The sequence below is a fragment of the Aedes albopictus genome, chromosome 1 (assembly GCF_035046485.1).
Source record: "Aedes albopictus strain Foshan chromosome 1, AalbF5, whole genome shotgun sequence".
NCBI lineage: Eukaryota > Metazoa > Arthropoda > Insecta > Diptera > Culicidae > Aedes > Aedes albopictus.
The window spans coordinates 71,627,322-71,699,410 of record NC_085136.1 but is presented as its reverse complement, the minus strand read 5'-3'; the positions used below and the strand labels follow the sequence as shown (position 1 = coordinate 71,699,410).

General features: G+C 39.9%; 4 protein-coding genes across 4 annotated transcripts; 1 reads left to right on the top strand and 3 right to left on the bottom strand.

The window, feature by feature from the left end:
- Window positions 1-26,835: 26,835 nt before the first annotated feature.
- LOC115269113 (uncharacterized) lies at window positions 26,836-29,199 on the top strand. The gene is made up of 2 exons (XM_029877524.2): window positions 26,836-27,083; window positions 28,721-29,199. The coding sequence occupies exons 1-2, from the start codon at window positions 26,868-26,870 to the stop codon at window positions 29,057-29,059; spliced, it is 555 nt and encodes a 184-aa protein (XP_029733384.1). The 5' UTR covers window positions 26,836-26,867; the 3' UTR covers window positions 29,060-29,199.
- A 22,778-nt stretch (window positions 29,200-51,977) lies between these two features.
- Window positions 51,978-53,035, bottom strand: LOC109397170 (uncharacterized). Its single transcript, XM_019669505.3, has 2 exons — window positions 52,479-53,035; window positions 51,978-52,416 (listed from the first exon to the last, which is right to left on the bottom strand). The coding sequence occupies exons 1-2, from the start codon at window positions 52,692-52,694 to the stop codon at window positions 52,078-52,080; spliced, it is 555 nt and encodes a 184-aa protein (XP_019525050.2). The 5' UTR covers window positions 52,695-53,035; the 3' UTR covers window positions 51,978-52,077.
- Window positions 53,036-56,545: 3,510 nt separating this feature from the next.
- On the bottom strand, window positions 56,546-59,358 carry LOC134288602 (uncharacterized). The gene is made up of 2 exons (XM_062853907.1): window positions 58,328-59,358; window positions 56,546-58,205 (listed from the first exon to the last, which is right to left on the bottom strand). The coding sequence occupies exons 1-2, from the start codon at window positions 59,356-59,358 to the stop codon at window positions 56,546-56,548; spliced, it is 2,691 nt and encodes an 896-aa protein (XP_062709891.1).
- A 1,090-nt stretch (window positions 59,359-60,448) lies between these two features.
- LOC134288600 (uncharacterized) lies at window positions 60,449-63,031 on the bottom strand. Its single transcript, XM_062853904.1, has one exon. It carries the CDS (start codon window positions 63,029-63,031, stop codon window positions 60,449-60,451), a length of 2,583 nt encoding a protein of 860 aa, XP_062709888.1.
- Between the last annotated feature and the right edge of the window lie 9,058 nt (window positions 63,032-72,089).

The following is a 72,089-nucleotide window of genomic DNA, read 5'->3' as shown; positions in this document are numbered from 1 at the left end:
CAGATATTTCATTAACTAGAAGAAAACTGTTCTTCTGTCTCAATCATTGCAGTAGAGGGCAAAACGACTAATGTCGTATGTAATAGAATACAGTATTCTTCATCACATTCTGAAAAATTACTGATAAATACATAATGCATTTTAGAAGATATTGTAACTAGTGAGCGATCCCTGCCCAGCACTGGTGAGACCCCCTTCCTTCAACTGCCTCAGGGTCGGCGTACGCGCTTGACTATCGCGGCCAAGGAAACACTTAAACACTTTACGATACACAAACCCACTTTATTTCAATTTTCGCACTACAGGTACCTTTATTTGACTACTTTTCCACCCACTTTCTTACTGTCTACCTCCTACCTTACTCTCTCTTCTTCTTCACTTTGGCGGGGCCCCTTCTTCTGGTTCCGCTACTACACCTTCTCTTCCGTCTCTCCTGTGGTGTCCTTCGCTGCTTCTCGTCTTCCGTTACGTTGAGTTGGGCGGCCGTTCGGTGCGGTCCGAGTCGCGACGGTTGGTTGAGCGCGTGAACTCCAGGACACGCTTTCAAAATGGCCGCGCCTCTATTGTGTGGCGTCTGAATGGCCAACGATGGTCTATTCGGTCGACGGAGTGGCGTTCTTGACGGTGGGGCCAATCTCCGGACCACTATTGGTTCTCACAGGGTTCAGGCGTACTTCCGGCAATCCTCCGGGTAAACTTGGAAGAATACGCGGGTAAGTAGGTGCAGCACTATTCACAGGTAAGCACTGGCTTTTAAACTTTAGCACAGGGGTCCTATAGGGGGGATTTTGGCGGTTAATGATGGGCTTGGTCGGAATTAATGTCGGTTTTGGGTTACCTGGATGCTTTTTCCTAATCGCTTCTTCCACTTGACTTATGTGACAAAATCACTTTCACGAACTTATTTTAAGAATCGTTTTAATTTTTGGCTTTTGCTTGGTTAGCTCACGTCATGCTTTCTCGAGATAAGCAACGTTATTGCTGGATTAGCGATGGCGGTTCATGTTCCAAGCCTCCGACCGTGCTGTAATCCGCCCATCATTTTCGCCCCATCATGGCCCCCTTTACACCACCCATCATAGCCGTCCAACATGTCCTTCTGCGACGCCTGGTGGTGAGTAGCGGAGCTATTTGCTACGTTACATCACAGTGGGTGTTGGGTAGTGTCCAGATGTAATATTTAAGCACTTCCTTGGATATATTTTACACAACAACGATACACAAAATCACGGCAATCTCACAAATCTTGGACACTTCACACACCACTGGTTACAATATTTAATCAATATAAGTGGGTGGGCTTCGTGGCCGTGCGGCTAGAAGCGTCAGTCATCTAGACGTTTCGTTAGCCTCGGAGTGTGGGTTCGATTCCCGCTCCAGTCGGGGAAAACTTTTCGTCAAACGGAAAATTCTCCACTGGGTGTTATGTGTGTTGTCCGTTGTCATATGTTAGTGCTTGTTCAGTCTGTACAACCCCTGGTTGAAGACGGTGTAGGGTCTTTTTTAAAAATTAAAACCTCGTTTAAAACACCCTTCGCACACTGCTCATATGCTAATTGTGATTTCCATCATTATTGGTATGTGATAGCAGCCTACTAAATAGGTCATCCCTAAAAAGGTTTAGCTGTCGTTGATCGGTGGCTCAAACGGGGATTAAGTTGGTCGGGAGTCAAATCAGAAATGTTAACGCTAGAGTTGACCGTAAAGTTGTTCAATCTTCTTGATTTCATTTGTTTACCATTCGAGTCAAGCTTTTATAATTGTATTGTTAGAGCAAACTTTGCTAGTTTGTACATTGCATTTATTCAGTTTTTGAAGTGTTGAGTTATTGAATTATCTTATATCACCTTTTAATGAACCCTAATGTAAAGAAAAATTCAATGCATCATTACATTGATAATGCCAATCTAAAGGATTATTGCATGACAAGTGTGGAATTACTGCATTTAGCATTGCAAAGGTTGATATTCAGTCTAATTCGTGCAATGATATAATGCTTGTGGTTACTTGGGTAGTGATCATCCAATCCAGTATGCTTCTCAAACCTTGAACTCCACTCAGCAAAACTATACGCAGGTGGACAAGGAGGCGTACGCCATAGTACATGGTGTAAAAAAGTTTCATCAATACTTGTATGGGAGGAAATTCGTACTTGTAACAGATAACAAGCCAGTTACTCAAATTTTCTCACCAGACAAGGGTCTTCCTACGCTATCGGCTTTGCGAATGCAACACTATGCGGTTTTCCTGGAGTCATTCGATTTTGAAATTCGGTATCGTGCTTCTAAGCAACATGCTAATGCGGATGGCATGTCACGTCTACCGGTTCCGGATATCAACAATAGGAAATGTGTGGAAGAAGTTGACGTGTTAGAACTCGAGCAGATCGAAACTTTACCAGTGTCTATTGAAGAGTTAAGGGAACATACCAGCAATGACAGGAGCGTAACAAATCTGATTCATGGGTTGAAAACGGGCAGATGTGTAGACGGACGCGACCGGTTTGGTGTTGACCAAACGGAATTTACTCTTCAAAGTGGCTGCCTGATGAAGGGAATCCGAGTATATGTTCCAGAATCACTTCGAACTCGCGTTTTGGAGGAACTACACTTCGGCCATTTTGGAGTATCTCGCATGAAGTCGCTTGCAAGGTCTTATTGCTGGTGGGAAACAATCGATCGTGACATCACTAATCTAGCCCGTGGCTGTCCAAACTGTGCAAGAATAAGGCCTGATCCCGCTAAGGTTCCTGTGCTCTGCTGGGAGAAGCCTTCAGGACCTTTCCAGCGGATTCAGGCGGATTTTGCTGGACCATTTATGGGTTGCTATTTCCTGATCATCGTGGACGCTTTCAGCAAGTGGCCGGAAGTGAAGGTCCTTCCGGATATAACTACAGGAACTACCATTACACAGATGCGAGAGTTTTTTGCCACATTTGGCATTCCATCGGTCCTTGTTACGGATAGGGGAACTCAGTTTACATCCGAACAGTTCCAAACGATTCTTAAACGGAATGGAATAGTGCACAAAATGGGCGCCCCCTACCATCCATCCACCAATGGGCAAGCCGAGAGATATGTCCAAACCTTCAAAGATAAGGGGGTATCCATAAACCACGTGGTCATTTTTTTGGGACTTTTCAACCCCCCCGCCCGCGTGGTCATTAGTCCATACAAAAAATTTTATTCGTCCATACAAAATGGTCATTGGCCGAACCCCCCCCCCCTCATGACCACGTGGTTTATGGACAGCCCCTAAGATCAAGGCTCTTCGTTGCTCCCGCTCGGAAATTCAAGCTGAGTTGCAGAACATCCTAATGGCGTACAGACGAACAGTACATCCGTCAACGGGACGTAGCCCATCGATGCTGGTGTTTGGCAGGCAAATCAGGTCGCGCATTGATCTGATGGTTCCAAGGAAAAGGGAAGACAGTGCTTTTCGTGGGGAAGAGATAGATGTGCGTTCTTTCGAGGTGAATGATAGGGTTGCGGCAAGAGATTTCCTTTCAGCGTCCGAGAAATGGAGATTCGGCTTGGTTGTTGAACGAATTGGGAAGTTACACTATCTGGTTGAACTTGACGATGGGCGTTTGTGGAAACGTCATGTTGACCAACTTCGAGCAGGTCCTTTGATCAAAACTTCGCAGTTGAACGAGTTGCCTAGAGTTGAAAACACCATTCGTAATCACACGCGTGATTCTCCTCCGTTGAGGTCAGATCTTGGGTCAGATCAAACAACAACTGTCTCATCAACATGTCCTGTACCTAGTCCTCCGGATGAAGAGAATGATCAGGTTCAAACTCGTGAAATTGCTAACAGCCCTGTCACCAGGGCAAATCATGACCCGGTATTGGAAGAGCCTACTATTACCACAGAAACTGGCAGTCAAGAAACACGAAAGTCAAACAGGGTTAGAAGACCACCAATTAGGCTCGATCTTTGATTTTATGTTACTAACATACTAACAATTTGTATGTGTTCAAGATAGACAAGAACTGTTGTTAGGGGGGAAGAAATGTTGTGATTCAGTTGTAGTTGCCGCCGGTCTATGATCTGGATATTTATAATACATACCTATATGAACATACATGTACTTTGATTCAACTAATAAAACGTCATTCTGTTACTGTCGGTCAAAGAGTAAACACGCTGCCTTCTTACCACTCCGAAATTACGACAAGATGAATGCTCGATATACTGTATCCCATTAAAGACATGTTCAAAAATTGAGTTTCTGCTAGCTTTTTTCAAAATTGGGCCTCTGTGCGATAGTAACGTAACTCCAGTGGAACTGTGGACGAAATCCAAACCGGAACTGAGCAAGCTTCGAATATTCGGGTGCAAGGCCATGATGTGGATTCCAAACCAGCTGAAGAAGTAGTTTCATCCGAAAAGCCGTGAGACAGTCATGATTGGGTATGCGCCCAATGGATATCGCTTGTGGGACAACTCGTCGAGGAAGGTAATAATTGCAAGAGACGTGAAGTTCGATGAGGAAAGTTTTCCGTTCGCCGGTGATGATGATGCAACCACAGTGCCTCTGGTGATTCGCACGTTCTACGAGCCAGAGGGGGAGCAACTGAATTCTCCAAGACCAGTTGCAGCAGAAGTTGAGGATCTGAACGTTGATGGTCAAAACTCAGAATCCGAAGATGAATTCGAAGAATCAACATCAGAATTTCGAAACCCTGGGGCGCTCCCCTCGCAAGAAAGACGTGAAGACTGTACAGAGTCAATCACGAGGCGCAGCGAACGGGAGCGCAGGCTCCCAGGTAAGCTATACGATTTTTTTACGGGATTCAGGGCATCTGCTGCTGATGATAATTTTGCATCTATAGATCTACCAACCAACTACAATGAAATCGAGCATCGTGACGACAAGGACGCCTGGCTGGAAGCGATCAACAACGAGTTGCAATCCATGGCGGACAACAAGGTGTGGAATTTCGTCCCGTGCCCAGCCGGAGTGAAGCTACTGCGATCCAAATGGGTGTTCTGCGTGAAAGGGGACGCGTATGGGAATGTCGTCCGGCATAAAGTGAGGCTGATCGTTAAGGGATTCCTATAAAAGCCAGGAGTCGATTACCACGAGACGTACGCACCAGTGGCCAAACTGACGACAATCCGGGTTGTACTGGCGGAGGCATTGCAGAAAGGATATCTGGTTCACCAAATGGACGTCAAAACTGCTTTCTTGCACGGAGAACTGAAGGAAGACATTTTCATGGCGGTTCCAGATGGCGTTAAAGCAGCTCCAGGATTGGTGTGCCACCTTCGGAAGTCTTTGTACGGATTGAAACAGAGCCCGCGATATTGGAACGAGAAGCTGAATGACGTCTTGTTGAAGCTTGGATTCAAACGATCACAACACGATTCCTGCTTTTACACACGGATCAACGAGAGGGGGAGCGACGTGGTCTACGTGATCCTGTATGTCGATGACCTGCTGATAATCGGAGAACGTTTGAAGACAATCGAAGAATTGAAGAAGAAGCTATTCTATTACTTTCGGATGACCGATTGTGGAGAAGCGAAGCACTTCCTCGGAACGAAGATTACTTACGACAGCAAACAAGGACGAATGGAACTTTCTCAAGAGACCAGTATTAGAAAAGTATTGAAGAAATTTTCCATGGATGATTGCAACCCTAGCAGAACTCCAATGGAAAAGGGACTTCAATTAACTCAATGTACGTCGGAACCAACTGAAGCACCGTATCGCGAATTACTGGGCAGTTTGATGTACGTGATGATGGCCACTCGTCTGGACATATGCTTTTCGGTGGGATATCTTGAACGTTACCAACAGCACCCGGATTCTTCGCACTGGACAGCATTGAAACGGGTGGTACGATACCGAAAGGGCACCATGCAGACATCTTTGAAGTTCATTCGTAACGAGAAACGGATCCAGCAGGACCAGCAGGACAGGAAATCGGTGAGTGGTTATGTACTTCAAGTTTTTGGGAACGTCATCTCCTGGTCAAGCAAAAAGCAACAAACGGTAGCCACGTCATCTAGTGAAGCGGAGTACGTGGAGCTCGGTGCTGGTGTAACAGAGGCGGTATGGTTGGCTGGACTACTGGACGATCTTGGAATTCCAAACGCATTACCGGTGAACATCTATGAGGACAATCGTGGGTGCATAGGAATGACCAGGAACTTGGAGAGCAAGCGTGCAAAACATATTGATATAAAACACCATTTCATCCGGGACCACGTAGCAGCTGGAAACATCAACCTGGAACCAATCGGGGCCGAGAATCAACTCGCAGACATTTTCACGAAGTCGCTGGATTTTGGGCGTTTTCAAAGACTGCGTCAAATCTTGGGACTCCACGATCGAGAGGGGTGAAGAAATAGGAGGCCTTGGACCGATCCAGTTTTTAGTAGTAGGCTATGAAACACCTAGCTACTCCGCCATGACAGTTGTTAAGGTCATTCCACTACAAGCAAAAAAAAAGTATTAAATCTATGCTACAAGCCTTCAAACAATTAACACATACTTAATACAGCTAGTTTAAATTGTTCAAGCTCCGTTTCATTCTTTCGCCCATCTGAAGAGAACCTCATTGGCGTAGCTAGCGGGCCTGGCACCCCCTAGAACATATTTGGCACCCCCTAGAAATTTTCCAAGAAATTTTCCTAAATTTTAAAATTTTGGTAAAAAGCAGCATGTTTTTTAAAAACCTAAAATTTAAAACTTCTCACAATAATTCTAATATTTAGTAATGACACATGTGAACAAAACTTAAGCACACTCGGAATTACTTATACAACTGTTGTACGTTTTGGATATTGGTAGGAACAATCAATAGATTCTACATAGATTCCTCCAGAAATACCTCTATCTATTCATACAGTGATTTCTCTAGGCTTCCTTTCGATATTGCTTCAATAAACTTCCCTTAGGATACTCGAGGCAGGCATGATGGGGTTGTACTTACTAGAAATTTCTGCAGAGATTGATCCAGCAAATTCTGCTAGGATTTCTTTGGAAATTCTTACTATGATTCTTCTCGGAATTCTTCTAGGGATACCTCTAAAAATTTCTATTGGAATTTTCTACAGGAATTTCTGGTGGAATTATTCAAGCAATCTTCCTGGGATCCTTTTAGAAGTTCCTCCGGTGATTCTTCCACGAATTCTTTCAGAGATTTCATTCAGAGTGGAACCTTCTGGAATTCTACTAGGAAAGTTCTTCCGGCAATTCTTCAGGAAGATCTCCCTGAGATTTTTCTATAAAATCCCTTCATTGATTCTTTCATACATTTCTTCAAGGATATATCCAGGACTTTCTACAGAGGTTCTTCCAGAAATTCCACAGGGGATTTCCCCAAGAATTTCTATTGACCTTCCTTCATGAATTTCAGCTGGAATTCTTCAAGCAATTTCCATAAGGACTCCTTCAGAAATACTTCTAGGGATTTCTCCTGACATACTTAAGGTACACCGGGGCAAGTTGAAACGGGTGGGGCAAGATGAAACAGCGGGTTTAAATGATGTTTTCTAATGATGATAAATAGTTTGATCGCCATAACACATAGTTTTAGATTCAAACAATCTTTTAGCGAAGGAAAAATTTCTAAATTGTATGGAAATCTATTTCAAAACTTCGTGTTTTATCTTGCCCCACCCGTTTCAAGTTGCCCCAGTGTACCTTACTTGCTGCAATACTTTCGAGAAATCTTCCTGAGATTCCTCCAGAAATTCCTCCTGCGATTTTCTCAGGAATTCCTCCAGTATACTTCTACCGATTCCTTCAAGGAGAACTGTAGGTATTCCTCCAAGCATTTGTTAGTGGAACTTCTCTTAAGATACCCCTGGCATTGCTGATTCTAGGATTTCTCAAGAAATTACTTGATGATAGCTCCAGGAATTCTAAGAATTCCTCCAGATATTCCTGCTGTGACTGCTCTAGCAATTAATGCGGTTCTACCTGCTGTTCTTCCTCCAGAAATTCTAACTGTGGTACTTCCGAAATTATGCTACGAATTCTTTTAGAGCTTTCTCCTGGCTTTTTTTCTGAGACCTTTTCAGGCAATCTTCCTGGAACTCTTGCAGAAATTCCTTTGGTTTCTCCACCAGGGATTTCTCCAAGGAATTCCTCCAGAGATTTTATCCAAAGATTTCTCCAGAAAATCCTCAGAGAATTCCTGCAGAAACTCTTTTTGGCCTTCCTCCAAGAATACCTAAAACAACTCCTCATGTGATTCTTCCATCAATTCCTCCAGAAATTCTTCCTAGTGATTCCTATACGAATTTATCCCAGCATTATGGCTGGAATTCTTCCTGAGATTCTTTCACAAAATCCTCCTGCGATTCCTTCATGGCCTTCTCTATAGATTCATCCAGAATACCTCACCGGTTCTTGCAGGGACTTCCTTGGGTATTTCAAGGATTTTTTCTTTGGACTCATCCCGGCATTCCTGATGGGGTTTCTCTAGAAATTTCTTCTAGGATTTCAGCTGAGGTTTCTACAGTGATACATCCCAGAATACTTCTAAGAATACCTCCTGAATATTTTCCTGTGGTTTCTTCAGAAACTCTCCGGTGATTCCTCCAAGATTGTTTATCCAAGATATTTTGTCCACGGATGCTCTCATAAATTTCCCATGGGAATCTTACAGGAACTCCTCTTGGCTTTCATCCAGAAATTTCAGCTGGATTTCTCAAGCTATTCCTGCTGTGGTTCTTCCAGCAATTCCTCCTAGAACTCCTCCAGTCATGCTTACTGTAAGACCTCCCAGAATTCTACGAATTCTACTAAGATTTTTCCAGGGATTCCTTCAAAAACTTGCTGGGAATATTCAAGACAATCTTCCTAGGAGTCTTGCAGAAGTGTGTGTCCTCCTAGAAATCTTTTAAAAAATCTGGGATTTCTCCAAAAACTTCTTGTTGGACTTCTCCAGGAACTCCTCTTAGAAGTCCATAAGGGATTCTAAAGACTCATCCAGGAATTCATGGATTACTCTAGAAATTAATCATGGTATTACACCTGGAACTCATCTTGGCCTTCTTCAAGGAATTCTAGCTGAAGGAATCCCAATAGAAATCTCTAGAGGATTTTGGATTTTGGAATTTTGGGAATAGTTAGAATTTCCAGAGAAATTCTAGGAGGTATACTAGAGAAATCTCTAGTGAAATTTTATAGGGATGTACGGGAAAAGACTTGTAGTTAATTAGAAGGCACAGAATGTTGCTAATTGACAAAATGAGAGATGAATTTGTGAAAAAAGAATCGCGTTCTGGTGGGATTCGATAACACACGGCTCCGTATTTGCTAAACCGCAGTACGGCCATTTCTTTGAGGGTTCCTTCGGCATGCTGTTTTTTTTTTGAAAATTTCTACGTTAATTTCATTGCGGAACCCAACAAACATTTAAGCTTCATAGGAGAGTAAGAAACCACTCATAAGCAAACTTAAATTTAAGAAATTGATATTCAGCTTGTTACGTTTCTTAGGAATGCAATCAACAATCCCTTTGGATTTCTTTTTCTATATTTCAATGGCATTCCTCCGTAATTATTTTAGCAATTTCTTTTTAGTTGTTTTGCAAATTTCTCAGGCAATTTTATCGTGATTACTTCTGGAATTCTTTATAAATCAATTGTATTTAAATATATTGCTTCCAAAAATTGCTGAACTGGAAATTCAGAAATTCTAAACTGGACTTACTTAAAGAAAATCCTATGAAATTCACGAAAAAATTCCTAACAAATTCCCAAAGAAGTTGCCGGAAAAAATTCCATCAAAATTATCTTAGAGCTTTTAAAGTAGTTGCCAAAAGAATGAATAAAAAAAACTACCAGAGGAATTCCGGATGAAAATAGTAAGACTTTTTTAAGAAATTGGCCGAATCCAATCTCAAAATAAATTTCCAAAATACATTGTATAAAAATTTCCACAAACAAATTTTGAAGAAATTCCCTAAGACTTTTCCGAAGAAAATTTAGAAAGAATTCCAAAAGTGATTGCAGTGACAGAATTTTTAAAGAACCGCCAGAGATTTTTTTTTCAAAGAAATTCCCGAAGGAAATCTCTAAGAAAATTGCCGAATCAATTTCCAAAGGAATTACCGAAGAAGTTCCTAAAGTAATAATAAAAGATTTCCAAAGGATTTGTTGATAAAATTCACAAATAAATGTTCAATGCAAGTAACATCGGAAATGGCCAAGGTGTTCTGTAATTATATGCTGCAGGAAATCCGTACATAATTACTGAAGAAATCTAGAAGAAATTGTCTAAAGAATTTCTATTTTAATTATAGAAGCGATTTATAAAAGAACTTCCGAAAGAGTTTTCAAAAGAATTGGTGAAGAAAAACCTCATAGCATAGATAATGGAAGTCCAAAAAATCGACGAAAATCGAAAAAAAGTAGAATGACTTGCCGAATACATTTCCAAAACAAAATTGTGAGGATGTTCTCAGAGTCAATGTCGAATGAATCACCAAAGGCATCACTAAAAGAATTCCCAAAGGAATTGCCTGAAGAGAAATTAGAGAATTTTATAAAGCAATTATCAATAGAATTGTTCACATTAACAAAACATCGCTTGAAAGACTACTAAAAAATTGGCGAAGAAACTCCCGAGAAAACATTTCAAAGGATTTGCTAATGAAGTAAAAAAAACAAATAAACTGCTAGTGGAATTGCCAAAGAAATTTCCAAAGTAATTTCCGATGAAATTTTCAAAGGATGCGTAAAAGGTGTTCAGTATCAAATTCCAGACATATTAACAAATAAATTCTTAAAGAAATTGCCGAAGAAATTTGCCAAATTCAAAGGAATTACTGAGAGATTTCTAAAAGAAATATTTATTCAAATAAATTGCAAAACAATTTCCAAATAAATTGCCGGGAGTATTCCCTGAGGCATTACCGAAACAATGTTTTGCCGAAAACACAAATTTCTTTATTATATTATAGCATAGAATCAGAATCCTGAAGAGACAAATCGAAATTCGCTATTAATGTTGCGGTCAAACCAACCCGACCAGAAGCTCCTAACAAGATTATAACAAAATTATTACAACCGTTGTTAGTAATAACAGAATTTGATATAATTTTGTTTGAAGGATTCGTATATGTGAATAACCATTACAAAATTTGTTATTATTTTAAAAACAAAACTATAACGAAACTTGTATTATTTATTCGAACAGATATATAACAGCATTTGTTACATTATGCATATCCAAATAATTGCCTATAACAAAATATCGTAACACATTTATTGTAGTATTTGCTACATTTTTTGTAACAAAATAATTTCAAAATGTGTTAGGTTTTTTATATTGACGCGAAATAGTTTGATCATTTTTGTAATACTGATCAGAACCTGTTGACGCAACAGCACAGTATTTTCTAGAATCTAGATGATGTTGGGTTAGTTTTGTAGCACAATTGTTAAGTCTTGTCTGGTGTGAAACAAAACAAGTAAACATTGATAATCTTCCCCTTCATCAGATCATTAGCTTTTCTTTCTTCTCTGTTAACCTTATAGTTTTGTATTCTTACGCGATAGGTAGTCGACGTGAAAAAAGGTTTGGCACTTTTTATCAGACCGTTCTCAAATTTTAGTAGGATATCAAAGATACAGTAGACGTTCGATAACTGCAACATGTTTACGTTTCACTAAGCGAACAAAAATCCGATAACTGGAACGCCTGACAGTATCAACAAACCATCACCTGACGTTAAATAAACGTGAACTTCATCCGTCTGTTCATTTTGGCTAACATGGTGCACCATTTTGACATTTGGAGGTGCTTGCAGTTAAAAAGCATTGCAGTTAAACCGCTTGCACTGACCGAACGTCCACTGTAATAAGCTATTTTCATAAGTTATTCGATGCTCCATCAACAACATTATGTTATTTCCAACACATTTGTATATCTCAAAAACAATCACTCACTTGATTGGACGAACAGTTCGAAAATTATAGGAAGATTGTGAACTTCATTTTGTAGGAACGATTGAAGTTTTTAACGTGAAATGATGATTATGGGTAAGAACAAAGAAATACAACTTTGGAATAAGTGAATTCTCAGTTTGTAAATCAATTATGCGTTTTATTGTTTTAAACAAGCGTCATTTCTGCGTGAGCATCCCTATCAACCAGATTCGGATTTAATTTATAGTGCTTTATCTGACGATAGTGTTTGCCATCGATTCAATACAAATCGATATCCATCGATGATCGATATCGAAAATCTCTCACTGGTTGGCCGGGATGTTTCAGGCAATTTGGCCGATAAAACCCTCAAGACGAATAGAACAATCCTGTCGATCAGTGGCGATTCCCTAACCTCAACTCTACCTGTTCAACGAATGCAAATTCTTGATTTTTCGCAATAAATTGGCGTATAATTTGTAGAAAATGACGTGATTCCCCGTTTCCGCCCATTTTCAATTTGATTCGTATTCTGAATTCTCCGCAAATGCAACTTTTAGGGTCGTTGAACAGGTAAAAAGTGAGGTTACGAGATGCCACTGCTGTCGATAATACCCAAAGTCATCCTATCTGAAACGACGGATATTCCATGTGCTGCAATTTGCGACCGGACGAACAATGTTTCCGATACATGGAACTACGTTTTGTATGCCTTCCAATACGTTTGAGTTGAATTTTACGCAAATGACGTATCTTTACACGCGAAAACATTAGATCGATTACAATAAATACCAAAACAGTACTGCTGTTCTAATTTCGCCAAAAAGTATATCAATGTAGAGAAAGCAAAAGTGGAACTAAATAATTATAACATGGAATTTGTTTATTCTACCTATTTTGCTTCGACCTTTTTTTTTCCTCCCCTGTTGGGGAAATTAAGCCACTGCGTCCAATAGGCTGAACTTTTGTGGCATGTCCCGTTTTGATATTCGCATCTAGCCAGCTAATTACCATGTGTCAAGTAATCAGCTACTGCCACGACGCGTCGTCTCCCAGTCAGGTGCAATGGAATTGATAAACTCCAAGACCTTCCCAGGTTTTGCAGACCAGATCTCACTGGGTTGCAAGCAACCACTATTTAGAAATCTTTGCCTGCGCGTGTATAAAGCACCACAACTGCAAAGCAGATGTTCCGAGGTTTCACGTTCCATATTACAGAAACGGCAGATATCACTCTGAATATGGCCAATATTTTTCAAGTGATACCTGCTCGGGCAGTGTCCAGTTACTAGGCCAGTGTATGTACATAGAGCTCTCTTGTTGAGCTCTAAGAGCTTTTTGGTTTTATAAGCATTTGGTGTTATAAATCGTTTTGACTGATTGCAATTTTTGACGTCCATCCAATTGGATATCACCCTCTGCTCAGCCTAGCGTTTCAGGTCCATTTTAATTGTACAGTTTGATATACCACAGAATGGTTCTATGCCAGCAAACTGTAAATTGGAACCACTTTTAGCAAGCTCGTCTGCCATTTCATTTCCTTCAATGCCACAGTGACCTGGAACCCAGTATAAGTTTACTGAATTCCCTTGGCACAGCCTGCGCAGTGAAAGAATGCATTCCCAGACAAGCTTTGAAGTACATTTGTAAGCGCACAATGCTTTTAGTGCAGCTTGACTATCTGAGAAAATACAAATATTTGCATATCTGTATTTTCTCTCAAGGCAGATATTTGCGCATTTAAAAATAGCAAGAATCTCTGCTTGAAACACCGTAGGATAGTGTCCCATCGCCACTGAAATTTGTATTCCAGAACCGTAGATTCCTGCTCCCGTTTTTATTCCAACTTTTGAGCCATCTGTATAGAATTTGATTGACCCTTGACGAACAGTGGGACCTCCGACTTCCCAATCTGCACGAGTTGTTTCGTGCAACTTGTAAGGAACATCATGGTTCTCCACAGGTTTCATCCAGTCTTTAATCATTTTCATTACTGGCCTATTTTGAAAGTATTGTGAAATGCTCAGGTGACCTACAAGATCACCTGGCATAAACTTTTCAACTCGTTCAAGTCTCAGCAATTCCTTTTCTGTTTCTAATTGCACGTACTCGTGCAAAGGTAGCAGATTGAGAATCGCATCTAAAGCTTTTGATGGTGTGCTTCGCATCGCTCCTGTAACAGCAATGGACGCAAGACGTTGAATTTTCGCAAGCTTTGATTGCGTGGTAACCATCTATTAAGTACGTCACGATAAAATAGGAAATTTTCAACCCTCCCTGCTCTGCCCTGCCTTATGTGATAGATTCCATTTCATTGCTTAAAATTAAAAAAAAAAAGTGAAATATAACTAAATTATATCTACAGCTGTTGTCATATCTGCATCTGATATAATTGTGATAGATTGAAACAAAATCACTAACGACAAATCAAGTCTATTATACGTCAACGAGCTCAATGTGACGTCATACTACCCCGCTCGTGTGCGTCTGACAAACATGGATTTGAATGAGGAAACTGGAAATACGTAGAACCAGTAAAGCTTCTATCACCGCCCTCTTCAAGTGTTGTGATGGCCTCATTGGCAAAGGCGTCAGATTCCTACCGTTGGTAGGTGTCTTGGTTCAAATCCCGTTCGGATCCGAAAATTTTATAACGTACTGAAAACTTTTTTTTATGTTGCCTACTTTTTCTAAAAATAGAATAACACACTTAAAAATATTTACCCAAAAAATGAGTATAAAAATTTAGTTTTTACCCTAAAAGGTTTCCAAGGAATTATAACACAATTTGTTATAATTTTGATAAATTCTATCATATTTCATGGAACAAGTTTTGTAATATTTTTGTTATGATCATAACAAAAATTATTATATTTTTGTTCTTTTCTTGTGGGAACTTTGTTAGAATTTTTGTTATTTTAACTACTAACGGTACATGTTTTATAACAACCCTTGTTATAAAAATTTATTGTAACAAAATAACACAGCTTGTTATAATTTTGTAATGTCCATCTTGTCGGGAAAAATGCAAATATGTATTCTGATTTAACAAGTTCAATGCCACAAAAGTTCAGCTTATTGGACGCAGTGGCTTAATATCCACAACATGGGAGAAAAAAACTCTTACAATTGTTCTTGAAAACTATTTTATAAGGGTTGTTATCATGCAATAAAACAAAGAAGATGCCACGATGAACACAAGTTAAACGCAAATTTGTGGATATTTGATAGTTTCCGAGATTTATACTTCTAATAATTACTCTGAAAATGTATTCTCAATCAATATATTCAATTCACAAAGGGGTTGTGGTGTTTGTAAAGTTTAAACTGAAAATACAAATTCCATGTATTATAGGTAATCAAGTTATCAAGTTCTCAAACCTCACATGGCGGCGAGAGTGTTAAGTCAGTGTTTAGTCGGGCTTATTTGTCCCGTGACGTAGTATATCAATGTACTAAGAAATTGAAGATGGATCGATATTTCTTTTTGCAAAAAAGCAAAACAACCTGGAAGCCACTGAAACTGGCACCCCCTAGGCACCCCCTAGGAAAAAATCCTAGATACGCCAATGGAGAACCTCCTTTAGTTATTAAGTCTTAACTCCCATACATTATGACATTCTCATTGTGAGCGTCCCAGAAAACTTTCAATATGCGGGCTGTGGCGTTTCAGTCAGCCAAAACCTTGACCTCCAAACTTTTGTGGGGGTTTGTGCTTGAAAATCTGATAAATCTATGAACAAAATTGCCAAATCCGTATTTTATTGAAATTTTTTTATCAAACCAACACAGATTTTCTATTACTTATGGCCAATCTCTTCCTTGTTTTTCGTTTACATATCGTTGTTTTTAAGTAAAAATCAAAGTTCTAATATGTTTTCCGATTAGAATTTAGCTGATCTCTCGATTGGCGTTCTTGGTTTTGCCTACAATGCACAGTGGCCGGAAGCCGGACAAAACCTCAAAAATCGACTTCAATATTTTATTTTTCTAATATTTTTCTTCCATTTTAGATATTTCATCTAAGAAAACCCCAAATTTTTAGGTCATTTGGAAGAAAATTGAGTCTTGTGGATTTTTTTAAAGTTGAAGTTTTATGTGCTACAATATTAGTATTTATTGTCTTTATTTTATGAGCTTCCTTCATGAGTTTGTTGTAAAAGTAAGGAAGACTTGAATAATGTGACAATATTTTTTGTGTTTTTGGGTATGAATAACCATTACATTTCAGGGATTGTTTGGAGTTCAATCACAAAATTATTATGTTTTTACAATATGCAAACATATTGACTTTTATGAAATTTTGGAAAAAAACTTCGTATTAAAGAGATCCAGTACTTGTTTAGGAAACATCAGAAAACGACGCCGTATCCCGGATCTGACGTGCAATTTTGTCTAGTTTTTGGCTATATAGGTCACTGCTTGCGCATTTTTGCGCTAAGAACGAAAAAAAAAATTTTTTTTGTCTATCAAGTCACAATGGAGCCGCATGGTTGTAGAGGAAGTGATATTGTTTAAAGTTTAAATTTTATCATAACATAGTTCAAATTGACTTCAGAATACTAACAATTTAGTGTAATTTTCATTCTTGTAAGAGACTTTCACCAAGTCAGATGGTCATAAGGGGGGGGGGGGTGGTGTCTGATAAAGTAATGGCCACAGCTTTAACATTTTTATTATTTTTTTTTAATATTATTTTATTTTTCAACAGAAAAACACAAGAAGGTGAGTGCTCCAGTTAAAAACAGTAGCTGGAGTGGTGACTAAGTATGAATAAGCCTTTATTTTCTTAGACACTACCCACATGTTGCTTCACCAGATACAACTAACTCTTTTAACCTTCAAAATAAAAGAAAGACAAAAACAACCGCGAAAAAACATGTAAACATAACTACAAACCATTGCTCATTGATTTTCTTAAACTGGTCGTTTCTTTGATTCAACTTAATCGTTAGAATTGCTCAACAACCTTGGAAGCAATCTCTTCACGAACTTCTATCGAAGTTTCAATATATAGCGACATCTACGTGTTTCTTTTCTACACGCACATCACTACAGTTCAAAGCAACAATCATCTATAAAATATAAAAGAAATTCACTAAACGGCGTTAAACGCTACGTTAAATATTTTTCTGCGTATACGTCGCGATCACCAAGGCAATATTTAAAATTTTAATCGCAATGTTATGAAACGAACATTTTACGCTCTTTAGTAAAACCCCTTATAGTGGTTTTCTAAACTTGAAGTTTTATTGTATGTAATTCATGCAGGTTCGTTAAACACATTTCTACTGAAAGACACACAGAGTGATAAAGATTTTGAAAATATTTGCTGGAACTCTACTGTTCATATATATGATAACCGATCTCTGATGATAGTTTATCGAAAACTCCCTTCAATATTGCGAATATGAATTGCCAATTCTTTATGGATAGGGTTGTTTCAGTTGCTTCGACAAGTGATAGTAGGGATAGATGTACCTCGATCGAAGTTGTTGAAACGAGATTGATAAAAAGCAGTTCAAATTTTACGCAGTTCACTATATTAGAATATCTGACCCCATAACGATTGAATTAACACACCTCCGTGGACCCATCGTGAAATGTTACGTGGTCTATGGGCAGTCCTTGAGAATAGACCACGTCTTGTCAGCCAACATTGGTATGTGTCTTAATTGATCCATCGAAAGAAAACGTAGGTAAATGATTTTTCCTAATGATTTATGTAGTTTTGAAGATTTTGGACCACCCTAACAGCAACAAATACACAATTATAATTTATTTCAATACCAATACATGATTTAAGAACCCCCAAATTAAAAGGTTAATCGAAACCAACGTTCGGAAAGCATATCGTGATAGCTTATTATCGGTTATTTTTACTTTCCATAATCAGCAGATTTCAAAATTTTGAACACCCTAATATAGTAAAATCAAAATATATGATAAGTTCCATATCACAAATAGATTTAGGGAACTAAAATCATCATAACCTATGAATGTTAGCACTTTAGGTTAACATTGGAGATTTTGTCCGACTTTTGTATGGAGGCCCGCCACTGTGCAATGCTCCAAAAACTCAGCCTCCAGCGATTTATACTTAGCCTCCAAAAGCCCTACAACAGCAAATTATTTTTTGGAGACTAAATGGAGGCTAACTACAGACCGCTGAAACGGACATGTGTAGCTCCTAAGAAATTTCAGGACTACGTTCCTTAAGAAGAATAGAAATAAAGTGGGATGTATGGTCCTACACTGAGAAGGAGTAGCATTGTTTGTGTCTAGGAATAAGGTTGCCCACTCTGACTACATCTATGATTAACACTCCAAATACCGTGATAGGAAAAAAGTGGGAACTAAAAGTTTGAACAACTCGTTCTCAGCCGTCTGTGATCCGATTTAAATTTTTTGTTCAGGGATCTTCTACCCAACTCTTCTTCTTTTATGTTTTGCAAGAAATATATTTTTAGGGATGCTCATTTTTCCTCCAGACCAGTGTGAGTAAGGAACGTTTTTTGAAAAAAATCGTATTTTTTTTATTTGCATGCCAAGTTTTAGTGGTGGCCACGAAAAATTACTAGAAATCGGTGTATTTGATAAAAAGGCATACTGTAGAGGTAGTATACAATTTGCGTAACTATCTTGAACATCCCTAGCTACAAATGAACTCGATTCTCGACCGGCATGTACTCTAGTGCTCTTGATAAGCATCCTAGAAGGTTCACGTCTTCAGCAAAGTGTTTTATATTGATTGATATTACACTTTCACGTATTCTATATTGATCTAGATCTGCTGTAACTGATCTAAATAAGTTTGATTACACAAGTTTACAAAATAAAACGAAAGTCGTGAACTTCTGTCAACGACCAAAATTTTTGAAGCACAATTTAGTGCTGATTTCGGAACCGACCTTCAAAAAATTTTAAGTAGAACAGTTTTTGAGTTTTAGCTCAATATCGAGTTTTGCAACTTTTCAAAATATGTAATTTACTAAAATCCAAATATATTGCGTTTTGTTCAACCAATTTTAAATCTTTTTCCATAAATTCAAAGCTGAATACAATACCATTCGATGATCTGATTACAGGTTTTGCGTCAGATTGATGAAATTCAAGATATTGGCGAGTTTTAGGGACAATCTTCTTAAATTTTAGCAAAATTTCCAAAATTTTTTGAGGAAATGTATTTTTTTCAATAAGAATAAACCAACTTAAAAATTCGTTCTCGACGTTTATTTGACATATCATATGTAGGCGAGTTACAGTAAAAAATTCAGCTCAATCGGAGCATTCATTACGGAGAATGAGATGTTTGAAGTGAGCGACTTTGCTTAAAAATAGAACAAAAATCGATTTCAAATCATCAACCTTGTATGGAAAGTCGAAAAAATTTCCGCTCTACTGTAATTTTTTTCTTTTGCGTTTTCGAACTCAGGGCATGATTCTACACCAAAAATGATCATCAGCTTACCGAGTTCAAAAATGCTGTAAACTAGTGTTATTTGTGTGACTCTCTAGAATACTCGAAATGCATCCTAGAAGGTTGCAGTCTTCGTCAAAGTTATTTGGATTGCTAAGTACTTCACTTTGACGTCTTCAGGGTTGATCTAGATCTGCTGTTATTGATCTAGATAAGTTTTGTTTTTCTATATGATTTTATAGAATCCACGATAAGCATCCTATAGAGTTGCAGTCCTCGGCAAAGTTCTCTGGATTGGTTATTACTTCATTTTTTCATCTGTAGCTTTGACCTAGATCTGCTGTAATTTATCTAGATAAGTTTTATTTTACTACATGACTTTCTAGAGCTCTAGCAATGCATCCTAGAGGATTGCAGTCTTCGGCAAAGTTCTCTGCGTTGGTTAGTACTTCACTTTTACCTAATCGGTTTTGATCTAGACCTGCTGTATTTTATCCAGATAAGTATTATTTTTTTTAACTCACTCTCTACAATTCTCTACATGCATCCTAGAGAGTTTCTGCCTTCGGCAAAGTTTTCGGGACCGATTGGTACTACACTTTCACGTCTCCGGTTTTGGTCTAGATCTGCTGTAAATGATCTAGATAAGTTTTATTTTTGATATGACGAAAAGTTAACTGGATTCGTTGGTACAAAAATTTCACGCTTTCGATTTTGATCTAGATCTGCTATAGTTGAAAAAAAAAATAGATTATTTTTTTATACGATTTCCTATAATTCTTTATATGCAAAGGGTTGCAATCTTGCACAAATTCAGCACTGAATTGTTTGGTACCATACTTCTATGTCTCCAGTTTTAATATAGATCTGAAGTATTTGATCTAGATCAATTTTATTTTTCAATACGATACTGTGAGGCTCTAAACATGCATCCTGGAAGTACGGAGTCTTCAGAGATGTGCAGAGAAGTGTCAGGGAATCATAGCATGATGCGCACACGTGGTTGATAGCAAGAACTTTTCGAGTTACGTGTTTTCGATGATGTCCTGTATAATTTAATTTGATCGGCGGAACTACGGCACCCGGCTAGAACATGCTTGGTAAAATAAATGGTTGTGTGATTATACTGGAAATTCTGCGGTTGGGTTGCGTTTTTCGTACGTTGGTCCTTCAATGGCGGACATGCTTGTAATGCATCACCGATGCACTTCAAGGGTTGATAATGACAATAAAGATGATAAAAGTAGTCAATTCAAGATTCTTTCAATGAATGGCTGTGTATGTGTAGACTAGACTAGCTTAAACTAGAATCTTCACTGTTTTGAATATGCATCCCTTTTAGATGAACATGGCACTACACTCTTACCTACCTTACCTTACCTTGTTGGCTACAAAGTAACTTTACTCCAATGCCGAGCGTATAGTAGAGCACCATCTTCGTCGGTCTTGGGCGATGTTCCTCCAGTTTCCCCGAACGTGTAGGGATCGTAGATCTTCTTCAACCGCGTGCAGCCAGCGAGTTCGCGGCCGCCCACGAAGTTGCCTACCTCTACCGGGTTCTCTGCTGAATATTGTTTTCGCTATTCTTTCATCCGACATTCGCACTACGTGTCCAGCCCACTGAAGTCTGCCGTATTTTATACGTTTCACAATATTCGCATCTTCGTACACTTGGTACAACTCGTGATTCATGCGTTTGCGCCACACTCCATTTTCTTGTTTCCCACCGAGAATTGTCCGCAGCACTTTGCGCTCAAAAACTCTAAAAGCTTTTCGGTCTACCTCCTTTAACGTCCACGCTTCGTGACCGTAGAGGGCAACCGGAAGAATCAGCGTCTTATACAGAGCGAATTTTGTTTGCGTTTGCAAGTTACAGGACCTAAGCTGGCTACGCAATCCGTCAAGTGTTCCAAGATAAACAAATTCTTCAACAACTTCAAACACTTCCCCATCAATCACTACCTCAACACTAACACCACTAGGCCTGCTTCTGTCTCTACCCGCTATCATGTACTTCGTCTTGGTAGAGTTAATCGTCAAGCCTATCCTCGCTGTCTCTCTCTTCAGAGGAGCATAAGCTTCCTCCACTGCCCTACGATCGATGCCGATGAGATCAATATCGTCCGCAAAACCGAGGAGCATGTGCGACCGTGTGATGATAGAGCCATTCCTCTGCACGCCTGACCTCCTAATCGCTCCTTCGAGTGCAATGTTGAACAATAAATTTGAAAGAGCATCCCCCTGCTTCAATCCTTCAAAGGTCACAAACGACGTAGACACTTCGTCCGCGATCCGAATACTTGATTTTGATCCATCCAGCGTTGCGCGTATCAGCCTAATTAGTTTCGCCGGAAAACCATGTTCTGACATTATCTGCCAAAGCTAATTTCTTTTCACTGAATCGTACGCTGCTTTAAAATCAATGAACAGATGGTGAGTCTGCAAGTTATATTCCCGAAATTTATCTAGGATCATCCGCAGGGTAAACATTTGATCCATCGTTGATCGGCCCTCACGAAAACCAGCCTGGTATTCGCCGACGAAGGACTCCTCAAGAGGTCGCAGTTTGTTGAACAGGACACGCGGCAGTATCTTATACGCCGAATTTAAAAGGGTAATCCCTCTGTAATTGGCACACTCCAGTCTGTGCCCTTTCTTGTAGATTGGGCATATGAGGCCATCCAACCAACTGGTGGGCAATTCTTCATCCTCCCAAATCTTTATAATAATCTGGTGGATTGATTGATGTAGCTGCTCGCTTCCGTGCTTAAGAAGTTCGACCGGGATCTCGTCCTTCCCAGCAGCCTTGCTGGTTTTTCAGCTCCTTAAGGGCCTTTTTAACCTCATCCAGTGGTGGTGGTTCCACTGCTTGACTGTCATCGATTATGTTAATCCTGTTCCTGGGTGCTCCTTCGCTGCTACCATTCAACAAATTTTCGAAGTGCTCCTTCCACCTGGCTGCCACCATTGTTTTGTCTGTCAGCAAATTTCCTTCCCGGTCATTGCACATGGAAGGCACTGGCGCAGTCTTGTGCCGCGCGCCATTGACAGTTGCATAAAACCTCCGCATATCGTTCCTGTCCATACTTTCCTGCGCTTCAGCAATAACACTTCGTGTTGCCGTTTTTTCCTGCGGTGGATTCGTTTCTCTTCTGCTCTTGCAACCCTGTACCGCTCTCTGTTCTGCCGGGTACCGGCCACTAGCATTCGACTTCTGGCGGCATTCTTTTCGTTCGTCACTCGTTGGCAGTCCTCGTCAAACCAATCATTACGTTGGCGTCGCTGAGCGGTACCAATCACCTCTTGCGCTGTTGTTGTCACTGCTTCGTGGATAATTCCCCATAAGCTGTTGACATCTCCAGATCCGTTGGTCTCTCCTATCCTCTCGTCTAGCTTCTGATGGTACTGTGCAGCAACCCCTTCGGCTGACAAGCGCTGGATATTGAAACGCATCGTCCTGTTGTTTCTTGAACTCGTGACGCTGGATAATCGCGCCCGAATTTTAGCGGCTACACGATAATGATCCGAGTCGATGTTCGGGCCTCTGTAGGACCTCACATCTATGACGCCCGAGAAATGTCGCCCGTCGGCCAGCACGTGGTCTATCTGGGAGCAAGTGTCACCACTCGGGTGTCGCCAGGTGTGTTTTCGGATATTCTTACGTACGAAGTAGGTACTGCTGATTGCCATCCCTCTAGCAGCAGCGAATGTCACAAGGCGCAGACCATTATCGTTGGTAACAGAATGAAGGCTTTTCGTTCCAATGACAGGCCGAAAGAAACTTTCTCTGCCGATCTGCGCATTTGCATCTCCGATGACTATTTTGACATCTTGTTTTGGGCACTCTCCGTAGGCCTTATCAAGGCTCTCATAGAACTCATCCTTCATGTCATCGGGTTTGTCGTTCGTTGGCGCATAGATACTACACTCTTTCTTCTTGGATTGCGGTATTGTTCTGATGGCACTGATCTAAAAGGGTTTCATAATTTGGAACGTATCTTAAATGCTCTTGTAGGTTTATAGTTTTGGGCGAAGTTGCTAGGATTGACTGGTAACATGTGTAAATCTGAAATGAGTTCTTTCCACCGAAATATAGGGTTGCTTGGGTCAAGCCAATTTGGTGTTGATGGGATCGATGTTTATGTTGGGTTGTTCTCGTTTGCTCCCATGTGAAAAAAACAACTTTATTTAATAATATATACAGGACAAATTGATCGAAACAGGCACAATTTTCACTCCTCAAAAAAATGGTAACCTAAAATTTTGAGCTACTCCAATTAAAGTTAGAAAGATTCTCATAAATGGCATAACTATCCGATGGCCAACAGTTCAATTGTTTCCGGATTTAAAGAACCAGATGCAATGAAATTTTTAGTGTTTACGACTTATATAATAAGCTTTGGAAAACTTTTGACTCAACCTTAAATTGTTAATACGGAAAAACATTGTATGTAGTAACTAAAGTTTGGGTTGACGCAAACAAAAAAAAAACCCTTGAAAAAGGCTTAATAAAAAGCCGAATCGTCGGGAAAATCAAAACTTGCCGTTTTGATTTACCCAAGACTGAGAAAGCCAGCATACCGGACACTAGAGTTACTCATTTTCAAAAAAAAACCACATGCCGCTTGTTGCGATAGCATTTCGTATAGAGAATCCGTTAAGACCAAATTGCTAAGTGAGAACAAACTTGCACGTTAATTCAAAGAATAAGAGTAAGATGAGGAGAATGAGAAGAAAGATAGTTCTTGAAGGACGCTGATAGAGAGCATACCATTAGGGCGCTCGAACTAATTTAGAATATTAAATTGTTTGTGTAGAACCTTTTATAACAAGTAAGTGATATTAATACCTGTGAATTTATTAAACATATCTCTAATGAAGTGCCTTAAATAATAACAGCTAGCACGTAGAAGATCCGGCAGTAATAAATGCCGATGCCAGTTGATGCTTGCTGAACTGGATGATAGGGAGTGAATAACGGTTGCACTGAAAATTTGTAAGTTTAAGTACATGAAGTACGTTATGATTAAACTAATAAATCATTGTTTATAGCTTTAGCTTATCCACCAATCTGAGCCTTTAGATCTGCTGAAAGAAGTTCAGACAACAACTAAAACCCTACCCTTCGGCAACACCGCTCAAAGCATGAATACGCACACATTTTGTAAACTTGCTCGTACGCTAACATTTTTGTAAAATTTCAATATGTATTGTAAACAAAAGAGGCCATACCGAAATTATTACTCGAGGACGTAAACATGAGATTTCAATAAATTTTTTGAAGACTACAATCATTTAAACTATATCAAAATCAAACCCTTGAAAGACATTCAGGGAAAAAAAATACAGATCAGTTACTCTAGATCAAAATCAAAACTGCAAATGTAAAAATGTGATACTAACCAATTCAATACACTTTTCCAAAGGCACTGAAGTTATATCGTAAGATAAAACTGATCTAGATCAGTCACAGCATACCAAAACCAAACCAGAAGCCGTTGAAGTTTAGTAGAAACAAATCTATAGTTCTTTGCCGATGACTGAAACCCTCTAGGATGCATATCGAGAATTCTAAAAAAGTCATATAGAAAAATAAAGCTTATCTGGATCAGCTACAGCATATATAGACTACAACCGATGAGGTAAAAGTGAAATACTAACCAATGCAGAGAACTTTGCCAAAGACTGCAACCCTCTGGGATGCATAACTAGAAATCCAGAGAGTCTTGTAGGAAATAAATGCTATCTAGATCATTTACAGCAGATCTAGATGAAAACCGGAGACGTAAAAGCGTTGTACCAATCAATTCAATGAACTTTGCCGAAGACTGCAACCCTGTAGGATGCCTATCGAGGATTCTAGAAAATCATATAGAAAAATAAAACTTATCTAGATCAATTACAGCAGATCTAGATCAAAACTGAAGTCGTCAAAGTGACGTGCTAACCAATTCAAAGAACTTTGCCGAAGACTGCAACCTTCCAGAATGCATATCGAGTATTCTAGAGAGCCATATAAATAATTAAGCTTATCTAGATCAGTTACAGCAGATCTAGATCAATATAGAATACATGAAAGTGTAGTACCAATCAATATAAAACACTTTGCTGAAGTCTCGAACCTTCTAGGATGCTTATCAAGAGCACTAGAATACATGCCGGTCGAGAGCCGTGTTCATTTGTAGCTAGGGATGTTCAAGATAGCTACGCAAATAGTTTACTGCCTCTATATCATGCCTTTTTTGCCAAGTATACCGATTTCTGGTCATTTTTCGTAATCATTCTTAAAATTTGGAACGCCAGTCAAAAATAGTGAGATTTTTTAAAAATGTTCCTTACTCACGCAAGTCTGGGGGAAAAATGATCATCCCTAGAAACATATTTTTTACAGAACACAAAAATAGAAGAGTTGGGTAGAAGATCCCTGAAAACATTTTTTTAATCGGACCACAGACGGCTGAGAACGAGCTGCTCTAAGTAAAAGTTCCAACTTTTTTCTGATCACGGTATTCCGCGTGAGTTTTTTTTTTATCACGGTATTTGGAGTGTTAAACATCCATATTCTTTAAGATTGACAATAGAATAAGAACACCTTTAAAATTTTAGTTCTTGAAACACCATCACGAGTGGCGGTCACCAGGACCGCGCTCTGCGCGCTTGTAAATAGTTTAGTTAACAATAAATTAATGTTACTTAGTTGAAATATATGGTTTATGTGTAAATGGTGCATTATTATGTGTCCGGAACGAAAGTTCCACTGAAAATGGATAGATTGATCCAGCATAATTAGTGATATGCCCACCCCCGTAACTATTCGTGTTGGGCCTTGAGGAATAATCTACACCACTATCGAAGGCTGGTCAAGGCCCGCAATAGTTTGTACCTTTTGGGATGGCACCTTGGGAAATGACAGGTAGACAGGGAGACAGGAAAGAGAGGGAATGAGAAAAGGGAGGTTCGTTGAAGGAACGGTGATGTGTAAAACGCGTAAAGATCGAAGTCAGAATAAGAGTAAAGTTTTTTTTTTAAATTTTCGTTCTGATGAGACGGGAATCAGCGCATATGATGAAGTAACTTTGCACCCCATCTAATTGCTCTGGTAGCGGCAGCACGACACAACTCATTGACAGAATTACATGTTGCAGTTGGTTGTACTTACCTGGAACATGGTGTACTAATCGGGTTAGATTACATGCTCCTGATCAGAACCGTTGCTATTGAAACTAGGGTTCGGATGCAGAGTGGCGTAACGGCCTCTTGTATAGACATGATTTACGAATTTTCAACATAATCTGCTTTAAACTTCAAAAGTTACGTCTGAACATATTTTCTTGTTGCCTTTATTGGCTAGGTTCATTGTCGCAATCTAGCAATTTTCAGTTACGCATGACCCACTCAAATCGCTCAAGTTCATGATATAATTTAGCAGATTCATAGCAAGCACACTTTTTGCCCTCATGTAAAATCACATTCCAAACCTTCTTTAAAAGTCCAGCCAAAGCGGATAGTATGGTTCAGATTCTGATGACATTCAGTCCCCTGTCGCACAATGGGATACCCACTTGGAATAGCGTTCGCTTTACTTTCATCCGTGGCGTTGGTGCAGTCAATCGACATTGAACCGGAAGTTACCTTTCAACGGATCGAGCAAACTATGGGATTTGAAATTTGGCACACCCATCTTCGGATAACTAAGTTCAACAGGACCACTGCCATCATCAACGGAACCGGGGACATATTTGTCGATCTGGACAACAGCTTTACGGTAACTGGGGTACCGTAATCTGGGGGGTAGTTGATCAGCGGGGTGAAGTTGATCACTATGAGGTCCACGTCCTTCAACACCTAAGGGCGCCACAATTCTGCTTCAATGGCAGAACTTTTGACGGAAATCTATTGTGTGAATATATTTGAAGAATTTTTGAAGATTTTTATGCCAATTGTGACAGATTTTACATAAAAATATCGACTTTTTTGGATGTGTATTCAAACTTGGTGAAAAGACTACCTTTCAAAAAACCGCCTCCCATGAACGGCTTGTATATCAGATCACTCACAAAACACTTTTATTTGTTCATGGCAGGCTCATTGAACATAGCGTTGAGTTGAAATTGATGTTAACATATAAATTTTATTAGAAAATTGCATATTTTTGCGGAAGTGAGACGATTTTTTAAAGAAATTGCCTACCTTTAGGCGTTTAATGTAGGTTATTCTGTTACTTACTAAACTTTATTTTATTTATAACATACAAAATACACCAGTTGTAAGAATTTCAAGAACTTATTCAGATTCAGCATCATCAAATTTAGTTTTTTCAATAATTTTCCATTTTTAGAATGTTATGTCATTGGTTGATCAACTTCACCCCGGATTGAAAGTTTTAAAATTTGGCCATTTGAGCTTTTTTACAAAATGTAGTCTTTTCTTGTAAGAATTTCGTTTACGCAACTTGAAACAGGTCCACTCAGTACATGTTTTAAAAATATTTGTTTGGAGTCATATGCATTGTACTTGATTTTATCCCAAAGAATAGAGGAAAAATGATCAACTTCCCCCCAGATTACGGTACTTCTAGAGTGCTGCTGCGTGAATATGGGTGCATTGCATTGTCGCATATGACACAATAAGTTTCATTGCATTTTGAGATTACTAGATAACCTTCACTGGTTTAGTTTGTTTTTAAAAAAAGACACTGAAAAAATAATAATTTGGACATGAAAAAGTTTTTGTTAGAAAAACTTTTTTTCCTTAAAAGTGCCTATCTTGTGATGTATGGACGGTTGGTAGGGAACATAATTACCTGTCTTGAGACAAAATTTCATCAAAATCAAAAATGGTGTTTTTTTTTAAATCAACTTTGAATTTTTAGAAATGATTTTTTTCAGTGTAGGGCTCATTTTGGATTTTTTTCAGTATTTTTTTCTTAAAATTTGACTTATTTTGTGATAATCACCCATACAACACTTTTTTGTAGGAGTAGTCATTTTTTGATTAAAAACATTTTTAAAAAATCCATAAAAAAAGTTTAGCCCTTTTCAAAAGTCAGTCCAGATAAATTTTGAAGAAACTAAGTATGCAAAGTGGCTTATCTAGTCTTGGTGTACATACCCAGAAAGTTTCATTGTAATCTGAGAGGGTGCTGCCAACTCCGAATACGATTTGGGGCGAAATTCGTCAATGGTGGAAAGTGTCCAAAATTAAAGCCCCTGCTCAAATGGTCTAGTGAAAAATGCGTGAGGGATTCATTGATGGAATTTTCAGAACAATTGGTTAGTCCATGTTAAGTTGTAGCACATCTAGTTCCAGGAAACCTCTAGGAATTTCAGCAGAGAATATTCATAGTATTCCACCAGATAATAAAAAAAAAACTGATAATCTTCTCTCATCCCACACTTCTAGCTTAGAGTTGAATTCGCGCACAGTCGACTGGGAAACAATCAGTTCAATATATCGCCGCTAAGAGTACCGGAGCAACCGTTCTGCCAGTTTCTCAGCGGAACCTATCGTGAATATCAGTCGATGTTCATCAATCACTCCAACTATCCCGTCATTGGCCCGGAAGGGCTTTGCCCATTTCCGGCTGGGCACTACTGGAATAAGGACGTGGTATTCGATGTACGAAACGTGCCGCCTACGGTTCCCGAGGGATTTTGGCGCGCTACAATATTGCTCACGAGGGAAAATAGCACCACCGACTTTATAATTTACGCTAAAATATCGAGGGAATCGTTTTGGTAACTACAGTATCGGGCGAATGGTGGCGTTTTACAGTCATGAACAAACATTTTGCTTTTTTTTGACCAAATACATATATTGATGCTTATTTAGGAAACCGCTAAGATGTTGATGATGTTGTTGTTACTCTGATGTTAATGATCATTCAGTCTCCTGTATGTAGGGCAAAAAACCCATAAATGCTCCGCTTAAAGTCGACATGCAAGCTCCCCCTTTCCTGCTACGACAAATCCGCACGGGCTAGGGCACAAAAAATCTCCTCATCCAAGGTCCAGATGGCGGACAACAAGTCCATACGCTTCGCAGATACTGTCATGAATGTCCGCAGCGTTGTCTAACGAATGCCCGATGCGAACATAACCTGATCATAATCGATCCCGAACTGCTGCGTTTGTTCTTGCGCCACAACTGTCGCCTTGGACTTCACCACCTCATCAGCTTCATTGCGCCGAAGCGTAAAGACCAACTTGGATCCCACCAACTTCCGTCCTTTCGGCAGCGGCACTAGGTCCACTCCGGATGTTCGAAATTTCAGGGAAGTTTTTTTTTGGAATTTTCTGGGAAACTTCTCTGGAGTTTTTCTGGACAATTCTCTGGAATTTTGAAGGAAAATTCTCTAGAAATTTCAGAAAAAAACCTGGATTTTTTTCAGGAAAAAAAGCTCTTAAATTTTCAGAGAAAAACTCTGAAATTTTTTAGAGAAAAATTTCCAGGAATTTTCAGGGAAAATTCCCCAAAATTTTTAAGGAAAAATTTACAAGAATTTCCAGAGAAAATTGCCCGGAATTTCATGTTCCTCCAAATTTTAATAGAAAATTTCCAGGAATTTTCAGGGTAATTTACCTGGAATTTTCTGGAAAATTTTCTTGGAATTTTCTGGGAAAGTTCCCTGGAACTTACTAGGAAAATCCTCTTGGATTTTCAGAGAAAAATCCCTGGAATGCAGAGAAAATTCTCTGGAATTTTCTGGGAAAACTCCCTGAAATTTTCCTGGAAAACTCTCTACAGTTTTCTGGGAAAATTCCCTGGAATTTTCTGGGAAAATGCACGGCAATTTTCTGGGAAAATTCCCGGCAATTTTCTGGGAAAATTCCCGGCAATTTTCTGGGAAAATTCCCTGCAATTTTTTGGGAAAATTCCCAGGAATTTTCAGGGCAAAACCTATGGAATTTTCAGAGACATTTCTCTGGAATTTTTATAAAAAAAACTCTGAAATTTTCAGGAAAAACTCTCAAGAAAAATTCCCCAGAAATTGCAGGGAAAATTCCCCAAAATTGTGAGGAAAAATTTCTAAGAATTTCCAGAGAATATTTAATGTGGAAATTCTCCCAAATTTCAAAGGTAAATTTCCCCAAATTTTAAGGAAAAATTTCCAGAAATTTTCAGGGTAATTTCCCTGGAATTCTCTGGGAAATTTTCTTGGAATTTTTTGGGAAAATTCCTTGGAATTTTCTGGGAAAACTCGCTGGAATTACTGGAATTTTCTGGAAAAAAATCCAAGGAATTTTCAGGGAAAATTTCTGGGAAAATAACCTGCAATTTTTTGGAAAAATTCCCAGGAATTTTCAGGGCAAAACCTATGTAATTTTCAGAAACATTTCCCTGGAATTTTTATAAAAAAATCTCTGAAATTTTCAGGAAAACCTCTCTAAAAATATTCAGAGAAAAATTCCCAGAAATTTTCAAGGAAAATTCCCCAGAAATTGTGGGGAAAATTCCCCAAAATTTTGAGGAAAAAATTCTAAGAATTTCCAGAGAAAATTGCCCGGAATTTTATGTGGAAATTCCTCCAAAGTTTAAAGTTAAATTTCCCTAAATTTTAAGGAAAAATTTCCATGAATTTTCAGGGTAATTTCCCTGGAATTCTCTGGGAGATTTTCTTGGAATTTTTTGGGAAAATTTCCTGGAATTTTCTGGGTAATACCTATGGAATTTTCAGAGACTTTTCTTTGGAATATTTATAAAAAAAATCTCTGGAATTTTAAGGGAAAATTCTCTAAATACTTCAGAAAAAAAATCTCTGAAATTTTCAGGAAAAGCTCTCTGAAATTTTCAGAGAAAAATTTCCAGGAAGTTTCAGGGAAAATTCCTCAGAAATTGCTGGGAAATTCCCCTCAAATTTTGAGGGAAATTTTTTAAGAATTTCCATAGAAAATTGCCAGAAATTTTATGTGGAAATTCCCCCAAATTTTAAGGGTAAATTCCTCCAAATTGTAAGGGAAAATTTCCAGGACTTTTCAGGGTAATTTCCCAGAAATTTTCTGGAAAATTTTCTTAGATTTTTTTTGGGAAATTTCTTTGGAATTTTCTGGGAAAGTTCCCTGGGATTCTCTGGGAAAATTCCCTGGAATTTTCTAGGAAAATCCCCTTGAACTTTTAGAGAAATATCCCTGGAATTCAGAGAAAATTCTCTAGAATTTTCTGGGAAAATTTCCTGGAATTTTCTGGGAAAACTCCCTGGAATTTCTGGATTTTTTGGAAAAATCCATGGAATTTTCAGAGAAAATTTTCTGGGAAAATGCCCTGCATTTTTTTGGGAAAATTCCCAGGAATTTCCAGTGTAAAACCTATGGAATTTTCAGAGACATTTCCCTGGATTTTTTATGAAAAATCTCTAGAATTTTAAGGGAAAATTCTCTGGAAACTTCAGAAAAAAATCTCATAAAATTTCAGGAAAAACTTTCAGAATTTTTTAGAGAGAATTTTCCAGGAATTTTTGGGGAAAATCTCCCTAAATTTTAAGGAAAAACTTCTTAGAATTTCCAGGGAAAATTGCCTGGAATTTTTTGCGGAAATTCACCCAAATTTTAAGGGTAAACTCCCCCAAATTTTAAGGAAAAATTTCCAGGAATTTTCAGGGTAATTTCCCTGGAATTTTGGTTTTTTTTTTTTTTTGGTTTTTATTTCTGTGTATTTTAACAGACCCTGGAATTCTCTGGGAAATTTTCTTGGATTTTTTTGGGAAAATTCCCTGGAATTTTCTGGGAAAACTCCCTGGAATTTCTGGAATTTTCTGGAAAAAATCCATGGAATTTTCAAAGAAAATTTTATGGGAAAATTCCCAGGAATTTTCAGGATAAAACCTTTGGAATTTCCAGAGACATTTCACTGGAATTTTTATTAAAAAAGTCTGGATTTTTAATGGAAAATTCTCTGGAAACTTCAGAAAAAAAACTCAGGAATAATTCTCGGAATGTTGTAGAGAAAATTTTCCAGGAATTTTCAGGGAAAATCTCCTAAAATTTTAAGGAAAATCTTCTTAGAATTTCCAGAGAAAATTGCCTGAAATGTATGGTTCAAATCCCCCAAATTTTAAGGGAAAATTCCTTGGAATTTTCAGGGTATTTTTCCTGGAATTTTCTGGGAAAGTTCCCTGGATTTTCTGGGAAAATTCCCTGGAATTTTCAAGGAAAATCCTCTTGGATTTTTAGAGAAAAATCCCTGGAATGCAAAGAAAATTCTTTGGAATTTTCTGGGAAAATTCCCTGCAATATTTTGGGAAAATTCCCAGGAAACCTATGGAGTTTTCAGATACATTTCTCTGGAATTTTTATAAAAAAAATCTCTGGAATTTTAAGGGAAAATTCTCTGGAAACTTCAGAAAAAAATCTCTGAAATTTATAGGAAAAACTCTCTGAAATTTTCAGAGAAAAATTCCCAGGAATTTTCAGGGAAATTCCCCAGAAATTGCAGGGAAATTCCACCACAATTTTAAGGGAAAATTTCTAAGAATTTCCAGAAAAAAATAATCGGAATTTTATGTGGAAATTCATCCAAATTTAAAGGGAAAATTTCCAGGAATTTTCAGGGTTTTTTTCCCTGAAATTTTCTGGAAATTTTTTTTTTATTTTTTTTTTGGAAAAATGATATTTTCTGGGAAAGTTTCCTGGAATTTTCTAGGAAAATCCATGGAATGAGAAAATTCTCTGGAATTTTCTAGGAAAACTCCCTGGAATTTCTGGATTAAAAAAAAAAAAACTATCGAATTTTCAGGGAAAATTACCTACAATTTTTTGGGATAATTCCCAGCAATTTTCAGAGTAAAACCTATGGAATTTTCAGAGACATTTCTCTGGAATTTTCATTAAAAAATCTTTTAAATTTTAAGGGAAAATTCTCTGGAAATTTCAGAAAAAAATCTTTGAAATTTTCAGGAAAAACTCTCTGAAATTTTCAGAGAAAAATTCCCAGGAATTTTCAGGAAAAATTCCCCATTTATTTCAGGGAAAATCCCCCAAAATTTTCAGGGAAAATTTCTAAGAATTTCCAGAGAAAATTGCCCGGAAAAATCCCTGGAATTTAGAGAAAATTCTCTGGAATTTTCTGGGAAAACTCCCTTAAATTTTTCTGGAAAATTCTCTGCAATTTTCTGGGAAAATTCCCCGGAATTTTCTGGGAAAACTTCCTGGATTTTTTTGGGAAAATTCCCTGGAATTTCTGGAGTTTTGTGGAAAAATCCATGGAATTTTCAGGGAAAATTTTCTGGGAATATTCCCAGGAGTTTTCATGGTAAAACCTATGGAATTTTCAGAGACATTTCTCTGGAATTTCTATAAAAAAAAATTCTGGAATTTAAGGGAAAATTCTCTAGAAACTTCAGGAAAAAATCTCTGAAGTTTTCATGAAAAACTCTCAGAATTTTGTCGACAAAATTTCCCAGGAACTTTCAGGAAAAAACTCTCAAAATTTTGAGGAAAAACTTTTAAGAATTTCCAGGAAAAATTGCCCGGAATTTTATGCGGACATTCCCCCAAAATTTTAAGGGTAAATTCCCCCACATTAAAAGGGAAATTCTCTGGAATTTTCTGGGAAAACTCCCTGGAATATCTGGAATTTTCTGGAAAAAATCCATGAAATTTTCAGGGAAAATTTTCTGGGAAAATTCCCTGCATTTTTTGGGAAAGTTCCCAGTAATTTTCAGGGTAAAACCTATGGAATTTTCAGAGACATTTCTCTGGAATTTTTATAAAAAAAACTCTGGAATTTTAAGGGAAAATTCTCTAGCAACTTCAGAAAAAAATCTCTGAAATGTTCAGGAAAAACTCTCTGAAATATTCAGAGAAAAATTTCCAGAAATTTTCAGGGAAAATTCCCCAGAAATTGCAGGGAAAATCCTCCAAAATTGTGAGTGAAAATTTCCAAGAATTTCCAGAGAAAATTGCCCGTTATTTTATGTGGAAATTCCGCCAAATTTTAGGGGTAAATTCTCACAACTTGTAAGGGAAAATTCTCTGGAATTTTCAGTGTAATTTCCCTGGAATTTTGTGGGAAATTTTCTTGGATTTTTTTGGGAAAATTCCTTGGAATTTTCTTAGAAAGTTCTCCGGGATTTTCTGGGAAAATTCCCTGGAATTTTCTAGGAAAATCCTCTTGGATTTTCAGAGAAAAATCCCTGGAACTCAGAGAAATTTTTCTGGAATTTTCTGGAAAAGCTCCCTGGAATTTTCCTGGAAAACTCTCTGGAATTTTTGGAATTTTCTGGAAAAAATCCATGGAACTTTCGATAAAATTTTCTGGGAAAATTTTCTGGTAAAATTCCCTGCAATTTTCTGGGAAAATTCCCAGGAATTTTCAGGGTAAAACCTATGGAATTTTCAGAGACATTTCTCTGGAATTTTTATAAAAAAAATCTCTGGAATTTTGAGGGAAAATTCTCTGGAAACTTCTGAAACAAATCTCTGAAATTTTCAGGAAAAATTCTCGGATTTTTTTAGAGAAATTTCCCAGGAATTTTCAGGGAAAATCTCCCAAAATTTTGTGGGAAAAACTTCTTAGAATTTCCAGAGAAAATTGCCCGGAATTTAAGGTGAAAATCCCCCAAATTTTAAGGGAAAATTCCCTGGAATTTTAAGGGTGAAATTTTTAAGAAACTTTATTGAAATTTTCAGAGAAAATCATCTTGGATTTTCAGAGGGAAATCTTAGGAATATTAAAAGAGAATTGTTTGGAATATTCAGAGATATTTTCTTGGAATTTTTAGAGAAATTTCTTTTAAATTTTCAGAGAAAATTCCATGGAATTGTCAAAAGTTTTTGGAATTTTCAGCGAAAATTTCCATTAGATTTCATGGAAAATTCGCTGGAAATTTTCGGGGAATATTTCCTAAAATATTTAGAGAAAAAATCTTAAAATTTCCTGATATTTTCAGGAAAAATACAACATCTTGAATTTGTAGGAAAAATTCTTCAAAATTCTAAGGAAAACTTCATCAAAATTTTCTAAAAAAAACTTCAATAACATTTTTAGGGAAATTGTTCTGGAATTTTCAGGGAATATGATTGAATTTTCATGAAACATTCTCTCCAAATTTATGGGATTTTTTCGGCGCTATATCGGTCTTCGGGTATCTTTAAAAACAACCGGTTAGTTTAAAAGCCGACGTTTCGAATGTTTATTCATTCATCCTCAAACATAAACGAATTAACAATAAACATTCGAAACGTCGGCTTTTTACCTAACCGGTTGTTTTTAAAGAAACTCGAAGACCGATACAGCGCCAAAAGAAACCCATAAACTATCAAGACGGTCGGAAATCAACCAATTCTCTTTAAATTTCAGAGAAAATTCTCGGGAATTTTCAGGGAAAATTCCCAGGAATATTCAGGGAAAATTTCTTGGAGTTTCAGAGAAAATTTTTCCTGATTTTCAGAGAAAACTCTTCCGAATTTTCAGAGAAAATTCTTCCCAATTTTCAGAAAAAAATCTTCCATATTATCAGAGAAAATTCTTTCAAATTTTCAGAGAAAATTCTTCTGAATTTTTAAAGAAAATGCGAAGAAAATTCTTCTGAATTCTTAAAAAAAATCTTTCGATTTTTTGGAGAAAATTCTTCCGAATTTTTAGAGTTCCGATAAATTTGAGATAAAATTTTACTAAATTTCCAAAGAATATTCTACCGAATTTTTAGAAAAAAAAATCTTCCGAAATTTTAGATATAATTCTTCCGAATTTTGAGGTTTTTTTTCTAATTTTTCAGAGAAAATTCTTTCAAACTTTTAGGGATTTTTTTTTCCGAATTTGCAGAGAAAATTCTTCCGTTATATCAGAGAAAATTGATCAATTTTCAGAAAAAAATTGTTTCGAAATTTTCAGAGCCAATTCTTCTGAATTTTCAGCTTTTGCTGAATTCGCCAATTCTTCTCACGGTAACTGGCGGGCTCTTCAATAGCACAGGTCGACGTAGTTGTCGGTTCATTTTGGTACAGCCAATAGGATCTTCCTGTTTGACCGGCGGGTACCGCCAGTAGAGCTTGCTCCTGCTGGTACCAGTAAGATGGACATAGGCTTCCCTCCCGAACACTTCCAAGTGTCCAAGGTCCGGTCTATCCCATCACAGTTCATAGGAAGTTTTTGCGACCAACTTCCTTTTGCGACGGTTCTAGAGGTACGTGGCGGTTAGGATGGTCTCGCCTGAATACCGCTTCTCGAGCTCCGAATCAACGAGCACCAGCCCGGATGGATGATGTCCAGGACCTGGGTCGACTTCCTCTCGAAACAGCCGGAAAGGGTGCGACTTTTCCCCTCCATGCAACATTCTCAAATCAGTCTTAGACTGGTAATCACTCACCTAGATTCCAGTGGCTAGGTTCAGCTTGGGAAGTCGCTCGGCAGCCGTCCAATCTCGGTGACCTAGACGACGCACGTTGCCACAGATGCTGGCAGTCGGGTTAGTGTTGATCGTTGCCTGCATCGAACGCTCAATCTGTTAAAGATGGTATGGTCGCTGCGGTGGACCCCTTCGAGTTGACTACTCGGCAGCCGAGACTGTTGAATCACACTTCCAAATTCTTCTGCGACAGCTTTTCAACGGAGATCAAGCTGGTCGACAATCCCGGAACGTGCCTCACTTCACAAATGTCAACTATGATCGACTCTCCGTCAACGTCAATCCCGTTTACCATGATCGACTGTTCTCGTCACTCGCGGTGAAGGCAATGTCCTTGCCCTTGCTGTCACTCTGGGCCACTTTTGCATGCAATTTTTTACTTTTTTTTCGCGGTGTTTCTTCTTTCTTCGTAGCTTTAAGCTTCCTGCAATTCCACCGGAGATGGCCAACCTTCTTGCAGAAGCGGCACACCCGGCTTTCCTTCTCCGGATAGCTTTCAGCAGACCCCATAGCCTTTTCTACTTTTCGCGTACTACCGTCGGTATCACCACTAGCGTGCGCAGGGTTCTTGCTTAGGGGGGGGGGGCACTATAATAATGGTGCAATATATGTATGATCATGGTGCAAAATAGAATGATGGTGTTACACGCAATATGAATTCCCAAGTAGGGTATTTTAACCAATAGTGGACCCCTTAGTACAGTGGTTTTCAACCTTTTTCAGTCCGTGTACCCCTTTTGGATTTTCCCCTAACCTCATTCCCCCCTTCATCTAACAATTTCAATACTACAGTGGATGTGAAAATTTTATTTGAAAATGATTTTATTTTTAGTCATCGCCAAGCACACTTTTCTAACCAAATCAATGCAAAACTTGCGATTGTACTTTTTAGCTAGAAATTTCATCTTTGGAACTGTCGTTGAAAAAGCACATTTCATGCTATCTTTGATGTCCAGTCGATTCTAATGCTTCGTCTTTATCGTTGAAAATCCCAATTTGCACACATACATGATCGTGAATGGCATTAAAACTCGCAAGGCCATTTGCCAAATGCTAGGGAAAATGTGAGAACCCAGAATACACATTGGAAATTTTCTTCGAACAAATTCTTCTTCAAATAGTTCTGTAGTTCGCTGAGCTCATCATGGAATTGATCTGGAACTTTGGCCACTGCTACGCGGAAAGTACTTCACCGAACCGTTTCCAGACATCTTTCCTGGACGTCAGGTAAATATAATTCAAATTTAATTTTAAGCTCTGACAAGTGCTGAAGCTCTTTCCGGGAATGTTTACTCTCTGGTTGTTGTTGGTTTGCTTCCCTTGAAGTAGCAAATTGAGCTTGAAATTGTCAGCAAAAGCTAACTGTAGAATTCAATGAGGATTGCTCACAATGTTCGAATATTCGCGTTTGCCTTGGAGTTCAAGAATAACCTTCATTTCAGATTTGAGTTTAAAAAAAAAGATCCATCAGATTTCCATTTGGCAACCAACGATCGTTGGTGTGATACAAAATTATTGGTTAGAATGCATGTTGGCACGAAGTCATGAATTCAAAGTGCAGAATTTAAGAAAATTAACAACTTTAATCATTTGATTCGAAGCGATGTTTAAAGATATCGGTAGCGTCTTGGAAACGAGTGCTCGAATGAATAATGCTGAACTGAAAAATTTCAATGTTGAAAATTGATGAAAATAAAATAATATTCTTGGGTAGACAATTCCCCCCCTAAGAGGACGAAATTCCCCCCTAGGGGGGAATTCCCCCCTGGTTGAAAAACACTGCCTTAGTAGCTGAAAATTGCTCTGATCGTTAAAACAGTATGATATTCCAATTAAATTGCCCCTGTCAACGTTTGCACAGCAAGTTCTATGTCTTTCCTGCACATTGCACACAAAAACCTTACCAAACCACCCTATATTTCCCATAAAATAATCATTTCAAATCTGGCTGAAATTATCCTATAGTGGTCCCCCCGGGGTCCACTATAGGATTGTTGGGGTCCACTATAGGATAAATCGTATTCTCTTACCATGTTAAAACGGAGACAATAGTGGACCCCCTTGGATTTAACCAATAGTGGTCCCCCAGATTTGTTTACATTTACAAATTTGTTCAAAAAATCAAATTATTGCTTTCCAGCGTAGCTCCACCACTTATAACTACTGGCTAGGAACATGATCCATCGTCTCCCGGTGGAAGTTCACCGGTAAAAACAGATTTAAGCAGGAAAATTAGGAAAAATATAAGGGGGTCCACTATAGGTAAGGGGTCCACTATTGGCTAAAATACCCTAGGGGTTTCAACATGTTGTGGTGCCAACATCACCAAGTACTTCATATTGGGATTCTAGAGAAGGCTTCGGATGGTAATGATTTCAAGGCAATACGAAACTTAAATATGAAGTCATTTTCTCGACTCTTATAAAATTTTATAATTGTATCAAATACAATGGAGAATATCTAGAAAATTATCAATTATAGAAAAAAAAATATTGTCGTTGTGAAAGAATTTTGATCCTAGACAAATAATGATGCTAGGAGAATGTCAGAACTCCTAGATAGAACATTTTGATCGGAATCCTTATTGCAATCTACAGAGATTCCTCCAGGATTTCTCCAAAGATTCGTGCATGAGTTCCTCCAGGAATTCCCTCAAAAAATGTTCCAATAATTCCTTCAGAAATTCCTCCAGGAAGTCTCATATATTTCTCCAGAAATTCCTCAAATAATTCCTCCAGTAAATACTCCAGGAATTCTTCCAAAATTACCTCCAGGAATTCCGCCTGAAATTTCTTCTAGAAAAAATCCACTAGAAATGTCTGCCCCCAATATTTCCTCCAGGGATTCCTCTAGGAGTTGCCCCACGGAATCCCCCAGAAAATCCTAAAGGAATTTCTGAAGAATATCTTCCTGGAATTCCTTGAGAAATTCCTCGAGGAGTTCCTTCAGAAAATTATCCAGGAAATTCTCAACGAATTCCTTCAGGGATTCATCCATGAATCATTTCAAAAAAATTCCTACAGGAATTCCCAAAAAAAAAAAAATCCTCCAAGAAGATTCCTCCAGTAGTTTCTCCAGGATTTTTTCCAGGATTTTTTTTTCAGGAATTCTTTTAGGGATTCAATAATGAATTTCTTCTGAAATTCCTCCAGATATTCCTTTAGAAATTCCTCGAGGGGTTCCTTCAGACATTTCTTTAGAAATTCCTCCAATATGCAACCAGTGATTTCTTTCAGGAATCCCTCCACGGATTCCTGCAGAAAATTCTAAAGGAATTCCTTAGAAAAATCCTCCAGGAATACCTCCAAGCAATCCTCTAGGAATTTCTTTAGGATTTTTTCCAAAAATTTCTTAAGGAATTTCTCCAGGGATTCATTACTGAATTTCTTCAGAAATTCCTCAGAAACTTCTTCCAGAAATTTCTCCAGGAATTCCTTCAGAAATTCCTCGAGGAGTTCTTTCAGACATTTCTCCAAGAAGCCTCATATATTTCTCCAGAAATTCTTCAAATAAATCCCCCAGGAATTCCTCCAGTAAATACTCCTAAAATTCCTCCAGAGATCCCTCCTGACATTTTTCTAGGAAAACTCGTGAATGTCTGTCTGTCAGAATTCCCCCAATATTTCCTCCACGGATGCCTCCATAACATGCTAAAGGAATTTCTCACGGAATTCTTCCAGGTATTCCTCAAGAAATTTCTCCAAGGATTTTTCCATGGATTCCTTCAGGGAATTCTCAAACAATTTCATCAGAAATTCCTTCATGGATTTCTTCAGAAATTCCACAAAAAAATCCTCCAGAAATTCCACCAGGAATTCTTTCAGAAATTTGTCGAGGAAGAACTCCTGAAATTCCTCCAGCAGTTCCTCCAGGCATTCCTCCAGAAAATCCTCTAGGAATTTCTGCCTGAGTTCCCCAAGAATGTCTCCCGGAACCCTTCCAAGAATTCCTCGAGGAATTCCGCATGGAAGTTGTCCAGGAAATCCTCCACGGATTCCTTAAGGAATTTCTTCAGGATTTGTTCCTGCAGGAATTCATTTATAAACTTCTTCAGAAATTCCTCAAAAAATTCCACCAGGTATTCGTTCAGAATTTGCCCGAGTAGTTCCTTCAGACATTCCTCCAGAAATTCCTCCGAGATGTCTCCAGAGATTTCTCCCCGAAATTCATCCATGGACTCCACCAGAAAATCCTAAAGTAATTTCACCCGAAACTCTTCTAGGAATTCCGGGAGTTCCTCGAATGATTCCGCGAGAAATTCCACCAGGGAATCCTCCACGGAATCCCCTAGGAATTTCTCCAGGATTTTTTTTCCTGAAATTTCTTCAGGAATTCCCCCAGGGATGCAATAATTAATATCTTCAGAAATTCCTCCAGATATTCCTACAGAATTTCCTCGAGAAGTTCCTTCAGGCATTCCTCTATTAATTTTCCAGGAAGCCTCATATATTTCACCAGAAATTCCTCAAATAATTCCTCTGGTAAATACTCCAATAATTCCTCCAGAGATTCCTCCTGAAATTTTCTTTTAGGAATGACTGTCAGAATTCCTACAATATTTCATCTAGGGATTCCTCCAAGAATTGATCCTCGCATTCCTCCAGATAATCCTAAATGAAACGGAACTCTTCCAGGAATTCCTCCTAGAATTCCTCGAAAAATTCCCCCATGGATTCCTCCAGAAAATTCTCAAGGCATTTCTTCAGGAATTCCTCCGAGGATTCATTCATGAATTTCTTCAGAAATTCCGCAAAAATTCCTCCGCAACAATTCTTTCAAAAATTTCTTAAGGAAGAGCACCAGAAATTCTACCAGGAACTCCTCCAGGGATTCCTCTAAAAAATCCTCTGGGAATTTTCACCAGAACTACAGAGATTTCTCCTTGCATTCCTCAAAGAATTAATCAAGAACTTTTTCTAGGAGTTTCTCAAGGAGTTCCTGCAGGGATTCGTTAAAAAAATTCTTCAGAAATTCTTAAAAAAAATCCTGCAGAAATTCCTCCAGAAATTCCTTCAGAAATTTCTCGAGGAGTTGCTTCAGAAATTTCTCCATGGAGCCTCATATATTTCTCCAGAATTTCCCCAAATAATTCCTCCAGTAAATACTTCAAAATTTTTTTCAGAATTACCTCCAGGAATTCCTCCAGAATTACCCACAGAAATTCCTCCAGAGATTCCTCATGAAATTTCTTCTAGAAAAAATCCTTTAGGAATGTCTGCCAGAATTTCTTCAATATTTTCTCCCGGGATTCTTCAAGAAATTGCTCTACAAATTCCTCCAGAAAATCCTAAAGGAATTTCTCCCGGAACTCTTCCAGGAATTCCTCCTGGAATTTCTCGAGCAATTCTTCCATGGATTCCTCCAGGACATTCTACAGGAAATTCTCAAGGACTTCTTCAGGGATTCATTCTTTCAACGATTTATTCATGAATTTCTTCAAAAATTCATCCAGAAATACCTCCAGGAATTACTCCAGAAAATCCTCTAGGAATTTCTGTCAGAATTCCTCCAGAGAATCTTAAAGGAATGTTTCCCGGAACCCTTCCAAGAATTCCTTCAGGGATACCTCCATGGATTCCTCCAGGAATTTCTCCAGGATTTTTTCAGGAATTCCTTCAGAAATTCCTCCCTCCATGAATTCCACCAGAAATTTCTCAAGGCATTCATCCAGGGATTTTTTCAGGAAATCCTTCACGGAATCCTCCACATAATCCTAAATCAATTTCTCCTAGAACTCTTCTAGGAATTCCTCCAGGGATACTTCCATGGAACCCCCATGAAATACCTGCAGGGATTGCTGCCGGAATTCCTACAGAAAGTTCTCTAAGAATTCCTGCCAGAATTCCTCCAATATTGTCTCCAGGGATTCTTCCAGAAATTCCTCGACTAATTCCTCCAGAAAATCCTAAAATATTTTTTCCCGGATCTCTTCCGGGAATTTCTTTAGGAATTCCTCCAGAGATTTCTTCATGGATCCCTCCGAAATTTCTTCGGGAATTCATCCATGAGTTTCTTCAGAAATTTCTCAAAAAAATCCTTGATTAATTCCTCGAGGACATTCCTCCAGGAAGCTTTAAATATTTGTCCAGAAATTCCTTAAAGAAGTCATCCAGGAATTTCTCTAGTTATTCCTCTAAGAATTCATAAATGAATTCCTCCAAAAAAATCTGGAGGAATTTATCCAGAAATACCTCCCGGAATGCAAACATGGATTCTCCCAGAAATTTCTCCAGAGATTCCTAAAGAAAATCATCCAGGAATTTCTCCAGGAATTCCTCCAGGACTGTTTCGCAAAAAATACCTCAAAGAATTCTTTCGGGAATTCCTCCAGAAATTCCTCCATTCATTCCTTCAAAAATTTCTTCAGTAATTCCATCTTGAATTTCTACAGGGATTCCTCCAGGAATTTCTGCAAGGATACCTTAAGAAATTCCTGCTCGGATTTCTCCAGAAAATCCTGAAGAAATTTGTCCCGGAACTTTTCCTGGAATTCCTCGTGAATTTTTTCCAGAGATTTCTACAGAGTTTTTTTCAGGATTTTTTTTTCTGGAATTTTTCCAGGAATCTCCTGGAAGAACTATAAAAATTTCTCTAGTTTTTGCTCCAGAAAATTCTCTAAAAAAATCTTCATGGATACCCCCAAGAATTCCTCTAGGTATTCCTCCAAGAGTCCATCCACGGATTTCTCCAGAAAAAAAACTTCTCCCGAAACTGTTCCAGAAATTTTTCAAAGAATTCCTTCAGGAAATCCTCCAGATTTTTTCCAGGAATTACTTCATTTTTTCAGGATTTTCTCCAGAAAAATATTTAAGGATTCTTCCAGAATTTTTTCTAGGAATTCTCCAGGGATTCATCCTTGAATTCCTTCACAGATTCCTTCAGGAATCCCTCCTAGGATTACAGCAGGGATTTTTCCCGGATCTTTTCTGGGAATTTCTCTAGGAATTCCTTTAGGGATTTCTCCATGGATTCCTCCCGGAATTTCGTCGGGAATTCATCCAGGAGTCCATCCATGAGTTTATTCAGAAATTACTCAAAAAAAATCCTTCACAAATTCCTCGAGGAGTTCCTCTAGACATTCCTCCGGGAAGCCTTAAATATTTGTCCAGAAATTTCTTAAAGAATTTATCCAGGAATTTCTCTAGTTATTCCACCAAAAAATTCTTCAGGAATTTATCCAGAAATACTTCCCGGAATTCAAACATGGATTCTTCCAGGAATTTCCCCAGAGATTCCTCAAGAAAATCATCCAGGAATGTTTCACAAAAAATTCCTCAAAAAAATCTTTCGGAAATCCCTCCAGGAACTCCTCCATTATTCCTGCAAAAATTCCTTCGTTAATTCCATCTTGAATACCTTCGGGAATTTCTACAGAGATTCCTCCAGGAATTTCTGCAAGGACTCCTAAATGAATTCCTGCTCGGATTTCTCCAGAAAATCCTGAAGAAATTTCTCCCGGAACTTTTCCAGGAATTCCTCGAGAAATTTCTCCAGGGATTTCTACAGACATTTTTTCAGGATTTTTTCTCCAGAAATTTCTCCTGGGACAACTACAAAAATTTCTCTATTAATTGCTCCAGAAAATCATCTTAAAAATTCTTCATGGATTCCTCTAAGAATTCCTCTAGGTTTTCCTACAAGAATTTATCCACGGTTTTCTCCAGAAAAAAAAAACTTTTCCTGGAACTGTTCCAGGAATTCTTCGGAAAATTTCATCAGGTATTCCCCCATAGACCAGGAATTTCTCCAGGAATTCCTCCAGGGATTCATCAATGATTTTTTTAGATATTCCTCAAAAATCCCTCTAGAAATTCTTCTGCTCGAGGAGTTCCTTTAATCATTCCTTCAGGAAGCCGCAAATATTTTTCCAGAAATTTTTCAAAGAATTCCTTCAGGAAATCCTCCAGAAATTCGTCCAGGAATTCCTACATTTTTTTAGGAATTCCTCCACAAAAACCTTATTTCATGGATTCCTTCATGGATTCCTTCTGTTACCCCTCCAGTGTTTCATCCTGTTATTCCTCCACGGATTCCTTCAGGAATTCCTCCAGGGATTACATCAGGGATTTCTCCAGGAATTTCTCATAGCTTCCTCCAGGAATTCTTCTAGAAACTCCTCCAAATGTCCCTCCAGAAATTTCCTCAGGGATTCCTGCAGAAATTCCTCCGGACATTCTTCCAGCAGTTCCTCCAGGCATTCTCCCAAGGATTCCTTCAGGAATGCCTTCAGAGAATCCTCCAGAAATTCTTCCAGGAATTTCTCCAGGGTTTCTTCCAGGAATGCCTCCAGAGTTTACTCCAGGGGTTCGTTAATGAGCCCCTGCTGGAACTCTTACAGAAATTTGTCCAGGAGTTTTTCGATATATTTCTCCACAAATTCCTCCATGAATTCTTTCACGAATTCCTCTACGGATTCCCCCAGGAAATTCTTCAAGGATTCCTTTAGAAATGCCTCCAGGGAATTCCTTCAATAATTTTTCCAGCAATTCCTTTAGTAGTTCCTCCTGCAAATTCTACAGGAATTTCTCTAGACTCCTCTTCAAGTTTTTGAGAACTACGTTCAAGAATTCTTTCTAGCACTTCTTTAGTAATGCACTTCTTTAGTAATTCCTCCAGAAAGTCCTTCAAGGATTCCTCCTGAAATTTCTCCAGGGATTTCTTCTGGAATGCCTTCACGGATTACTACAGATATACGCCACGATTACGCATTGAAAGCTTTAGTAATGCATAAAAATTAACGATGGTGCATTATTTCGCAATTAGACACATATTTGATTCAAAGATGGTACGTGAGATGGTGCCTGGATGATTCTGTGAACATCATGGTGGTGCATGGAATGAATGATGTATGTATGGTGCATTAGCTATGATTCTGTTATACTCGTCATGTTTCATATTAAGGTGCACATGCAATTCGTGCAAAGGTGCAGGAAACGCAATGTGGCACAGAAATCAACATGTTCCAGGTACGTGGAATACTATTTTGTATGCGAAATGCCAAAATGGTGCATCAAATTCAAATGTAAACCACATCATAATGGTGCATAAGATACCTAGATGGTATAATGAATGCCAAAATGGTGCATGAAAAGCTTTGAAGAAGGCGTATGATGCTAGTGTGCTGCATTAGTTGTCGCCGTTATTCAAAGATTATCAACATGTTGCATGGTTAGGTGCACGACTTGCAAAAATGGTGCATAGAATACAAAATAAAAGTATTTTATGTGATGCTCACAACATAATGGTGCATCAGATGCCTAGATGATATAATACACGCTGAAATGGTGCTTGGAAAGCTTTGATGGTGCATAAAATTTAACGATGGTGCATATCAGTATGATGCATTTGATTTCTAGTTGATTAAAAGATAGTCCATGAGATCAGCATAATGCGTGGATACCTAGTTCATTCTGTGAACGCTTTGAAGAAGGTACATGAGGTTAGTGTGCTGTATTGGTTGTCACCGTTATTCAGCGACACTCGACATTGTGTATGGCTAGGTGTACGAATTGCAAAAATGGTGCTTGGAATTCAATGTGGTGCCGAAGTCACCATGGTTCACGTACATGGATTACAGTTTTGGAATACGAAATGCCAAAATGGTGCATGTTATTCGAATATGGTGCTGACATCACTGATTAGTTAAAAGATGGTGCGTGAGATTAGCCTAAAAATGATTCTGAGAACATCATGGTTGTGCATGAGATACTAAGAAATTGTATGTATCAGGGGTGCATTTGTTGCAACCATGATTCAGTGATTCTCAACATTGGGTGATTAGATCCAAAATGCAAAAATTGAAAAAATGATGCATAGAATTTAATGTGGTGCGGAAGTCAACATGGATCAGGTACATGGAATACAATTTGGTGTACGATATGGCAAAATGGAGCTTATGAAATTCAAATGTGAATTAAATGCTTAGATGACGCGTTAGATGGTGCTTAGATATTTATGTGGTCATCATGGCGGTGCATGGAATGCAAAGGAGCTACATGATGTTTGTATGGTGCATTAGTTTTACCATGATTCAGTTATACTACTCAACAAATTCCATATGTAGGTGCACGAATTGCAAAAATTGTGCAGGAAACTCAATACGGCACAGAAATCAACAAAGACCAGGAACAAGGAATGCTATTTTGTTTGCGAAATATCAAAATGGTGCATCAAATTCACTTGTGAACCACATCATAATGGTGCATAAGATGCCTAGATGATATAGTGAATGCCAAAATGGTGGTTGGAAAGCTTTGAAGAAGGTGCATGATGCTAAGGACTGTTCAATTTATAAAACGGACAACTTTACAAGGCTATAAAATGAAGACGCGTAGTTCAAATTTAATCACCCTTGCTTCGTTGTTCAGTACATCATGTTTCATTATAGTAGTAATTTTTGAATCGAATAAAAATAGTTTTAATTAATAGAAAATCGGCCAGGTGTTAAATGAGGGGAATTTTACTATTGCTGAAAATTGAAAATATATAAAAAAATACTGTTCACATATGGTATATCGTTTTAAATATCAGATAAGTATGTGCCATGCTGCAGCAGCATGAGTAATAAACATTCTGGTGAAGTTTAAACTCAATTGGAAAATTAGTTGTTGAAATATTAAAGTCTCAAGTGAGATTCGATTTTTTGATTAAAATTCAATTGTAATGCAAAAAGGACATGAAAATATTCAATAAACAATTTTTTTATGCATCCAGTCGAAAATAGGAATGATGTGGTTTCAAATGCAGAAAACTGCTTCTTAATAGCATTGCTGGTTTGGTTACTGTGCGCCATTACAGGCACAGTAATCAAAACAGTTTCATTCTTTGAAGGTTCTTCCAAATAACAATGCAACCTAATGCAAATTTTACATAACATTGATGTTGGAAATAAAAATTTTTACATCCAATTGTTATTAAATACGGTGTACAATAACATAGGATCAACTTTGTTGAAAATAAATAATAACACGATTCGCTAGAGTCGAAAATTTGCATCAATGGAGCAAAAAGAATGCAATTTTTTACAATGACCATCTTTATGGATTAATTTTTTTTATTAAGTATTTAATTAAAGAATTTTTTTGCTTCTGCATCATTCAGAAAACAATATTCCACTACTTTGGATAAATTCTTAGCCGAATCCGTTGTGCTATTGCATCACAGGACTTAAATAAATATTTTTTAATAATTTCTTTGTAAACAAGACAACTCACTTTATCAAGCTGAAGGCTAGCTTGGTGCATTATTACTAACCAACTATTGAGCTTTACCTTTAGTAGAATAGTATAACATTCCAATACATTAAAAACTTCATGAAAATATGCATGTTTAGTATGTGAAAAGTTATGTCGAATTTTGAGAAATGGGTTTTTATTGATGTTTTACGAAAATCGCTACAGCTACACAATAAAGAACATTTTGCTTGATGTTATATTTTTCCTACATTTGAGAATAGCTATAGAAAGTTATGCAAAAAACTAATAATGATTTTATTGAAAAATAAAAAAGATATCGCACAAGCAAGTTGTCCGTTTTATAAATTGAACAGTCCTTAGATGATGCATTAGTTGTCACCGTATTTCAAAGCTTGTCAATATGGTTAGGTGCACGAATTGCAAAAATGGTGCATAGCATACAAAAAAATGTATTTTATGTGATGCTCACGGCATTACGGTGCTTTAGATGCCTAGATGATATGATAAACGCTGAAATGGTGCTTGAAGAGCTGTGATGGTGCATGAAGTTTCATGATGGTGCATATCAGTATGAGGTATTAGATACTTAATTGATAAAAAGACATTTCATGCGATCATCATAATACGTGGATACCTAGACATCATGATGGTGTATTGAAAGCTTTGAAGAAGGTGCATGATGTTAGTGTGCTGTATTAGTCGTCACTGTAATTCAGTGATACTCGTTATTTTGTATGGCTAGGTGCACGAATTGCAAAAATGGTGCTTAGAATTCAATGTGGTGCCGAAGTCACCATGGTTCACGCACATGGAATACAGTTTTGGAATACGAAATGCCAAAATGGTGCATGTTATTCGAATATGGTGCTGACATCACTGATTAGTTAAAAGATGGTGCGTGAGTTTAGCCTAGATGATTCTGAGAACATCATGGTTGTGCATGAGATACTAAGAAATTGTATGTGTCAATGGTGTACCATGGCTCAGTGATTCTCAACATTGCGTGGTAAGATCCAAGGTGCAAGAATTGCAAAAATGGTGCATATATTTTTTTATAGAAGGGGGGGCAAGTGCCCCCCCTTGCCCTCCCCCTGTGCACGCTAGTGGGTATCACGTTCTAGCAAAAATCGCGATTCGACTACGTCGAGAGAAATGTTATCCCAAGTAACAATGAAGGCTGAACAGTGAGAGTATTAGCTGAATAATGGGTGGTTAATAGTATCAATGACTGAACACAATGACAGCTGAATATTGGTCTGAAGTATGACTTGTTCGACCTTTTTAATCAGCAATTCATAGATGGCTGAATATCAAATTGAATAGAATATTATTCTTCTGGGGAACCAACTTTGAAACATACACCAACATGCAGAATTAATCATCTATTGTTCAACCTTTAATCAAATAATTTTTGACACCTGACCCAAGTATGTTTTCGTGAAGTTCACATCGCTTCTTCAACCTCAATACAGAATAAGTTCAACTGATGTTCTTGACTATTCAGACACAACAAGTAATGCTCTTGTTTTCGAGGGTATGTAAACAATTGTGTGTGGTGTAGGTGCTAAGGTAAGTGACTATCAATCAGGAGGTCCGAGTTCAATTCCCAGTTTTCCCACAGATTAATTCATACATTCCTAAACATCTTTTCTGGAAGCAGACGCAGCTAATGGTAAAAATAGGCTCACGGAAATACAGTGATAGACATTCGTTTAGCCGAGGCCAAAAAAAATTCAAAAAAGTGTAAGGAAACTCATACAAAAGATTTTATGATAAAACTTTTTTATCGAAGTGATAGTATATCTAGTACTGTTTTATAAAAATGCGATACATCACACTTACATGTACACTGAAACAAAAACGAGGGTAAAAATCCTTCAAATGTAATTTTTTGCCTAGACATTCGTTCAGCCGAATTGTGCAATTTATTGAATTCCATAATAAAAAACCAACAAATTTCGAAAAATATCCAACAAAATCATTTTGTATGGTGACCAGCTTTATAGATAGACTTGTAAATCATGAATTAGATCGTTTTTAGAAGTGTTGTTATATTAATTTTACATGCATCTCGTATAAATATGTCATAATATTGTGAATGTTTCCAAATTGAGATTTGATGTAGTTATTTTTATCGGAAGTGTTTCAAAAGAATCTAATGAAAGTTTCATGACGAGTGCAGGTTGAAAATTTACGAAAAACATTTTTTTTAACAGAAAAAAAATAACGCAAACCATCAAAAAATCACGTATTTAAGTATTGTTTTGATGAAATATGATGGTTTCACTTGCATAAATCACAGCATTTATTACTATTACGTCTTCTAATAGCTCCCAATATCTTCTAGACTGTATTCTGGCTGAAATAACGTACATGTGAGCCGTCCACATTTCGAGAAATGGCACCGAAAGTATTCAAATTTCTAGCAGGAACTACTTGTTTCATAATTTAAACGTTCTTTCCAAATAATTCATGTTAAAAATGAATGTGGTTCACAACTAAGACTCATTTACAATATATTTCTTCAGATTGAATGAAATAACCCAATTGTTTGACCATATCTTGCGTTTTTGTATGAGCATCTGCTTTTAAATAAACAGGGTACAAAAATTCTGACACTTCTTGCAGTTCTTTCACTTAGTAGTCTTCAAACTCATTTAGTAATGCTAGTATCAAACAGGTATACTCCACAGGCATTAGGGCACGTCATTATTTCAACGCAGAACTATTTATTTTAGCTTTTATCAATCCCATTTTAAGGTTTAACCCACCAAAAAACAATATACTTAATTTTTTCATGACATTTTATGCAATAATTTGAACATTTCTAACAATAATTCTGTGCCATATTTTCAAAACTGCTAATCTAGCTTACGTTTGAGTGTTTACGGAAATCATTTTTCCTCAACAAATTTGTTTATCATCGCTCCTCCTTTTCGGGACATTTTTTTTATAATATTTCTCTGAATTTCACAAATAAATAAACTTTTAAGGTCAATTATCTTGCTAACACGTCATAAACTAAATGCCTTGGGGTATATCCTCGAAATATACTCACGAAATGACAAAACATCTATTGAAAACGATTTTTTCATTTACCTCGGCTAAACGAATGTCTAGGCAAAAAATGACATTTGAAGGGTTTTTACCCTCGTTTTTGCTTCAGTGTATATGTAAGTGTGATGTATCACATTTTTATAAAACAGTACTAGTTGTACTATCACTACTATAAAAAAGTTTTATCATAAAATCTTTTGTATGAGTTTCCTGACACTTTTTTGAAAATTTATTGGTCTCGGCTAAACGAATGTCTATCACTGTATTTTTATTTTACTTTTACACAATTAATAAATTTAATTGATTACTGATTAAGGGCACATTAAGCCTTTAATCAGCCTTCCAATGAACCTCGAATCAGCTAAAGGTAGAATAAAATCACCCAAAATTAGATGTTTAGGAGCTGAATAACGGATTGTACCTCTTGTGTACAGCTTTTGTTCAAACACAGGCTGATTTAAAATAGTTGGAGAAACGTTTGTACAGCATCGAATTGTTACCTGGAAATGCTCTTGTTTTACGTTGGTATTACGTTCCAACTGGGACAGAACTTGCTTTCCAATTGGAAGCTATGAGGTTAACTATGGCAGCAATGCGCATTCAGCACACAAACCAATCTTGAACACTATAATTAAGCTTATGTCTTAACCAATAGGTTCAAATGTCGTTAAGCATGACGAAGCCGGTGTCTCATAATGACGTAGATAATTCAGAATGGAATAACTGGTAGGGCAACTGGCATATTCTCAGCCGTTTTGTTCTCTTCGTCAAGGCATCAAATCTTTCCTAACCAAACTGAATTATACGAGAATGCTAACTACAGTCGAACCTCCATGAGTCGATGTTCCTTGACTCGATATCGACTCATGGAGGTAAATTTTTCCATACTGAAAAAAAAATCTGGGTTACTATGATGGTCCCCCCAAAAAGCTTCCTAAAGGATTTTTGTTCCACTACTCGATATTTCCTTGAGTCGATGGTCCCTCCAATATCGACTCATGGAGGTTTTACTGTATTCAGTTATAAGGGTTATTTCCAGAAGTTAAACACCTTTTTCACTGTTTGATCAATTTCATCCCGAAAGAAGAATAGTTGATTATTATTTTGCACACAAATTTCTACCCAGCTTTACAGAATGTCAATTAGGTCAATTAAAGCGGTGGTTACCAAAATAACTCCTTCGACAGTTTAGCGTAAATGATGAAGTCGACCGTACCCAAAGGTCCTCGCAGCAGCATTGTAACGCGCCAAAATCCCTCCGGAATGACGGCCGGCAGCTTCGTGACATCGAACACCAAGTCTCTGTTCCAGTAGTGTCCGGCCGGAAAGGGACACAACCCATCCGGACCAACTTTGGGGTAGTTTGAGGTGCCCTCGAAGATGGATTCGTATTCACGGTACGTTCCGTTTAGGAACTGGCAGAGCGGTTGTTCCGGTATTTTCATTGGGGACAGGTTGAACTGATTGTTGCCCATTCGACTGTACTCCAGAACGACTTGGAACTAGTTTTGAAATAAATAAAAAGTGTGAAACACTGTTAGTTTGAAACGGTTTTGCTAGTTACCGTGAAACTGTTGTCCAGATCGAAAAACATATCAACAGTTCCATTCGCAACGGCGCAGGTCCGGTTGAATTTTGTGACGCGCAAATCGCTGCGAACAATTTCGAATCCCATGGTTTGCTCGACCCGTTGGAAAGTGATTTCCGGTTCTATACCAGTCGAGGTAGCTATCGGAAAAAGTCCTAGCACTACGAAGCCCAAAACGAGCGCGTACTCCATTGTTTTACAGAAAAGGTTCTACAAACATTCTAAATGGAGGAGCGTGAGCTGCTGAACATTGGGAGAACGATAATCGTGCTTGTTATGATTGATCACAGTTATTGAGCTATCATGATTTATGTTGAACTAGCTGTCCCGGCAAACGTCGTACTGCCTGCCTACTGTGTTTTTTGACATGCAGCTCTATAGGGCCGCCCCCCCGCCAAGTCATATGTATGGGAACCCCCCGTTTCAGAGGCCGAAGAGGTCTCACACCAAGCTAAGAACCTTCCCCGGCCCCGACAGTATCCACGTACAAAATTTCACACCGATCGGTCCAGTAGTTTCCGAACCCATAGCGGTCAGACAGACAGACAGACAGACGGAAATCCATTTTTATATATATAGATTTCAAACGGATGTTATCAAGTTAGGTGGCGTGCTCCCACGGTTGCATGTGTGGTAATTGTAATTATTATCAGTGGTTCGAATTACGGGGTTTTGGTACACGCTATGGACTGTTCATATTCGCAAAGTCGATATCTGTGACTTTTCTGTGACAAGTGTGTTACTTGGGTAAGGCCCCAGGTCCAAACGAAGATCCGATCCTGGCCTTAAAATCAGTTATTGCAGAGGCTCCCAGGGTGTTCAGGTCTGATTTACAGAAATGTATGGACAAGGGAGTTTTTCCAGTTTTTTTTTTCGTTTTTTGAGTGAACATACACTTTGGCGTATGAGAAAGGCAAAAACGAATTTTCGGTAGAAGGCTCGGAGAGTCAAGTCCAGGGTCGTGCAATTTCGAAAGGAAAACATGACGTACGACGACTGTAGCAAATCGTTTCCCATGCGAATGGACTGCTGTGATGCTTCATCTCTCACCCAGCAACACACTCGTTCGTTGCTGCTACAGAAACAAGTGTGTATGAAACATGGGATGATACACTTGGATTTTCGTTTCATTTATGAGTCATTGAAATACTTCAACATGCTAAAAACACTATTTAAACCACATTTTTAAATAGTGGTGCACGCCAATAGAATGATAATTATGTTTTATGAAAGAGGATAACAAATTCTACCACTTAAATCCAATTAATCGGCGCCCGTAACCATTGAGAGACTAGCGCGCACCAGTGAGACACTAATGCTCTGACGGGTGAAGCACAAGCAATGCGACCGGGTGGGAGACTACCGAGTGCTACGATGAGTGGAAAAGTTTTTTTTAACGACCGAGTCATTATAAAAATGTATGAAACACTTGAAGTGACTCATTCAAATGTTGCATGAAAGTGTATCATTGAAACGAAATTGTACGCCCCTGGTCAAGTCACATATGCCAATCAACTCAGTTCGATGAATTGAGAGAATGTCTGTATGTGTGTATGTAAAGCCTGTATCGGTAAAATTGGCCAAATAATTGACTGAGAACTCTTTGGTGTATGTTTATTATTTGTGCCAAATTTCATAAAAATCAGTGTGTTACTTTTAACTGTGGGTGAAAAACAAACAGACGTGGTTTTAAGCATTTTGTATAATCATGACCAATTTTCATTCGCATAATAAATAGTTCTTTTACGCTACAGTTCAAAGTTCTGTGATGATAATTATGAAATTTCGTTAGCAGTTATGGTACTTATAGAGACACTTTATTGCAAAATTTCATCAACTTTGATCAATTGGCTTGAAAGCTACTGGTGTTGATAGGGGTGAGTGTAAGTGAAAATTTTAGTTAGTTAGTTAGTAGTTGATTATGTGTCTATTATGTCTGCAAAATTTGATGATTATTGGTATTCTACTTTCAATAGTACTGTTCCCACAGGATCAAAACTTCGACCGGATTTCGGATAAAAGCATTGAACTCAACTCGCGGGTGAACTGATAAAACACTTTTATTGCGAACTGAAAAACAGGCTCGATATAACCGTAATTTATTTCAATCTTCTTCAAAACGGTCGCGGTAGAACCCGACGACGCGACGGTCTGCGCGCACGGTCGATTGCGAGATAACTCACTGCTAATGGTTTGTTTGTACTCTATAGCGTGTACCTACAGCTGATGAGATTCGGGTTGATCGGGAGTAATTAGATTAAAGAGAGATTCTCTTGTGGAACATAGGGTACTGGTTCCCTTATTAAGCATGTGGCTCCCGTTTTCATCCTACGAAAAACAAAGGATTGAAGCGTTGTTTGTTTTATTTCTTATTTTTGTATTTTTTGTTGGGAGTGAGCACGCATGAAAACAAAAAGAACGGAATCAATCGGTGCCGTAATCGCTAGTTTTCGAATAGGATGGATATGGGAGCGTGAGATTACTGATGGAACACATACCCTATGCTATATATTCAAATGTGTATAAACATACCGCCCACCTTGGAATCTCGGCGATTTCAACTACTCTACATCTACACTAAACCTTACTGCTACACTGACTTCCGCTACTGAAACAAGGGATGACGCCGGCGGTACGAAACCGACGACTGCTCTTCTTCTGTTGAAGCTAACCGCCAACGACTGTCGACTCGATGACGATGGCTTCGGATATTCGACGACTGCTCTACTGCGAAAACTGCTGCTGTTCCTTCTACGGTTCTGCCAACACGGATGCACTCGAGGGCTGATACGACGGGCTACCACGGTTGTGGTTGTTTCACACGGATAACCGAACACGAATCCGCTGGACGGTTGTCCCACAGACGGATCGCCGGTAACCCCACGGACGAACGTACGACTGTCCCACGGCCGGATGCCGCGGATCTACGATGGGAAGGCTACCCTGAAAGATGAGAGGGTGCATTTTCATCTATATAACCCAAACCAAAATAGACTTCCCTGGAGCGGAGGCCTCCTGGCCTCCGCGGGCGCCGAAGCACCAACGATGTCCCGGATGAACGATCGAACGTCGGTACGCCGATGATGTCCAGGTCAAGGATGGGAACACTCACTTGCAAAGAGTTACACTCACTTGCAGTTTTGTTAGCTCAGAAGCGTGCAATCAAAAAACGATGTATGGACGACTGTTGCCTGGTGATTTTGTCTAAAAGTTTGCCGAATAGAGTAGGGATCGCACACGCATACCGAAGTCGTGAGGGAGGTGCGAAGGCAACTCTCCACGAGGTGAATGTAAATTACACTCACCTCGTGGAGAGTCGCTTTCACAGCTCTGTCATGGCTTCGGAATTCGTGTGCGACACCTACACTGTTCGGCAAAGTTTTAGACAAAACCACAAGGCAAAAGTCGTCCATACATCATTTCTTGATTGCACGCTTCTAAGCTGAGAAAAAAGCAAGTGAGTGTAACTCTTTGCAAGTGAGTGTTCCCATCCCTGGTCCAGGTTGACAGACTAAACGGATGATGGAGTCCACGGTCCACAGGCAAGCAAACGGAAAAACTATCTGGAAAATGAGAGGGTGCTTTTTCACCTATATAACCCAAGCATAAAATGACTTGCCTGGAGCGGAGGCCTCCTGGCCTCCGCGGGTGCCAAAGCACCGACGATGTCCCGGTCGCACAACGGTGGAGCTTCAATAGGGCGGACGATGCAGACGCATTCTACGATGACGAGCCGATGATGCGGTCGCCGGCGGATCAAGCGGTTCCATGGATACTCCTTCACCACGAACGCATGGATGCAACGCCTCTGCTACCTTGGCAAATGGAAATGGCGACATAATCGGGAACGCTTCAAAATGACGGACAGGACGGCACCGTGGACTTCACACATGCAGAACGATACGATTGTGGCTGGCCACTGAATGACCAACAGGTGACGAATGAGGTACTGATATTGTAGACCTCAAGTGGTTCCGGTAGGCAGGAATTTGGAACGAGTTGGCAGTTCAAAGAAGCAGTAGAATCGACGAACAGAATGTAGATTAGATCTGCTCAGACTCCAGGTTGTCGCGGATCGGAAGGACGCAAATTTTCGAAATGGCCCTCTGATACTCGCCGCCCTGGGCCTTCACAGTAACAACGCGTATGTTACCATCTGATCCGGGGTGGATCTGAATGACGCGGCCCAATTTCCACCTTAGTGGCGGAAGCTTGTCTTCTTTGAGTAGGACTAGAGTCCCAACAGAGATGTTGTCCCGTTTCCGGGTCCATTTGGTCCGGTTATGGAGATCGGACAAGTACTGAGTGGACCACTTGGTCCAGATTTGCTGAACGTAGTCTTGCGCTTGCTGCCACATGGACAGCCGATTCCGCTGCAGATCTTCTAGAGATGGATCTGGAACTGCTGTCAACGGTCGCTGAACCAAGAAGTGACCTGGCGTCAACGCTTCGAAGTCCGACGGATCGTTACTGACCGGCGTGAGGGGCCGGGAGTTGAGGATCGCTTCAACTTGTGGCAACACGGTGATCATCTCGTCGTACTGCAGCACACGGTCGCCGATGGTACGCTTGAAATGACCCTTGAAAGACTTCACGGCGGCCTCCCAAAGACCACCGAAGTTGGGGGATCTTGCTGGAATGAAGCGGAATTCTATGCCGCCCTCGATCGCTCCACGGACGATGGACTCCTGGAACGTTTGGTCGATGAACAGCTGCCGTAATTCATCCAGTTGGCGCTTGGCTCCCACGAAGTTTGTGGCGTTGTCGCACATGACCAGGATCGGTTTTCCTCTGCGAGCCACGAACCTTTTGAAGGCGGCAAGGAAGGCTTCGCTGGTAAGATCGCTAGCCAACTCGAGATGGACTGCCTTCGTAACGAGGCAGATGAAAATGGCGACGTAATGTTTCGTGGGAGTCGCGCGACGAACAGGGTATTTGATCAGGAACGGTCCGCAATAATCCACGCCTACTCTAAGGAATGGAGGTGCCGGAGAGACTCGTTCCGACGGAAGATCAGCCATAAGCTGGTCTAGCACCTTCGGCCTGGTTCGGAAGCAACGAACGCATTCGTGCAATACAGAATTAGCAAGACTCCTGATGCGCGTGATCCAGAAACGCTCACGAACGGTGGACACGAGAAGTTGCAATCCGGAATGAAAGTGCTTGCAATGGTAGTAGTGCAGGACCAACCTTGCCAGTGGATGATGGTGACTCAAAATCATCGGATGTTTCCGAATCGCTGACATTGGCGCCTTGGCTAGTCGGCCTCCCACACAGAGGATTCCACTGACGAGAACTGGATTCAACCTGCTTATCGAAGACGATGGACTGACTGGATTGTTCTTGTTCAACGCTGCTATCTCAGCTAGAAAGGCTTCTTGTTGCGCCAGCTGAACCAGGAATGTCAAGGCCTGCTCGTGTTCAGGGAACGTCAGACACCCTGTGCGTCTGTCCTGTCTGTCGTGCTGTGTGTTGTGCACGAACCGGCGGATGCCAGCGACCAACCTGACTAAACTGAACAGCGATGAACGGAGACTGAATATTTCGCTAACGGACTCAGCCGTCGCTGGGAGCGCAACGACCTTCTTCTCTTCCAGTATGGCAGGATCGATTTCCTCTTCTGGAGCCTTGGACGGCCAGATGCTCGCGTCCTGACGAAGCACAGCGGTCCCTCGAACCACTGCCTTTCGTACTGTAGCTGAGCTGGTGTCATTCCCCGAGAGATGATGTCGGCGGGATTTTCTTCACCGGCTACGTGGTTCCACAGGCATCCTTTCGTGGCGTGTTGGATTTCCGACACACGATTCGCAACAAACATCTGCTACCGTGACGGCAGCGACGACAGCCAGTACATCACGATCGTCGAATCGGTCCAAAAGAAGGCGGTGTGCTGAATTGCTGTGCTGGCGACGAACTTTTCGTATAAATGACTGAGCAGCAATGCTCCGGAGAGTTCCAGCCGGTGAGTGGTCTGAACCCTTTTCTTCCGCTTCAGATCTTCAAGTGGTGCGACCTTGGACTTGGCTGTGATGAGGCGCACTTCTACGGAACCGCCGAAGGTAGTACTGCGGAGGTAGAGGCATGCTCCATACGCCTTGTTAGAAGCATCGCAGAAGCCATGAACCTGAACGGACGCCAGATCCGTACTGAACGCCACCCATCGAGGAATCGATAACGACGAAAGGGCGGAGAGATTTCTCCTATACTCGATCCAAAAATTCTGGAATGCTTCGGATAACGGTTCGTCCCAGTCGCACTTCTGCTTCCACAGGTCTTGAACGAATATCTTCGCTGCGACGATGACAGGTCCCACTAGGCCGATGGGATCGAATAAACGAGCTGTGTCCGCAAGCACAATTCGCTTGGTGATGGGTGCCTCTGAGTTCCACACAGGTGAACGGAAGAGAAAACTGTCTGAAATGGTGTCCCAGAGCAGCCCGAGTGTCTTCACTGGAGTGTTCGCAGTATCCAGCTCAAGCTCCGGCCGGCGGTCGACGAGATTCTCTGGTAACTGATCCAGGAGTGCGCTGGAATTGGAGTTCCATTTTCGCAAAGTGAAACCACCGGAGGAAGCAAGCTCGAGCATTTCTCTGGTTAACTGCGTAGCGGCTTCAAGGTTATCGGCTCCACTCAGCATATCGTCGACATAGTAATCCTCCTTCATTGCCTTCGCCGCCACAGGATATCTCTCGGCCTCAAGTTCTGCCAGCCGTTGCAGACACTTGGTCGCCAAGTACGGAGCACATGCTGTCCCATACGGTACTGTGGCTAACTGAAACGTGCGGATAGGTTCGTTCGGAGTATCCCTCCACAGAATGCACTGAAGCCGTTGATCTGACGGATAGACGAGGATCATCCCCAAGTAACCACTAAGCACTGGCGTAAGCGGTCTAAAGGTCATACAGCAGCTTTTTCGTGTCAATAGGCTCAGTAGGAAATTTTCAAATGCTATCAGGCATTATAAATAGTAAGCACTAAAATAAGCCGTATATTAGTATATGACGCTATGCTTTAGTGCTTGTAAACCCAGTGTCTATCAGCCGAATAAGAAGCCTGACAGTGCTGTTAAAAGGCTTGGCGTGCATGACGTTTATATCAATCAAAGCTGATTTCAAGGAAAACAAATCTGAACCGAAGCAAGACAATAAAATTTCCTCGGAAATTTCGTACGATCGATAGATCGTCGGACACTTCAATCATTAAATTGAAACAGAAAATGTATAGCTGCTTCCTCGATTATGATATAAATGCATCGGATGTTTACCTGTGCAATTTCAATTGTTTTTCCTACAGACGAACACCAAAACTAATTGATGGGCCCCATTCTGATTCCTCTTGTTACGGAACCTCGTCAACCTCCCAAACTTCCCTAGCTGCATCTCCTGCAGATTTCTCTCCACCCTCCATAAAACCATTTTATACATTTCCAATGCGGCCACATTGTGCCCGATTTCAGATCCGAACATCGGATCATCCGGAACATTCGGATCAGAACATCAATGCTGTCCCAACTTGTTGCCTTCTTTTCCTTAAATACGGTGCTGAGCAAACCGATCTCTTGGTGCATCGATGGAGCAGATGGGAAACGTGAGGACATCCACTTGAAACTAACAACCCCGAGGACATCAGATCGAATCTGGATCAAGCCGTAAAAAATCGAAGAAAAGTTGACTTCGATGGAAAACATCCAGAGAAAAAAATAAAGAAAGTAAATAATTTTTTTTTCTTTTTTCTTGACCCATTTTTGACAACTCATTCACCAGAGACTCGGTACGCAGATTGAAACTGGCCGTATATCAGCCGAATATTTCGCCAAAATTGGCTTTTAAGCAGATCTATTATAGGATGTAGTTCTAATGAGCTCTGTTAACATTGCTCTTCATGTGGATATAGAACCAACTTGGTGCCAATTTTTACGGCTTAGTGGTTACTTGGGTCCGATACATTTACTCCACGTCTGCGACGACGGCTATTCGGTGAAGACGGAAACGCAGTTGAATCGCCAGCAGGTCATCCTGAACGACGGGTCCGACCATCAGGGCATCGTTTAACGAGACTCCTGTGGACGTTTTGCAGGATGCGTCGAATACTACCCGCAGCTTCGTCGTGGTACTGTCTGACTTCAACACTGCGTGATGCGGAAGGAAGTAGATGGGAAAGTCTGGATCTTCACTGTCCACCTGCTTCATATGGCCAAGCTGCTCATATTCACGGATGAACTGATGATACTGAGTCTTCAGCTCGGGGTTGGCTTCTAGTCGTCGTTCCAAGGCTAAGAAACGTTTAGTGGCAATCGTTTCACATTCGCCAAGCTGCTGCATGACGAACTCCTTCTTCGGCAACGACACCATGAATCTGCCACTGCTATCCCGAGTTGTTGTCTCGTCGAAGATGGTCTCGCACGTTGATTCTTCTACCGACTGGATGCTACTGGACTTGCAGGACTCCAACTCCCAGAAGCGTGCTAGCTGGTCCTGGATGTCCGCTAGCGTGCAAGAAAACGAAACTGCTTGCGTTGGACTCACTGGTTGATCAGGAATGCGTCCTGAAACAATCCAACCGAAGACAGTATTCTGCAGAGTTGGTCCCTCCTCGCTAATCTTGCTTCGTCCTTCGGTGAGAAGATCGTAGAAATACTCGGCACCGATGATGATGTCGAACTGCCCGGGCTCACAGAACTGTGGATCGGCCAACACGATGCTGGATGGCGGCTTCCATTGACCGACGTTGACCCTTTGGACTGGCAGAGAGGCTGTCAACTCCGGTAGAATGTAGAACGACATGTCCTCGTTGTAGGACGAAATATCACCGGACCGGGGAAGGATCCGAGCGTTCACTCGTCTACGGGATACTGAATTGGAACCTCCGATTCCTTGAACAGTCAAGTGATCGGGAAATCCACGGAGTTTCAGTTTTTGACTGAAATTGGTGGTCATGAAACAGAACTGCGAGCACGAATCTAGCAAAGCTCTGGCTAGTCGTGTCGCACCGTACTGGTCCTTGACAGAGACCACGGCAGTGGAGAGAAGGACGTCTCCGGTACGGTTGCTCACTGAGAGGGAAACGGAGTTCTGGCTTGTGCATGTCTGATTTGTGGTGTGCAGTGGTTGAGTGTTTGGCGAGTGAGTAACAGGGAGAGCGCTTGTGGACGGTGTAATGGTCTGGGTTGGTGTGGAATGGCTACTGGTGTGTGGTTGTGTTTGGTGTTGCTGCTGGTTTGACGATGGAGGTTTCTTCTGCGACGGGACGGAGGATTTGACAGGTGGAGGTGACTGCTGGCTTGAATCAGTGCGCAACAGGGAATGATGTTTCTGCTGGCAGTGATGACAGCAGCCCTTCGTACACGACTTCGCATAATGTCCAGCAGTTAGACAGTTCAGGCAAACTTTACTCCGCCGAGCCACGTCGAGACGTTCTGGAACCTTCATCTTCAGGAACTTGAAGCAACGGAACGCTGAATGGAACGATTCTCGACAGTAGAGGCACTTGTTCCACGACTGAACTGCAGCATTGCTCACGCCAACCATCGAACGCTTTTCTTGGACAGGAATGGAATTACTCGGCGCAATTGACGGGAGTACAGAACAATGCTCACGAAGGAACTGGATCAAATTCGCGTACGTCGGAACCGCATTTGATTTATGGTGTGCCTCCCATTGTCTGAGAGTGGCCGGATCTAATCGCGAGCAGATCATGTACACCAGGATGGTGCTCCAATTCGCCGTGTTCTCTCCTATCTTGTCCAGCATCAACAGGTTTTTCTCAAAGTCGCCGATCAGCTTGCTCAGCGACTCGTAGCTCTCCTTCTTCATCGCCTCCACCGAGAATAGTGAATCCAAATGGGCTTTGACGATCAGCTTCTTGTTCTCGTACCTGCGCTCCAATGCTACCCAGGCTACGTCGTAGTTCGCTTCGGTCATCTCCACAGAGTTGATTTCCTGGAGAGCCTCTCCGGTTAACGACGATCGCAGGTATGTGAATTTGTCCATAGCTGACAACTGTTGGTTGTTGTGAATCAAGCTACGAAACGTGTCACGGAATGTGACCCACTCTCTCAGCTGTCCACCGAAGCCCGGCAGTCGGATTTCTGGGAGCTTCACTCTCGAAACAGCTGGAGCGGCTGCTGGTGGGGGTTGAACACCGGATACAGCAGCAACGGGGGTCGATTTGGGTAGCAATCGGGTGAGGGCAGCCTTGATTTTGTAGTAGACGTTCTCGATCTTCATCATGATCTTAACGTTCGCTTCTTCCCTCGCTTGAATCACGCCGGCAATACGAGCCTTTCGCTGTTCCTTGGTTTCCTTCTGGTCCACTTCTTCTTCGTCTTCGGAGAACACATCTTCTGTTAACAGCTCTATCTTTCGACGAACCGCATGAAACTCCTGAAAAACTTCCTCCAATCGCTGAAGACGAATCGCCACTTGATCGACTAGGTCAGGGCTGTAATGTTCGACGAAGTACTGCATCCCTTCCAAAGTCTTCCGGATGTTGCGATCCTGCTTCTCCAGCTCACGAAGATCGTTCGTCATGGTCACTGATCAAGAATTCACCACCGCACTCAATAATAATGGTATCAAACACTGCACTGCCACTGATACTGAATCACTTCCACTGTGCACTGATTTTTCAAAAAACACCCGCAATCGACTCGACGTCCCGCGCGACCTCGCGAAGTAGCAGCACCGACAAACTGACGTGCCAGCTCATACAACTTTTCCAATTTTTCTTGGCAAATAAGTTCTCCTTTTAATCACTAGCTCCATCTGCGCGATGATTTACACAGCTTCCTCTTTATGTGTGCGTGCGCACAGGAGCTTTACCTTGTCAAATTATTTTACACATTTTGAAGTAATAACCTGCATTCAATGTTTTGCGCAATAAGAAGACATTTCGTTATGAACGTTAAAAAGAAATTTCATCCGCTGAAAGTTTTTATGTTTGGGAGTTTTTATTTGGGGTTCATTGACTATTTTGCTTCATATCGAAGGATTTCTTTTAATAGCTCCGTTGCATGGTTGATTGTATCTTCTATTGGTTAGATAGAAATAAGAGTGCTTGTGATGTTTACATTGATCAGCTGAAAATTTTCGTGCTGTTTTATGACGTCTTCTTCAAGGTTTCTTTTGTCAAAAGACGAAAATGACAGAACGAGTTACGATTTTTAAACGGTTTGAGGTTTAAATTTCTTGCCAATCTTGGAAACAGAGTGTCACGTCGGTTTGTCGGTGGTAGCAGACTGACGACGATCGCTTATTGACAGCAAGAGAGGACAAACCAAAGCAGACAACAACCAATGGAAGAAAGATGCCAACAATTCCTAGACCAACCGACCCACCCGGGGGGATAATTGCATTAATTGCAGGGGCTCAATCCCACTCAAAAACAAAACTCGCATAAACGCTAATCGAATTTATCGGTTCGAAGGACCAAAAAATGTTCCCACAGGATCAAAACTTCGACCGAATTTCGGATAAAAGCATTGAACTCAACTCGCGGGTGAACTGATAAAACACTTTTATTGCGAACTGAAAAACAGGCTCGATATAACCGTAATTTATTTCAATCTTCTTCAAAACGGTCGCGGTAGAACCCGACGACGCGACGGTCTGCGCGCACGGTCGATTGCGAGATATTATGCGTTGCGCGAAAATTTGTACGCGCAAGCGCTCATACATCTCCGCCTGTAAGAAATATCATTTCGGTGTTTTCGGCCCAGTATTCCTTGGTCAATTCGCGCACTTATTGTAGAAGACACCATAACGATTAAACATACCAGCGGAGGTCTATTAGCGATTTTACACCTTTTTCGCTCTCTATTTTCTTGCAACGGGTAATAACTCACTGCTATTTATTTATTTATTTATCTGGAATGTAGGTTTAACCCTTTACCATAATTAAATCTTAAAATGTAAAAATACTTAGAAATATGCCAACACATAACAATTAATACAACTGGCCACGATAAAACAATCTCAACTTATTTTTTATCACATTTGTCGTCATATCCAGGGAAATAACGTTCTTTACCCCATTGAACTCATGCATGAATCGGATCACAGGCTCATGTTTCAGGTAATTTCGGGTCCGCAGCGGGGGGTTGAAGATTCTACGTTGGCGTAAATTTGTAGAGTTATGGTTGAACTGGATTTTGGCTCTGAGATGTTCACTTGAAACTCGCCCTGTTATAACGTTGGTGAAGAATACAATATCTGCTATCCGGTGTCGCGCGAATAATGTGTCTAAATCGACTAATCCACACAAGTCCTGGTAACACGGCATATGATCTCCCGACCACGGTAGATTTCGTAGAGCAAACTTCACGAACTTCTTCTGAACTCCCTCTAAGCGCTGAATTTGGCCGGCGTATTGCGGTCTCCATACCACGCTAGCAAATTCCATTTTCGATCTAACCAGACCTATGTATACTTGTAGAATCGCGTGAGGGTCAAAAAGATCTCGTCCAAACCTTCTGAGAAGTGCAAAAAGATGCAATGCTTCCTGTACGATTCGATTTACATGGTCGTGGAAGGTTAGCGCATGATCAAGAGTCACTCCTAGGTCCTTAACGGTCTCAACTCGTACCAATGGAGATTGTTCATACTGATACGTATAAACGAGCGGCTGACTTCTTCGTGTGAACGTCATCACTGAGCTTTTGCTGGCATTAACGCAAAGTCCATGTTCTCGGCAGAAACTACCGAAATGTTGTAGATCAGCTTGTAGAGAGATACAGTCTTCAACCGATTTTATTGCCCGAAAAATCTTGACGTCGTCGGCGTAAATTAAGACGATTGTATTTGTCATATGGTCTGGCAAATCGTTCATTACCATAACAAACAAAAGGGGACCGAGATGACTCCCCTGCGGAACACCAGAATCAATTTTGAAAGTCGAGGACTCTTCTCCGTTTACCCTCACGTATTGAAATCTCGCTCCCAGATACGTTCTCAACCAATTGAATATCGAGCCCGCTATTCCAAATTGAGATGCTGCTTTTAGAATACTCTCTAAGTCTACCACATCAAACGCCTTGCTCATATCAGTATATATGCAATCGACCTGGAATCCTTGCGAAATGTAATCCGTTACAATGGAACAAAACTCGCACAGGTTCGTAACGACAGATTTTCCTTTTATAAATCCATGCTGAGAAGCCGAAAAGTTTGTTTGAACGGCCTCATATAGATAGTTATACACGAGCGATTCAAAAAACTTCGGCATCGCTGACTGGATAGCTACAGCACGATAGTTTTCTACATTATTTTTAGAACCTTTTTTATAAATAGGTGAACCGGACGATATCCTCCATAGCGCCGGGAAGTATCCATTAGAGAGAGAAACATTGAACAATGTATGTAACGGATCGACGATGACCTCTTTCAACGCTTTGAGCAAGGTATTCGAAATTTGATCGGGACCTACGGATTTGTTGCCGTCGATTTTTTCCACACCATCAGTAATCGAGTCACTTGTTATTTCAAACGACGCAATGCGACTTCCGGTTGAACTTACGGTGGTGTAAGAGGTAGAGTCTCGGTAAACAGTCTTGAAGAAGTCGGCAAAGAGGTCAGCTGCCGATTCGTCGCCCTCAGATGATCTTGTTCCGTATTTAACGTTCTCCGGAATTCCCTTTGTTTTACGTTTGCTGTTTACAAACTTCCAGAATGCCTTGGGGTTCGCCTTGATATTCATTTGGATGTTTTCGATGTATGCCTGATAAGCACTTAGATGGGCTACTTTGAAGGATCGCAATAACTGCTTGTATTCTTCGATATTTTCAAGCGTAGGACATCGTTTCATGCGTTTGAATGCTTTTCTCTTAGATTTGAGCAAACGTATCAACGGTTGACTAAACCACTCCGGATAATTTGTCACTCTTCGATTAGTTGAACGAGTATCGATGACAGCATGCCGCGTGAATATTGAATACAGCACGTAATAGAAGCTTAATACATTGAAGTCGATCCAATTTACTAAAACTTCAGATAGATTCGGTCCGTTACAAAACACTCCAACCGAACGTAGAAAATCGAACATATTTGCAGCTCTTTCTTCCATACCATGATTCAAATACTCTGCTTGAGATATGAAAACATCTTCCCATGATACTGATCTCAATTCATTGCAAACATTCTCCACATCCATTGATTCGAGCTTCAGTCGTTTCTTGATCATCCCTATATTGCTGTGACTGTCGTTCACCGATTCAACATCCACATTTAAAGCCATGGCATAGTGATGTAGCTCGTGCTTTATGAGTGGATCGGTTACAGCAGTTTCACACACAGTTAAGTCAGTGGTGAATATCAAATCCAAATATGTATTGTTTTGGTTTGGTATTCCACATACTTGTCTGAGGCCCACCGATGAGAAACCGTCCACAATAGTTGTTTCGTTCTGCGATGTTATACGATCAGGTAAATAGAAATTATCATCCGGATCGTAGAAGCGCTGATTCCATTTTATATTCGGTAGGTTGAAATCACCAACGACCAGTAGTTCGTTGCTAGGATGCATATCATGGATGATGGACTCCACATATGACACCAACGTTCGATATCTTGCTGCACTAGAGGTAGGTGGTACATAGCAGCAACACAATAACAACGTACCGCTGCTGGTGTCGAGCTGCACACAAATTGCTTCATTGTATTCAGCTTGTGTCCGCTCTGAGCTTTTAACTCTTGAATGAACTGCAATAAGCGCTCCTCCTCCGCAGGTTTTATCACTATTTTGAGGATTTCTGTCACATCGATAGATGGAGAAACATGCTGGAAACACTATGGCATCATCTATATTCGGATCAAGGTGAGTTTCTGTGAAAGCATAGACATCAAAGTCCTCCTCCAACGACGATAAGAAAACGGTTTTCAGGCGATCGGCTCCTCGGATGCTGTTCATATTTTGATAGTAGATGCTAACGGTTCTTTTTCGTTCAGAATTTCCGATGTTCGCTCCAACTGGATCATTTGAAGGTGCTGACAGTGCCGCAATAGATTCGTATACTGGTGAGTTTGAAGTCAATACTGTAGCGCGATTCGACAATTCGCTCATACGTCTACTTTGTATTACAGGTTCTCCCACATCTGAACTCAAATCTGGCCCAACTGCATCCCGGACAAATGATGATACAGATGCGGTAGGTTCATTGATATTGTTGCTTAAAGGACATGTTGTCAATTGCTCTTCTTCTTCTTCAGTTACACCGACATCGCATTGGACTGTGAAGCATTCTCCACTGAGCCCACGCGGATTACGGAGGATCCTCCGCTGCGTATCGAATCTCGTCCGGAGCTCTCTCTCTGTGGAACAGTACCCTGTGACATTTGTGCATCGGACGGCTTCCAAAAATTTCCAGATTGGCGGCTTTTCTCTTCAAATTCGCGAAAATAAACACCTCTGGGCCAAGTCGACGTGGAGAGCGCCTTGGCCTTTAGCTCTTGTTTTATTCCCACTTTGAACGAGACAAATGACAACGTGCCAATGTCTCGTCCTTTGGGAACTAATCTGAATACCATAATCTCGTCCGAGTCCAATCTTGACTTGACCATACTGGTAAGTTGTTCGGTAGTGACTTCTGGCGAAATTCTTGACAGATACAGCCAGAACTTCGGTTCGTTTTTATTTATGTTTGGAACCATCACACAAGGGAACTCAGCACTACCTTCCCCAACCGAAACCCGTTTCTTAACGCCCTGAGACGGTTTGGCAGTATTCGCACAAAAATCCTTCGAACTCTGGTATTATCACGAATTGGACGCTTGCTAGTTTTTGGGGTCAATGAGTTGGAATTGAGGAGAATAGCAAAGTTGGATCGGATTTCGGATTTCAGTTCACACATCATTTCAGCCTTGAGTGTACTAAGAATATCATTGTGCTCAGTGAATTGCTTAGCACAACCTGCCTCATGAGCCGATTTTACTGAGTTGCGGAATCGAATGTCGTCCATCAGTTTTGAGCACGATACACATAACCAGTAAAGTTGTTTGATCCTAGCCACTTCGCCTTGCATGCTCTCCGGGAGACCGCTGCACTTCGGATGAAATACAGCTGCGCAAAATCCTTTACACTTGACGGCCATTGCCTCGTCCAAATCGTTCGTGCAAGAATGACAAACAGCGCTCATGATGACAAACAATGCAGGGCGGTTGGTAAGGCTTAAGTGTTATGATGGATTTCAGACTAATTTCCGAACTATTGCACAAAAACTTCACTGTAATTCAATGTGTTGTGCATTCAAGCGAAGATAACAATAATTTCGAAAAATTTCACACGGTAAGTACAAAATAAAACGAAAAAATATTCAAGACGTAAAACAAAAAACGTATTTGACCACGGCCTTGTTGTTGACTGCTAATTGTTTGTTTGTACTCTATAGCGTGTACCTACAGGTCACTGCATGAAATTCTTTCCTTCTCTTTCACTCTTACAGAAATTTTGTAAACAACAAGGCCAAGAAACGTCAAAAGCCCATACAAATTCAAAACAGTACAGTGCCCTACAGCTGATGAGATTCGGGTTGATCGGGAGATCGGGAGTAATTAGATTAAAGAGAGATTCTCTTGTGGAACATATGCTAGGGTGTTAGGGTGTGACAAATTCAAATGTGTATAAACAAGTACAATCGATACAATAAAGGGTGCTGACTATTTGCTGTCTGAGGGGCAAACATCACGTTCAGTCCCAATACATGTTTCGACTATAAAATTGTTGATATTGCATCGATTTTTTTTTTGAATTTTACCTATGCAACAAATGTAGGTTGAAAGGTTTGTGTTGAAAAATTCAGCCATTTCTTTGCCAAATTCAAAAGTTACAGCGCCGACAAGCAAAACTAGGGGCTGTACAAAGTTCATTGACGTATATTCTACTCTTTCACTGCAACAACAAAAAGTACTGCACTGATTCACATGAAATTTGGTAGGTTAAATGAACACATTTTAAGATGTTATTAGGCAAAATTTGAGCAATTTTAATGTATGTATTGCAGAGTTACAACTGTATTTCTGTGTCCCGTTTATTGCGGATACAGGCTTTAACCCTTATGTGGCCGGCAGGGTACCCGGGTACCCAGCACCCATTTAAAATACACGGTGTAGAAAAAAGCAAAAAGTTTGCCGGCCACATAACGGTTAAGTATGTCTGTGCGCAAAAAAAGTTCACTCACTTTTACAGCACTTCCCATTTGCATCCGGATTATAGCTCGAATCGAACCGGAATTTTACCGCATTGTTTGCTATAAAAAATAGTCTGGATTGATCAAGGCGTTCCGGAGTTATGGTCATTTGAGAGATTCGGACCAGCATCTACCGGGCGTATCAAAAACTGAACCAAGCCCGATCAAGCGACACATCAAACTGCGGGGATTTTTGTAACCTTTAGTATGGTTGACGAATTTTGTGCAGAAATCACACTGGAGACAAGAAATTTTAGCGATGTCAGCCCAAAATTCAAGTTGGCAGTTCCAATTTCAAGATCGTGGCTGTTTAGTAGAGTTTTTGTCTTCAAAACCATGCAATATGGGATATATTTGGTATGGGAAAGATGTCCGGAGTCAAAAAATGGCGACCGGAATATCCAAGATGGCGACTCCTCATTGGATTTCGTGGTGCTTTTGGCACGTAGGCTACCATACTAGCGTGCTTCAAAAAATTGTTTTTGCTCCACACCGCTAATTCGATTCCTAATCAGATTATATGCCTTCTCCGAAAATTTGAGCTCATTTGGATGAAAATTGAGACTGCACAAGCCCTTCAAAGTTTGTATGGGAATTACTATGGGAAAACGATGTTTTTCATTCAATCCACCGTAGCATTTCCCCAAGTGCCCCAGTTGGTTAGTTGACCCTTGGTAATCCTAGGCTACTCTATCAGCTACAACTTTGCCGAAGACCGCATTCAAATCGGACGCCTCATTAATTAGTTATCGATTTGCATCCAACTGGGCAAACTTTAACAGTGATCCTACAGCTTCCCAGCAGGCAACATTGCTGCACATGGCGCCAAAGATAGCACACTGAAATCATGGCTACTATGTTTCACTGCAAAGTGCAGTGATGCCCACCGAATAGTTTAACCATCATGAGCAAAGATTTCGATTCTGGATTAAAATCGGTAACTAATTAATGAAGCGTCCGATTTGAATGCGGTCTTCGGCAAAGTTGTAGCTGATAAAGTAGCCTAGGATTACCAAGGGTAAACTAATCCACTGGGGCACTTAGGGAAATGCTACGGTGTATTGAATGAAAAACATCGTTTTCCCATAGTAATTCCCATACAAACTTTGAAGGGCTTGTGCAGCCTCTATTTTCATCCAAATGAGCTCAAATTTTGGGAGAAGGCATTTAATCTGGTTAGGAATCGAATAAGCGGTGTGGAGCAAAAACGATTTTTTGAACCACGCTACTACCATACCCGAGTAGCGAATAAGAGCATATTTTGATATGGAGATCAAAAAGTGATATGATGTTTGATTGACATAAGTGATAAAAGATCTAAAAATAAAATCAAAAATTTACTCCTGGAACATCATCATCAAATCATATTTAGATTTTGTAAGAACTAACCAATAGCAGCGAACTATTCGTATGATCTTGAAATATCAAATTCTGATATTGTTCAGATGTTCCAGGAACATTTTTCAGATATTATTTTCAGATCTTTTATCTCTTATATCAATCAAAGCAATATCATGTTTTGATCGTCAGTATTTTACCTCTACCCGGGTAATGTTTGATCTAGGAATATCTTTTTCGTCAACCGCCATAAGCTCTCCCTCGCACATTTGTAGGGTGGGAGTTATGTTCTCTAGCCTGTAAGTGTTCGCAGTTCAGTGTGGAGTGATTTTGGAGATTGTGTTGGAAATTGTATCATGATTTGTTATGAAATAGTGCAGGTAGTGTCCGTAAGTGCAGTTTTCTCCGTTAGTTACTAATAGTCCAAAGCTTAGCAGTCAACCGTACCACGCTACCATCTACGCTGATTCCATAACCCACCACAAGAGGGAAGGATCCTGTTGGTAGTTCGAAAGGGGTGGCCACGGTGTACAGAAGGTAGACTGGTAGATTTTTCTGTTGGAATATTTGGGCCAGCCTAATATATGTTGCGATGTTTATCATCTTGCCCTGCGCCGACCCTGCTAAATGTATGTATGCTGATTGTTATTGTTTATACATTGTACATTGTTGTTAATAAATAAACCGACCGCCGCGACGAGCACACGTAAAAAAAAAAAAAGGTCATGGGCCCAGTTGGTGCGGAAGAACCGAAAAAGTGCTGTGAAAGTCGCGGAGTGTGAAATCGTTTCTCCGACGATTGCTTCCTGTGGTGCCGGTCGGTGGGAGAGCTAATTAATTTGGCTCGTTCGGTTGCAATCAGCTGCTGTGTGGAAGAACAGCTGTGACCGGGACAGTGTTGAAAAAGTGGTCGGCGGAAATATTTCCCGTTTGGTTGGAGCGGCGCCTAGAACGATTAAGAAAGTGCCGGTGGCTCCTAGTGCACCATTTTGTCCCGCAGCCGAAGTGAAGAAAGAAGATTACTGTGTGAGAAGTGCCATTTTGTGCAGGAAATCGTTGCCGTAGCCGTGGTG

Coding starts and splice junctions, on each gene's coding strand:
- LOC115269113 (XM_029877524.2), top strand. CDS start 26,868: ATGGGATACCCACTTGGAATAGCGTTCGCTTTACTTTCATCCGTGGCG. Junction 27,084..28,720: donor ATCTGGACAACAGCTTTACG/GTAACTGGGGTA, acceptor CCACACTTCTAG/CTTAGAGTTGAATTCGCGCA.
- LOC109397170 (XM_019669505.3), bottom strand. CDS start 52,694: ATGGAGTACGCGCTCGTTTTGGGCTTCGTAGTGCTAGGACTTTTTCCG. Junction 52,417..52,478: donor ATCTGGACAACAGTTTCACG/GTAACTAGCAAA, acceptor TTTCAAAACTAG/TTCCAAGTCGTTCTGGAGTA.
- LOC134288602 (XM_062853907.1), bottom strand. CDS start 59,358: ATGATCCTCGTCTATCCGTCAGATCAACGGCTTCAGTGCATTCTGTGG. Junction 58,206..58,327: donor CTGTCGTCGCTGCCGTCACG/GTAGCAGATGTT, acceptor GAATGACACCAG/CTCAGCTACAGTACGAAAGG.
- LOC134288600 (XM_062853904.1), bottom strand. CDS start 63,031: ATGACGAACGATCTTCGTGAGCTGGAGAAGCAGGATCGCAACATCCGG.